Source organism: Ranitomeya variabilis, chromosome 1 (genome assembly GCF_051348905.1).
Source record: "Ranitomeya variabilis isolate aRanVar5 chromosome 1, aRanVar5.hap1, whole genome shotgun sequence".
Taxonomy (NCBI): Eukaryota; Metazoa; Chordata; class Amphibia; order Anura; family Dendrobatidae; genus Ranitomeya; species Ranitomeya variabilis.
Genome location: NC_135232.1, coordinates 354,960,362 through 355,032,450, shown reverse-complemented (window position 1 = coordinate 355,032,450; position 72,089 = coordinate 354,960,362). Strand labels below are relative to the sequence as shown.

Genomic DNA, 72,089 nt, shown 5'->3' with positions numbered 1-72,089 from the left:
TGTAAATCAAATAATAAACAATATTACCATAACATATAAGTATATTCTCTAAATAGTAAATAATAATTTATATTTCTAGGTAACGGACAAAGAAGATGCTCCAATCATGGCCCTCCTTCAGCGTCCAGACAACATTCTCCAAATTTTCCAGACGGATAATCTCCATATACAGAGGAACCAAGAATAAGACTGTCGACTTGGAATCCACGGAACATATAAAATCAGGTAAGTAAATGTCTAAAATCAAAAAGGAAGAAGTTATAAAACATAATAATACTATAAAATATCATAAACAGGAGTATATATAAAAAAATATATATCAAAAATTATGTAAAGTATATAAAAAGGAATTATAAAACCTTGATTAAAAAATAATGATAATGATAATACATAGTTATGAGGGTTTACAGGAAGGGGGCAAAGCTCAGGTTTTCGTTCAAGCCAAGTGGAGAGACAGTATCCAATGTCCATATCCACCTGGCTTCCATTTTTGTCAAAGGTATACTAATCTTACCCCCTCTTTCATTCTGTTCTATCTTATCAATGCCAATCACTTTCAGTAATGAGGCATCACAATTGTGGTGGATTTTGAAATGCTTAGGGATCATTTTTAATAGAGAAATATCCTCGACATCTTTCGCAGCCAGTATACCCAGGACATGTTCACGGGTACGGATTTATAACTGGCGAGTGGTTAGTCCCACATATATGAGGGAACAGGGACAAGTTGCATAATAAACCACGGCCTTAGAGGTGCAGTTTATAGTGTGTTTAATTTTGTACTTAATTGTACCCTTAGAGTTACTAAAGTCCTGAGCTCTTTGAATATTGGGGCACGCCACACACTTGCCGCACGGTTTGCACCCTGTTGGTAATTTAGGACAGGAAGAGAAGGGGGGAACAAGGACTGTCTTGTGTTTGTAATGACTTTTCACAAGATAATCCTCCAAATTTCTCGATCTCCTATAGGTAATGTTCGGCTTTTCCCCAATATATTGTCGTAAAATAGGATCCGATTGAAGAATCGACCATGATTTAGCCATATATAGCCTCATCAACTCAGCTTGGCCATGGTATTGTGTAATGAACCTAACCGGTTGACTGGAGACAGATGTTTTACTGGAATATAACGCTTGATGTCTAGTTGTATGTTTAGCACGGTTATATGCCTGTCACGGGAGTACTGGGTAGACTAAGGCTGGTTACCCGGGCCCCTGCGATATCCCTCAGGTTAGGGAAACCCTGTCTGACCCTTTCCCAGAAGTTACACTAAAGGTGTGCATGTCTGGGCCGCCAGGCCTGACCCTGTCTCCTGTTTCAGCCCTAAGCTGAAACCACCACCCGCCACCCAATGAAGAGACCACACACCAATCCCCACAGAAAGCACAGACAGGGAAAACTGAAAAAACGCACCACGCCGCAGACACACAGGAATACACTATAATGTGCACAGGGCAAAACAAATACAAATATAGGAAGGAGGAATATGACAAAGGATAATACACCACCAGATACGATATTCCTACAACAAGACCACCACTCCAGACCAGAATCGCTAGGCAAAAAGCACAAGCTATAATCGGCGACGCCCAAAATCCAGCACGACTATTTAAAAGCCGTGGGCGTGACCCAGCCTCCAACCAAATTACCAGCTAGATTAACCCCGAGCAAGCTGGATAAAGTCTAGCCGACGCCACTGAGCGTGTAGTGGACGTATGTGGAATTACCGCTGTCTGTCGGACACCCTAGTATGAACAGCGTCCGACATGACAGTACCCCGCCTTCTACGAGGGACCCCAGGGCCCTCATGACTTAGGACCCGGCTTGTCCGGATGGCGGTGGTGAAACATACTGACAAGCCGGTCCGCATGTATGTCCGAGGCTGGTACCCAGGACCTCTCTTCCGGCTCATAACCACGCCAGTGTACCAGGTACTGTAATGTGCGGTGCACTACTCGAGAGTCAACCACCTTGGAGACTTCAAACTCCAAATTGCCATCCACCAAAACTGGAGGTGGCATAGGCGCCGTGTCCACAGAACCCACCACCTTTTTTAATGAAGATCTGTGGAACACGTTGTGTATTTTATATACCGTCAAACGGTAGGCTACCGGGTTAATGATGGCGGCAACTGTTGTGAACTCTGTTTTCGGGCTCCCTCTTGTGGTCACTGGTGGTATTGTGTGACTTTTGCTTTGGGCTCCCCCTGGTGGCTTTGTTTGTTATCCTGCTGGTCTCTGGCTATCAGCTGGTTCGTTATCCTCTGGGAGGTTCCTATATAGCTCTGTTTTACTTCCACTTGTGGCCGGCTGTCGATGTAATCAGTGCTACTCAGATTCCTTCTGACTACCTTGCTCCCAGTCCATCCAGGATAAGCTAAGTTTTGTTTGCTCATTTTTTGATCAGCAGTGTTTATCATGTTTTCTGTTCCAGCTTGCTAAAATGTAATTCCCTCGCTTGCTGGTTGCTCTAGTGGGCTGAGTTTCTCCCCACACACCGTTAGTTGGTGTGTGGGTTCTTGACATCTCAGGATGGATATTTTGTAAGGGTTTTTTATTGATCGCATAGACCCCTGCTCTATTTTCTGCTTTCTAGTACTAGTGGGCCTCTTTTGCTGAATCTGATTTCATCCCTATGTATGTGCCTTCTTCTTACTTCACCGTTAATATTTGTTGGGGGCTTCTATATCTTTGGGGATTATTTCTCTGGAGGCAAGCGAGGTCTTTCTTTCTCTTTAGGGGTAGCTAGTTCTTCAGGCTGGCTCGAGACGTCTAAGAATTTTTTAGGCACGTTCACCGGCTACCTCTAGTTGTTTTGGATAGGTTCAGATTTGCGATCAGTCCAGTTACCATCTCCCTAGAGCTCGTCCTTAGTTTAATCACTTGCTGATCTATTTGTGATCCTCCGCCACTAGGGATCATAACAGTACAGCCGGCCCATAAAGTGTTAATTGCATGGCAGAAGCAGGAGAAAAGAAGCCTTGAGAAATTATTATTTTTTTTTTTTGTTGTTGTTGTTGTTGCCGTGTGTCTAGCTGCTGTGGCTAGCTTCTCTCCTCCTCTTAATCTTGGTGTGGCTCTGAGTTCAGCTGCTCACATGGATGTCCAGAGCTTGGCTTCCAGTCTGGATCATCTTGCTGCTAGGGTTCAAAGTATTCAGGATTTTGTTGTTCACAGTCCTATGTCAGAGCCTAGAATACCTATTCCGGAGTTGTTTTCTGGAGATAGATCTAGGTTCCTGAATTTTAGGAACAATTGTAAGTTGTTTCTTTCTTTGAAACCTCGTTCCTCTGGTGATGCCGTTCAGCAAGTTAAGATTATCATTTCCTTTTTGCGTGGTGACCCCCAAGATTGGGCCTTCGCATTGGCACCAGGGGATCCTGCATTGCTTAGTGTAGATGCGTTTTTTCTAGCCCTTGGATTGCTCTATGAGGAACCTAATCTTGAGAACCAGGCTGAAAAAAACGTTATTGGCCCTCTCGCAGGGGCAAGATGAAGCAGAGGTGTACTGCCAGAAATTTCAGAAATGGTCAGTGCTTACTCAGTGGAATGAGTGTGCCCTGGCTGCAAATTTCAGAGATGGTCTTTCTGAAGCCATTAAAAATGTCATGGTGGGGTTCCCTACGCCTGCAGGTCTGAATGAGTCAATGACTCTGGCCATTCAGATTGATCGGCGTTTGCGGGAGCGCAAACCTGTGCACCATTTGGCGGTGTCTTCTGAACAGACACCTGAATCTATGCAATGTGACAGAATTCTGACCAGAAGTGAACGGCAAAGTTATAGACGGCAAAATGGGTTGTGCTTTTACTGTGGTGACTCAGCTCATGTTATCTCAGCATGCTCTAAGTGCAAAAAAAAGGTTGATAAATCTGTCACCATTGGTACTTTACAGCCTAAGTTCATTTTGTCTGTTACCCTGATTTGTTCCCTGTCATCTTACCCGGTTAATGCCTTTGTAGATTCAGGTGCTGCCCTGAGTCTGATGGATTGGTCATTTGCCAGGCGCTGTGGTTTTGATTTGGAGCCTTTAAAATTCCCTATTCCACTAAGGGAAATTGATTCTACACCATTGGCTACGAATAGACCTCAGTACTGGACACAAGTGACCATGTGCATGACTCCTGTTCATCGGGAGGTGATTCGCTTTCTTGTACTGCATAATTTGCATGATGTCGTCGTGTTGGGTCTACCATGATTGCAGACTCATAATCCAGTCCTGGATTGGAAAGCTATGTCGGTGTCAAGTTGGGGTTGTCAGGGAATTCATGGTGACGCTCCTGTGGTGTCAATTGCTTCGTCCACTCCTTCTGAAGTCCCTACGTTTTTGTCAGACTACCAGGATGTATTTGAGGAGCCCAAACTCAATTCTCTACCTCCTCATAGGGACTGTGATTGTGCTATAAATTTGATTCCTGGTAGTAAGTTTCCTAAGGGACGACTTTTCAATTTATCTGTGCCGGAGCATGCTGCCATGCGGAGTTATATAAAGGAGTCTTTAGAGAAGGGACATATTCGCCCGTCCTCATCCCCTCTTGGTGCAGGATTCTTTTTTGTGGCTAAAAAGGATGGTTCCCTGAGACCCTGTATTGATTATCGCCTTTTGAATAAAATCACGGTCAAATTTCAGTATCCTTTGCCATTGTTAACTGATTTGTTTGCTCGCATTAGGGGGTCTAGTTGGTTCACCAAGATAGATCTTCGTGGTGCGTATAACCTTGTGCGTATAAAACAGGGTGATGAATGGAAAACTGCATTTAATACGCCTGAAGGCCATTTTGAGTACTTGGTGATGCCTTTTGGACTTTCTAATGCTCCTTCAGTCTTTCAGTCCTTTATGCATGACATCTTCCGTGAATATCTGGATAAGTTTATGATTGTGTATCTGGATGATATTCTGTTTTTTTCGGATGATTGGGAGTCTCATGTTAAGCAGGTCAGGATGGTCTTTCAGGTCCTACGTGACAATGCTTTATTTGTGAAGGGCTCAAAATGTCTTTTTGGAGTCCAGAAGACTTCTTTTTTGGGTTTCATTTTTTCTCCTTCTACTATTGAGATGGACCCAGTCAAGGTTCAGGCTATTCATGACTGGACGCAGCCTACATCTGTTAAGAGTCTTCAGAAGTTCTTGGGTTTTGCTAATTTTTACCGTCGCTTCATAGCTAATTTTTCTGGCGTTGTTAAGCCTTTGACGGATTTGACCAAGAAGGGTTCTGATGTGACTAATTGGTCTTCTGCGGCTGTGGAGGCCTTTCGGGAGCTGAAGCGTCGGTTTTCTTCGGCTCCGGTCTTATGTCAGCCAGATGTCTCACTTCCCTTCCAGGTGGAGGTTGATGCTTCCGAGATTGGAGCGGGGGCTGTTTTGTCACAGAGAAGCCCCGATGGCTCTGTGATGAAGCCATGTGCTTTCTTTTCAAGAAAGTTTTCGCCTGCCGAGCGGAATTATGATGTCGGTAATCGGGAGCTGTTGGCTATGAAGTGGGCATTTGAGGAGTGGCGACATTGGCTCGAAGGAGCTAAACATCGTGTGGTGGTCTTGACTGACCACAAGAATTTGATTTATCTCGAGTCGGCCAAGCGGCTGAATCCCAGACAGGCTCGTTGGTCGTTGTTTTTCTCTCGTTTTGATTTCATGGTCTCGTACCTGCCGGGTTCGAAGAATGTGAAAGCTGATGCTCTTTCTAGGAGTTTTGTGCCTGACTCTCCTGGAGATTCAGAGCCGGCTGGTATCCTTAGAGAAGGGGTGATTTTGTCTGCCATCTCCCCAGATTTGCGACGTGTGCTGCAAGAGTTTCAGGCGGATAGACCTGACCGCTGTCCACCGGAGAGACTGTTTGTCCCGGATAGATGGACCAACAGAGTCATCTCCGAGGTTCATTCTTCGGTGTTGGCAGGCCATCCTGGAATATTTGGTACCAGAGACTTGGTGGCCAGGTCTTTTTGGTGGCCTTCCTTGTCGCGGGATGTGCGTTCCTTTGTGCAGTCTTGTGGAATTTGTGCTCGGGCGAAGCCTTGCTGTTCTCGTGCCAGTGGTTTGCTGTTACCTTTGCCTGTCCCGAAGAGGCCTTGGACGCACATTTCCATGGATTTTATTTCAGATCTCCCTGTCTCTCAGAGAATGTCTGTCATCTGGGTGGTGTGTGATCGTTTTTCTAAGATGGTCCATTTGGTGCCCTTGCCTAAGTTGCCTTCCTCCTCCGAGTTGGTTCCACTGTTTTTTCAAAATGTGGTTCGTTTGCACGGGATTCCTGAGAACATTGTTTCTGACAGAGGATCCCAGTTTGTGTCTAGATTTTGGCGGACCTTTTGTGCTAAGTTGGGCATTGAATTGTCTTTTTCGTCGGCCTTCCATCCTCAGACGAATGGCCAAACCGAGCGAACTAATCAGACCTTGGAGACTTATTTAAGATGTTTTGTTTCTGCTGACCAGGACGACTGGGTTACTTTTTTACCGTTGGCCGACTTTGCCCTTAATAATCGGGCTAGTTCTGCTACTTTGGTTTCTCCTTTTTTTTGTAATTCGGGGTTTCATCCTCGTTTTTCGTCGGGTCAGGTGGAGCCTTCTGACTGTCCTGGAGTGGATGTTGTGGTGGATAGGTTGCATCAGATTTGGAATCATGTGGTGGACAATTTGAAGTTGTCACAAGAGAAGGCTCAGCTCTTTGCCAACCGCCGTCGCTGTGTGGGTCCCCGACTTCGCGTTGGGGACTTGGTGTGGTTGTCTTCTCGCTTCGTCCCTATGAAGGTCTCCTCTCCTAAGTTCAAGCCTCGGTTTATCGGTCCTTATAAGATTCTGGAAGTCCTTGGCCCTGTGTCATTCCGTCTGGACCTCCCGGCATCATTTGCTATTCATAATGTGTTCCATCGCTCGTTGTTGCGGAGGTATGTGGTACCTGTGGTTCCTCCGGTTGAGCCTCCTGCCCCGGTGCTGGTTTAGGGAGAATTGGAATACGTGGTGGAGAAGATCTTGGATTCTCGTGTTTCTAGACGGAGACTCCAGTATTTGGTCAAGTGGAAGGGCTATGGTCAGGAGGATAATTCTTGGGTTGTCGCCTCTGATGTTCATGCGGCCGATTTGGTTCGTGCCTTCCATGTGGCTCATCCTGATCGCCCTGGGGGTTTTCATGAGGGTTCGGTGACCCCTCCTTAAGGGGGGGGTACTGTTGTGAACTCTGTTTTCGGGCTCCCTCTTGTGGTCACTGGTGGTATTGTGTGACTTTTGCTTTGGGCTCCCCCTGGTGGCTTTGTTTGTTATCCTGCTGGTCTCTGGCTATCAGCTGGTTCGTTATCCTCTGGGAGGTTCCTATATAGCTCTGTTTTACTTCCACTTGTGGCCGGCTGTCGATGTAATCAGTGCTACTCAGATTCCTTCTGACTACCTTGCTCCCAGTCCATCCAGGATAAGCTAAGTTTTGTTTGCTCATTTTTTGATCAGCAGTGTTTATCATGTTTTCTGTTCCAGCTTGCTAAAATGTAATTCCCTCGCTTGCTGGTTGCTCTAGTGGGCTGAGTTTCTCCCCACACACCGTTAGTTGGTGTGTGGGTTCTTGACATCTCAGGATGGATATTTTGTAAGGGTTTTTTATTGATCGCATAGACCCCTGCTCTATTTTCTGCTTTCTAGTACTAGTGGGCCTCTTTTGCTGAATCTGATTTCATCCCTATGTATGTGCCTTCTTCTTACTTCACCGTTAATATTTGTTGGGGGCTTCTATATCTTTGGGGATTATTTCTCTGGAGGCAAGCGAGGTCTTTCTTTCTCTTTAGGGGTAGCTAGTTCTTCAGGCTGGCTCGAGACGTCTAAGAATTTTTTAGGCACGTTCACCGGCTACCTCTAGTTGTTTTGGATAGGTTCAGATTTGCGATCAGTCCAGTTACCATCTCCCTAGAGCTCGTCCTTAGTTTAATCACTTGCTGATCTATTTGTGATCCTCCGCCACTAGGGGTCATAACAGGCAACCCTAAATGGACCAATAAACCTTGGACCCAATTTCAAGGATGGAATCTTGAGTTTTATGTTTTTCGTGAACAACCACACCCAGTCACCCACACTCAGGTCCGGACCTGTCACACGTTTACTGTCAGCCACTCGTTTGTACCTTGCACCTACGTTTAGCAAGCGCTGTTTCACTCTCATCCACATGGATTCCAGTTGTGCTCCTAACTGGTCCTCCTCCGGGACGCCAGTAGAACCCCCCTGACGCAGAGTACAAAACTGAGGATGGAGCCCGTAGACACAAAAGAACGGGGACTCCCCAGACGATTCCTGACGGTGATTATTTATAGCAAACTCAGCCAAAGGAAGGAACGTCGACCACTCCTCCTGATTGTCAGAAACAAAACAGCGTAAGTACTGCTCCAAATTCTGGTTCATACACTCGGTCTGACCATTTGACTGAGGATGAAACGCAGAAGAATGCAACAACTTGATCCCCAGCCGTGAGCAAAAAGCTTTCCAAAATTTTGCCACAAACTGAGTACCCCTATCAGACACGATGTCAGACGGGACCCCGTGAAGTCCGACCACCTCCTGCACAAATACCTGAGCCAGAGTCTTAGCGTTAGGCAACGAAGGCAAGGACACAAAGTGCGACATCTTTGAGAACCGATCAACAACCACCAGAATGACCGTGTTCCCAGCAGAGGAGGGCAAATCTGTGATAAAATCCATGGAAATCTCCGTCCATGGCCTACTGGGTACCCCGAGAGGATGTAGTGTGCCAGCAGGACGGGAGCGGGACGTCTTAGCCCTAGCGCACGTGGTACATGCTGATACGTACGAGACCACGTCCTGTCGGATTTTGGGCCACCAAAACCGACGCGACACCAACTCCAAGGTACCCCTAACCCCTGGATGGCCAGCCAGGACAGCATCATGATGCTCACCCAACACCTTTAGGCAAAGATGGAGTGGTACAAATGATTTATTAATGGGAAGCTCTGGTGGTACCTCCTCCTGAGCCTCGGCAATCTCAGCCTCAACTTCGGTCGTGAGAGCCGAGACCACTACACCCTTTTGGAGGATGGGTACCGGATCTTCCCGAGGTTCTCCCCCCGGAAAACACCTGGACAAAGCATCCCCCTTAGTGTTCTTAGACCCAGGTCGGTACGTAACAAAAAAGTTGAACCGCGTGAAAAACAATGCCCAGCGAGCCTGCCTGGGGGACAGACGCTTGGCTGACTCCAAATACAGCAGATTTTTATGGTCGGTGATAACTGTAACCTGATGGACTGACCCCTCCAAAAAGTGTCGCCATTCCTCAAAAGCCAACTTGATAGCCAACAACTCCCTGTTGCCAATATCGTAATTACGTTCGGCAGGCGTCAGCTTCTTGGAAAAGTAGGCGCATGGACGCAACTCGCCCAAGGATGAGCCTTGTGACAGCACCGCCCCCACTCCAACCTCAGACGCATCGACTTCCACGTTAAATGGTTTTGATACATCCGGTTGCACCAGAATGGGGGCCGAAGCAAAACTGTTCTTCAGAAATTCAAATGCGCGCACAGCAGCCTGAGTCCAGGCGGAGAAATTGGTGCCCTTTTTCGTCATGTCAGTAAGCGGTTTAGCAATGGTAGAAAAATCCTTGATAAACTTTCTATAATAGTTGGAAAACCCAAGGAACCGCTGGAGTGCTTTTAGGTTATCAGGCCGTTCCCAATGCAGCACCGCTTGCACCTTAGCGGCGTCCATTTTAAACCCTGAAGCAGACACAATATAACCCAAGAAAGGCAACTCCTGAACCGAAAATACACATTTCTCAAGTTTAGCATAGAGCTTATTTTCCCTGAGTAGCTGTAACACCTGCCTCACATGCTCTAAATGAGTATTATGGTCGCATGAATAAATGAGAATGTCATCTAGGTACACAATAACGAATTTCCCCAGAACATGCAAGAATACATCATTTATGAAATGTTGAAAAACTGCAGGCGCGTTTGTCAACCCAAATGGCATCACCAAATTTTCAAAATGACCCTCAGGAGTATTAAAAGCCGTCTTCCACTCATCACCTTGACGGACTCTTATGAGGTTGTACGCCCCCCTGAGGTCAAGCTTGGAAAACCACTTAGCACCAGCCACCTGGTTGAACAAATCAGGTATCAGTGGCATAGGGTATGGATCACGAACCGTAATCTGGTTTAACTCCCTGAAATCCAGACACGGGTGTAGTCCGCCATCTTTCTTTTTAATGAAGAAGAACCCCGCTGCCACCGGCGAGGATGAAGGCCTGATGTGCCCTTTGCTCAGACTCTCAGCAATGTAATCTTTTAAAGCTTGCCTCTCAGGACCAAAGATGTTGAACATCCTAGCTTTCGGCAATTTGGCCCCTGGTTTAAACCTAATAGTACAGTCATAGGGGCGATGTGGTGGCAATTCTGAGCAACCCTTCTCTGAGAACACATCTGCAAAATCCAGCAGTGACTCAGGAATGCTTGGAGTCACAGCAGACACACATGTAGCCAGGCAATTCTCCTGGCAAAATCCGCTCCACTGAATTATGTCCTGAGTTTTCCAGTCAATAACCGGGTTGTGCATAGATAACCATGGAAAACCCAGAACCACTTGTGCAGGAAGATTACTGAGCACCCTACATGTAACCTGCTCAGAATGTAGGACCCCAATGTGGAGTTTCACCTCAGCCACAAACTCAGTAATCTCTCCCTGTGGGAGAGGGGTAGCATTGATGGTGACCACCCGGATAGGATGAGGCAATTTTTCGACCGTGAACCTCCTCATCAATGAGATTAGTGGCCGAACCACTATCCACAAAAACAGTGATTGGCAGCTCTCTGCCAGCGACCGTAACTCTGGCAGGGAGCATACATTGAGAGACCACCATAGAGGATATGCATAAGCTCAGATTGGCCTCCTCCACACCCTCTGAGCTTAGAAATTTTCCGCCGTTGCGCTTTTCTTAGAAAACAGAGGAGAAGCATTTACATAATGCCCCTTTTTACCATAGCAAAAACAGGCTCCCTGCTTCCTGAGCGAGGGGGCTTGCTGACGTGACACCCCTGCGATTTGCATAGGCTCCGTGGGCTCACCTGCAGCAACCTCATGTGCACCTACGACCTCCCCCATAGATGGCGTCTCTAGCGCCCCCTGACGCAAACGGCGATCAATGCGGACAACAAGACTCATGGCAGACTCTAGAGAAGCAGGAGTCTCATACATCAGGAGGGCTTGTTTAACCCTTCTCAAAACCCCATATACAAACTGACTCCGCAGCGCCGGGTCATTCCATTGTGTGTCCACTGCCCAGTGGCGAAATTCAGAACAGTAATCCTCTGCCATTCGCTCCCCCTGGCGGAGAGCGCGTATTTTAGATTCTGCTAGAGCCAATCTGTCAGGATCATCATATGAGTCCAAGAGCAGAAAAAAAAACTCTCCACTGAGTTAAATGCAGCTGAATCAGAAGGTAATGAAAACGCCCATGCTTGGGGATCTCCGTTCAGTAATGACAAAACCAAGCCCACACGCTGAGCCTCATTACCTGAAGAAAGCAGGTGCATACGAAAATTTAATTTGCAAGCTTCAATGAAAACAACAAATTTACTGCGTTCCCCAGCAAACCTCTCAGGTAAAGGGATTTTTGGCTCTGCAACTCTACCTGCAGTTTCCACTTGCACATTAGATACTACTAGACCCTGTTGCTGAACCGCCCCCTTCAATTCAGTGACCTGTAAGGACAGCGCATCCAACCGGTGGGTTATGGAAGTCATGGGATCCATGACATAAAAAAACCCTTTCCTTTTTTTTTTCTTCTTGGGCCGATTATAATGTCACGGGAGTACTGGGTAGACTAAGGCTGGTTACCCGGGCCCCTGTGATATCCCTCAGGTTAAGGAAACCCTGTCTGACCCTTTCCCAGAAGTTACACTAAAGCTGTGCATGTCTGGGCCGCCAGGCCTGACCCTGTCTCCTGTTTCAGCCCTAAGATGAAACCACCACCCGCCACCCAGTGAAGAGACCACACACCAATCCCCACAGAAAGCACAGACAGGGAAAACTGAAAAAACGCACCACGCCGCAGACACACAGGAATACACTATAATGTGCACAGGGCAAAACAAATACAAATATAGGAAGGAGGAATATGACAAAGGATAATACACCACCAGATATGATATTCCTACAACAAGACCACCACTCCAGACCAGAATCGCTAGGCACAAAGCACAAGCTATAATCGGCGACGCCCAAAGTCCAGCACGACTATTTAAAAGCCGTGGGCGTGACCCAGCCTCCAACCAAATTACCAGCTAGATTAACCCCGAGCAAGCTGGATAAAGCCTAGCCGACGCCACTGAGCGTGTAGTGGACGTATGTGGAATTACCGCTGTCTGTCTGACGCCCTAGTGTGAACAGCGTCCGACATGACAATGCCTTTTTAACAGAGCGTTTACTATAGCCTCTCTCTAGGAATCTCATTTTTAAGTCTTCAGCCTGTCTCACAAAGTCTGCTTCATCAGAGCAAATTCTCCGTAAGCGTAAAAATTGACCTATAGGTATAGACCGTACCATAGCCGGAGAGTGTGCTGAGGTTGCGTGGAGTAGAGAATTTACTGAAGTTGACTTACGATAGAGATCAGTTTGTAAGCAACCATCATCTCCTCTCCGGATATTGACATCAAGAAATTCGATCAATTTATGATCGAATTTGTAGGTTAAATGTATGCTATAGTTATTAAGATTCAATAGTGTCATAAAATCCTTGAGGGTATCAACCGATCCTTGCCAGATTAAAAAAATATCGTCGATGTAGCGTATCCACATTAGGACACGCTCCATCGACTGTATCTGACCTGATAAGAAAAGGTCCCTCTCCCACAGCCCCAGGAATAAGTTTGCGTAGGCTGGTGCAAACGCCGCACCCATAGCGGTGCCCTGGAGCTGCAGGTAGAGGGACCCCTTAAATAAAAAGAAATTATGTGATAATGAGAACTGAAGCAATTGAACCACAAATTGGTTCATAGCGGATGGCATAGAGGAAGTCTGTACAAAGTGCTGTACTGCTTGAATCCCATCAGCATGATGAATATTAGTGTACAGTGATTCCACATCACATGACACCAACAAGGTGTCATCATCAATACATAACCCGTCAACTTTTTAAAAAAAAATCATTAATGTCCTTTATGAACGATGGTAGTTCTTCCACTAATGGCTGTAATTTGGCATCTATGAACTTGTTGGCATTTTCAAGGTAATTCCCACATCCAGAAATAATCGGTCTCCCAGGGGAAACCGTGTGATTTTTATGAACCTTGGGTAATAAGTAGAGTGTTGGTATCATAGGTTCAGTAACTTGAAGAGCCGTAAACAACTCCTAAGTAATCACCTCATTATCCCAAGCCTCATTCAAAATAGATGTAAATTCAGATTTAAATTTGTCAAGGGGGTTGAAGGTCAATTTTTTATAGCATTTATTATCTTTTAATTGCCTGAAGGCTTCACTTTCATATAGTGTCTTAGTCCAAATCACCACATTCCCACCCTTATCTGCCGGTTTGATTAGTACATCGTCCAAATCTTGCAATCTTTTTAAACCCAATCTTTCCTCTCTATTTAAATTGTTGGTGTTAGGGTAAAGCGGGAAATTCCCCAAATCCCTACTCACCGTCTTAACAAACACATCGATTGTAGGGTATGCTGACAAGGGGGGAAATTTCTTGGAGCGTGGTGGGATTGATTTCGGAACCTTACCTCCCTGTGGTTCATTGTGTTCCTGTGCCAATTCATGTAGGATGGCTAGTGCCTCCTGTTCCGCCTCTGTTGGAAACATTTGCAATAAATTTTCATTATGGAAATATTTTTAAAAAATTAGTTTTCTCGCAAACAAATGTAGGTCTTTAACAGCAGTAAAATGGTCAAAATGTGCCGATGGACAAAACATAAGACCTCTACCTAAAATATCAATCTCAATAGGAGACAAAATATGTGTACTTAAATTGATTACCTTTAACCCCTTCCTGACATCTGACGTACTATCCCGTCGAGGTGGGGTGGGCCCGTATGACCACCGACGGGATAGTACGTCATACGCGATCGGCCGCCCTCACGGGGGGAGCGCGGCCGATCGCGGCCAGGTGTCAGCTCCATATCGCAGCTGACATCCGGCACTATGTGCCAGGAGCGGTCACGGACCGCCCCCGGCACATTAACCCCCGGCACACCGCGATCAAACATGATCGCGGTGTACCGGCGGTATAGGGAAGCATCGCGCAGGGAGGGGGCTCCCTGCGGGCTTCCCTGAGACCCCCGGAGCAACGCGATGTGATCGCGTTGCTCCGAGGGTCTCCTACCTCCCTCCTCGCCGCAGGTCCCGGATCCAAGATGGCCGCGGCATCCGGGTCCTGCAGGGAGGGAGGTGGCTTACCGAGTGTCTGCTCAGAGCAGACACTTGGTAAGCCTGCAGCCCTGCACAGCAGATCGCAGATCTGGCAGAGTGCTGTGCACACTGCCAGATCAATGATCTGTGATGTCCCCCCCTGGGACAAAGTAAAAAAGTTAAAAAAAAATTCCCCACATGTGTAAAAAAATAAATAAAAAAAATATCCTAAATAAAGAAAAAAAAAAAAAAAATTATTCCCATAAATACATTTCTTTTGCTAAATAAAATAAAAAAAACAATAAAAGTACACATATTTAGTATCGCCGCGTCCGTAACGACCCAACCTATAAAACTGGCCCACTAGTTAACCCCTTCAGTAAACACCGTAAGAAAAAAAAAAAAAAAACGAGGCAAAAAACAACGCTTTATTATCATACCGCCGAACAAAAAGTGGAATAACACGCGATCAAAAAGACTGATATAAATAACCATGGTACCGCTGAAAACGTCATCTTGTCCCGCAAAAAACGAGCTGCCATACAGCATCATAAGCAGAAAAATAAAAAAGTTATAGTCCTGAGAATAAAGTGATACCAAAATAATTATTTTTTCTATAAAATAGTTTTTATCGTATAAAAGCGCCAAAACATAAAAAAAATGATATAAATGAGGTATCGCTGTAATCGTACTGACCCGACGAATAAAACTGCTTTATCAATTTTACCAAACGCGGAACGGTATAAACGCCTCCCCCAAAAGAAATTCATGAATAGCTGGTTTTTGATCCCTCTGCCTCACAAAAATCGGAATAAAAAGTGATCAAAAAATGTCACGTGTCCGAAAATGTTACCAATAAAAACGTCAACTCGTCCCACAAAAAACAAGATCTCACATGACTCTGTGGACTCAAATATGGAAAAATTACAGCTCTCAAAATGTGGTAACGCAAAAAATATTTTTTGCAATGAAAAGCGTCTTTCAGTGTGTGACGGCTGCCAATCATAAAAATCCGCTAAAAAACCCGCTATAAAAGTAAATCAAACCCCCCTTCATCACCCCCTTAGTTAGGGAAAAATTAAAAAATTAAAAAATGTATTTATTTCCATTTTCCCATTAGGGTTAGGGTTAGGGCTAGAGTTAGTACTAGAGTTAGGACTAGAGTTAGGGCTAGGGTTAGAGCTAGGGTTAGGGCTAGGGTTAGGGTTAGGGTTAGGGCAAGGGTTAGGGTTAGGGTTAGGGTTGGGGTTAGGGTTAGGGCTAGGGTTAGGGCTAGGGTTGGGGCTAGGGTTAGGGCTAGGGTTAGGGCTAGTGTTACGGCTAGTGTTACGGCTAGTGATAGGGCTAGGGTTATTGCTCGGGTTAGGGCTAGGGTTAGGGCTAGGGTTGTGGCTAGGGTTGGGGCTACAGTTAGGGTTGGGGCTAAAGATAGGGTTAGGGTTTGGATTACATTTACGGTTGGGAATAGGGTTGGGTGTGTTTGGGATAGAGGAGTGGTTAGGGTTACTGTTGGGATTAGGGTAAGGGGTGTGTTTGGATTAGGGTTTCAGTTATAATTGGGGGGTTTCCACTGTTTAGGCACATCAGGGGCTCTCCAAACGGGACATGGCATCCGATCTGAATTCCAGCCAATTCTGCGTTGAAAAAGGAAAACAGTGCTCCTTCCCTTCAGAGCTCTCCCGTGTGCTCAAACAGGGGTTTACCCCAACATATGGGGTATCAGCGTACTCAGGACAAATTGGACATCATCTTTTGGGGTCCAAGTTCTCCTGCTACCCTTGGGAAAATACAAAAATGGGGGCCAAAAAATAAGTTTTGTGGGAAAAAAAAGATTTTTTATTTTCACGGCTCTGCGTTGTAAACTGTAGTGAAACACTTGGGGGTTCAAAGTTCTCACAACACATCTAGATAAGTTCCTTGGGGGGTTTAGTTTCCGATATGGGGTCACTTGTGGGGGGTTTGTACTGTTTGGGTACATCAGGGGCTCTGCAAATGCAACGTGACGCCTGCAGACCAATCCATTTAAGTCTGCATTCCAAATGGCGCTCCTTCCCTTCCGAGCTCTGTCATGCGCCCAAACAGTGGTTCCCCCCCACATATGGGGTATCAGCGTACTCAGGACAAACTGGACAACAACTTTTGGGGTCCAATTTATCCTGATACCCTTGTGAAAATACAAAACTGGGGGCTAAAAATCATTTTTGTGAAAAAAAAAAGAATTTTTATTTTCACGGCTCTGCGTTATAAACTGTAGTGAAACACTTGGGGGTTCAAAGCTCTCAAAACACATCTAGATAAGTTCCTTAGGGGGTCTACTTTCCAAAATGGTGTCACTTGTGGGGGTTTTTAATGTTTAGGCACATCCGGGGCTCTCCAAATGCAACATGGCATCCCATCTTAATTCCAGTCAATTTTGCATTGAAAAGTAAAATAGCGCTCCTTCCCTTCCGAGCTCTGCTATGCGCCCAAACAGTGGTTTACCCCCACATATGGGGTATCTTCGTAAGGACAAATTGCACAACAACTTTTGTGGTCTAATTTCTTCTCTTACCCTTGGGGGAATAAAAAAATGGGGGCGAAAAGATCATTTTTGTGAAAAAATATGATTTTTTATTTTTACGGCTCTGCATTATAAACTTCTGTGAAGCACTTGTTGGGTCAAAGTGCTCAACACACATCTAGATAAGTTCCTTAAGGGGTCTACTTTCCAAAATGGTGTCACTTGTACAGGGTTTCAATGTTTAGGCACATCAGGGGCTCTCCAAACGCAACATGGCGTCCCATCTCAATTCCAGTCAATTTTGCATTGAAAAGTCAAATGGCGCTCCTTCCCTTCTGAGCTCTGCCCTGCGCCCAAACAATGGTTTACACCCACATATGGGGTATCAGCGTACTCAGGACAAATTGCACAACAATTTTTCGGGTCCAATTTCTTCTCTTACCCTTGGGAAAATAAAAAATTGGGGGCGAAAAGATCATTTTTGTGAAAAAATATGATTTTTTATTTTTACGGCTCTGCATTATAAACTTCTGTGAAGCACTTGTTGGGTCAAAGTGCTCAACACACATCTAGATAAGTTCCTTAAGGGGTCTACTTTCCAAAATGGTGTCACTTGTACAGGGTTTCAATGTTTAGGCACATCAGGGGCTCTCCAAACGCAACATGGCGTCCCATCTCAATTCCAGTCAATTTTGCATTGAAAAGTCAAATGGCGCTCCTTCCCTTCCGAGCTCTGCCCTGCGCCCAAACAATGGTTTACACCCACATATGGGGTATCAGCGTACTCAGGACAAATTGCACAACAATTTTTCGGGTCCAATTTCTTCTCTTACCCTTGGGAAAATAAAAAATTGGGGGCGAAAAGATCATTTTTGTGAAAAAATATGATTTTTTATTTTTATGGCTCTGCATTATAAACTTCTGTGAAGCACTTGTTGGGTCAAAGTGCTCAACACACATCTAGATAAGTTCCTTAAGGGGTCTACTTTCCAAAATGGTGTCACTTGTACAGGGTTTCAATGTTTAGGCACATCAGGGGCTCTCCAAACGCAACATGGCGTCCCATCTCAATTCCAGTCAATTTTGCATTGAAAAGTCAAATGGCGCTCCTTCCCTTCCGAGCTCTGCCCTGCGCCCAAACAATGGTTTACACCCACATATGGGGTATCAGCGTACTCAGGACAAATTGCACAACAATTTTTCGCGTCCAATTTCTTCTCTTACCCTTGGGAAAATAAAAAATTGGGGGCGAAAAGATCATTTTTGTGAAAAAATATGATTTTTTATTTTTACGGCTCTGCATTATAAACTTCTGTGAAGCACTTGTTGGGTCAAAGTGCTCAACACACATCTAGATAAGTTCCTTAAGGGGTCTACTTTCCAAAATGGTGTCACTTGTACAGGGTTTCAATGTTTAGGCACATCAGGGGCTCTCCAAACGCAACATGGCGTCCCATCTCAATTCCAGTCAATTTTGCATTGAAAAGTCAAATGGCGCTCCTTCCCTTCCGAGCTCTGCCCTGCGCCCAAACAATGGTTTACACCCACATATGGGGTATCAGCGTACTCAGGACAAATTGCACAACAATTTTTCGGGTCCAATTTCTTCTCTTACCCTTGGGAAAATAAAAAATTGGGGGCGAAAAGATCATTTTTGTGAAAAAATATGATTTTTTATTTTTACGGCTCTGCATTATAAACTTCTGTGAAGCACTTGTTGGGTCAAAGTGCTCACCACACATCTAGATAAGATCCTTAGGGGGTCTACTTTCCAAAATGGTGTCACTTGTGGGGGGTTTCAATGTTTAGGCACATCAGGGGCTCTCCAAATGCAACATGGCGTCCCATCTCAATTCCAGTCAATTTTGCATTGAAAAGTCAAATGGCGCTCCTTTCCTTCCGAGCTCTGCCATGCGCCCAAACAGTGGTTTACCCCCACATATGGGGTATCAGCGTACTCAGGACAAATTGTACAACAAATTTTGTGGTCTATTTTCTCCTGTTACCCTTGGTAAAATAAAACAAATTGGAGCTGAAATAAATTTTGTGTGAAAAAAAGTTAAATGTTTATTTTTATTTAAACATTCCAAAAATTCCTGTGAAACACCTGAAGGGTTAATAAACTTTTTGAAAGTGGTTTTGAGTACCTTGAGGGGTGCAGTTTTTAGAATGGTGTCACACTTGGGTATTTTCTATCATATAGACCCCTCAAAATTACTTCAAATGAGATGTGGTCCCTAAAAAAAAATGGTGTTGTAAAAATGAGAAATTGCTGGTCAACTTTTAACCCTTATAACTCCGTCACAAAAAAAAATTTTGGTTCGAAAATTGTGCTGATGTAAAGTAGACATGGGGGAAATGTTACTTATTAAGTATTTTGCGTGACATATGTCTGTGATTTAAGGGCATAAAAATTCAAAGTTGGAAAATTGCGAAATTTTCAAAATTTTCGCCAAATATTCGTTTTTTTCACAAATAAACGCAAGTTATATCGAAGAAATTTTACAACTATCATGAAGTACAATATGTCACGAGAAAACAGTGTCTGAATCGCCAAGATCCGTTGAAGCGTTCCAGAGTTATAACCTCATAAAGGGACAGTGGTCAGAATTGTAAAAATTGGCCCGGTCATTAACGTGCAAACCACCCTTGGGGGTGAAGGGGTTAAATTACTCCTGGATTTCTCCGGAGAATATCCATAAGGCCGTTTTGCAGGTACATAGCGTGCTTCCCTTTTACGTCTAGGGGTAGAGGCAGTTGAGACCATGGAGAAGGCGGAAGAGGAGGCACCAGACACATCACATGTTGGCGGATTAGATGAAGTTGAAGGAGTCTTGTCTCTCATGTTTTCCTTTGGTTGATATTTCCGCCATCTATATATCTTACCATTTGAGAAGTCCTTCTGATCTCTCAATAGTTTACTGGATTGTTTTGCTTGAATGTCTTTAACCCATTGGTCAATATGTTTTTCCAATTGTGGATTGATAGATTGGAATTGTTCCACTGATAAATTCGCCTTGGCTTTTGTAAAGGCTTCCTTAAGTAATGCATCAATTTTAGTTAAGGTTCCTAAATTGTATTTTATCAGTAATTCCATTAATTTTTTAGATGTACCATTACAGATCTCTTCCCAATCTTTTACAAATTCTTCATCATCCACAGGAAAAGAAGGGGTAACCTGGATCCGCAACCCTCTAGGTATTAATTGTCTTTGGATATAATTCTCTAAAAAGGCCCGATTCCACTACGAACGGGTTCTCTTATAAGTTAGATTCTTGATACTACTAAATAGACTATTAAAATGTAAACCATTATCTGTATTTATCACATTATTACCACTGCAGAATACCGCGTTAATTTGTCCCTGCCAAGAAATCTCTCTGGCCTTGAAATCCATGTTCAGGTTTATGGAGCTGAGCCTGTGCAGAACACCGTATATACCGTATTTTTCTGACCATAAGACCCATTTTTTTTCCTCCAAATTTGGGAGGAAAGTGTGGGTGCGTCTTATGGTAGGGATGTAACGTGGGGAGGTGGCAGCAGCGAGTGGGATTGCACTGGGAGGCAGGAGGCAGAAAAATGTCCCTGCCCGGCTTCAGGAATCAGCTCTGGGGAAACCACATGATCCCGATCATTAAAGTGCAGTGAATATTCATTAGCTGCTTCCCGCCCACCTGTCAGCTGAGCGGTGAGCAGCAAATGAATACTCCTTCACAGGGACACACATGGTTTCCCCAGCGCTGGATTCCTGCAGCAGCTGGGGAGATCTGTGTGTCCGGAGGAGGAGGGGGCAGCAGCAGGGGCCAGAGGGGACAAGATCGCTGCATACCTGCCTGCCGGGGCTGTGCTGGATGCTGAGTGCTCCAGCACAAGGACCTATGTGATGTCATGAAGAGGGTGGGCTGGAGCATCACATGGCAGCACAGAGCCCTCCCTCTTCTGATGTCATCACAGGTCCTGCAGACATCACACTACAATCTGCAAGCTTACTCCTGTGCTGTGGAGAGGCAACAAGAGGGAGCGCTCTGTGGTGTCATGGGATGGGATGCTCCAGCATTTTACCTCACCACAGCTGGCTGGCTGCCACAATTAAAAGGTTAGTTACTACAACACACAATAAAGCACTCTGCCACTTCTGTGGTGAACTATAACTCCCAGCATGCCATAGGATCTGCAGGACATGCTGGGAGTTATAGTTCTCCCAATGGGATCTCAAAGCAGCACTCCAGTGTTATTTTTCAGTGCTGGAGTGGTGCTTTAAATATAAGCCCTGTGCCCCCATTCTTATACTCACCCTCCAGCGTCTTCATATAGTACTTTACAGACACCACACTGGTCCCGCAGCGCCATCTTCTACCCGCAGCTTCCAACATAATAACATACTATTATATATAATAACAACACATATAATAGTATGTTTATGTTATTAAACATTTTACCACCTTTTTTGCTTCAAATATTTTTTTCCCTATTTTCCACCTCTAAAACCTGGGTGAGTCTTATAGTCCGGTGCGTCTTATAGTCCGAAAAATACGGTATATTAAATAAAAGAAAATTGTTAACACCTTATAGGGCCAATAACTTCTATAGTGAAACAATTATATTTCTGTGAAATCTTTCAATGAACCCCAGTGCAATAAAGGAGAAAGAGTGGAGACCACTCATATGTGTAGAAAAACAACCAACCACCGAAACCAAAGACCAAATTCAAAGAAATTAATGGCACGGATATACGTTTAAAATATTTACTTTATTAGCAATGGTTACAGCATAATTTGTGTGCACATGTTTGAAAAAATAATAATAGAAAACATATATATATGTAAAAAATTTACCAATATATAAAAATCTAAATAGGTATAAGGGGCTACAAAAAGATAAAATATTGCGCAGGACTCCCACAGATAAAAACCAAGTGTAAAAGAAGGGGAGAAGAAAATTATTCCACAAGTGACCTCATATCCATGTGAATAAATTAGAAATCATAAGCGCCAATAACGCCCAGAACGTGGGTATATTAATAACACAAACAATAGTGCAAAGTGCAATAATATAGAAAAAAGGAAATAATCGGGAGTTCCTGTACCTTTAAGGCGCCACGAAATCCAAACAATGCGCACACCCCACACCCCCCAGGGCTGTGCACATTGTTTGGATTTGGTGGCACCTTAAAGATACAGGAACTCCCAATTATTTCCTTTTTTCTATATTATTCATATACCCACGTTCTGGGCGTTATTGGCGGTGACGGGGGTCGGCGATGCGCTCATATCCGGCCGCCCGGCCGGATGCGGTAGTTAAATGCCGCTGTCTGCGTTTGACAGCGGCATTTAACTAGTTAATAGCGGCGGGTGAATCGCGATTTCACCCGCCGCCATTGCGGGCACATGTCAGCTGTTCAAAACAGCTGACATGTCCCATCTTTGATGCGGGCTCACCGCGGAGCCCTGCATCAAAGCAGGGGAGCTGACCTCGGACGTACTATCCCGTCCGAGGTCAGTAAGGGTACCGTCACACTCAGCGACGCTGCAGCGATATAGACAACGAGCCGTTCGCTGCAGCGTCGCTGTTTAGGTCGCTGTAGAGACGTCAAACACAGCAACTCCAGAACGATGCAGGAGCGATCCTGTGACGTAGCGGTGACTCACTTATCGTTTTCACAGGTCGTTAGCTCCATGTAAAACATCGCTGGCATCGTTGCTTTTGCTGTCAAACACGACGATACACGCCGATCTGAAGACCAAATAAAGTTCTGGACTTCTACCTCCGACCAGCGATATCACAGCGGGATCCAGATCGCTGCTGCGTGTCAAGCACAACGAGATCGCTAACCAGGACGCTGCAACGTCACGGATCGTTGTCGTTCTCGTTGTAAAGTTGCTGAGTGTGAAGGTACCTTTAGAAGGTAGAGAGGCTCGAGTCTCAAACCTTACTGTACTATGCTCCCGTTAATGTCCTAAGTTGTCCCTTCCCCAGGAGGCCTGGGACAGATGTGTTAGTGTATAAACACGCAAGACCAACAGGGATAACAAAAAGCAACTCACCAAGGGAAGGAGGTATAGAGGAAAGGATAGGAATGCACAAACCAAATGGAGATAGGAATAAAGAGGAAAGCATACAGCCAAAACTCCAGGCAACAATCTCCAGTAGCAACACAATCTCCAATACAGCACAGTGTCTCCAAGGAGCAAGGAAGCAGAGCTTTCACTGGCAAGAGAGTGGGTCTGGCCAGGTTTTATAGGGAGAGTTAACAAAGCTGCTGAAATGGAGCTGCATGTTCCAGAGTCCTGACCAAAATAGAAAGGGTCGTTAACCTCTTCAGCACCAAAGGAAACCAAATTCATTTAATATGGGATCCAAACACACAGGCTAAATGGAAGATCTGCAATTCACTATACGCAGTGATATTCTACCCCCAGCTTGATGTGACTCACAACACACTATGTGGTAATAATTCTGCAACGGATCTCATGGTTTGAGACAGTGTTTTTTCGTGACATTGTACTTGATAGTAGTACTGACATTGTACTCGATATGACTTGGCCTGTCTGGCCAGTATGTACTTGCCTACTGTTTAGCTGTATAGGAAAGGGCATCAGACTGCACCTTCCTAAACAAAAAGGCTTTGCAAATGAAGTGTACAGCTTGTGGTGAACCTTTTCTTTACAGTGGGTCCCTATGGTGGGCGGATGCATCAACATCTCTAATTGTGGACATTGTCTAGTGCATAGTGGACAAAGCCTAAAAATCATTGTATCCAACAAGTGAGCATTTAGGTCATTCATCAGGCCATTTCGAGCATGCTCAGACCAATCGGGACCGAATGTTTCTAGGAACTCCTATTGCGGGTCTTTAGAGTTATTAACAAGTACTAAGTTGTTTATTGCACATACGTTTTGTAAGGTGCTTGTGTGGCACTCCATCCTATAGTGTGGGAACTCTTGATAATTCTATAAGTTAAGGATTAATCTACACATGGCAGGTTTGTGGAAGGTTATGCCACTGAAAACCAGGTAGTCATCTTATTTGGGCACTTTTACAGGTAAATGAGCAAGCCTGACAATTTAGAAACAAGTCTGCCATGTTTAAAGGGAACCTGTCACACCCCCCCCCCAGGGCCTCTTAAGGTAGAATAGCCACCTTCTGCAGCACTAAGGCTGCATTCTGTGAAGGTGCCTCTTATGTTTTTGCTCCCTAATAATGCGGAAATATTCAGTTTTATAAATTGCGCGCCATACCTGTCTTGAGTCTGGGAGGTACGTTTTTTTCCCCCTGACTAAACCGCCTCCCAGCCGTCAATCATCCCCTCAGTGCATCGGGCGCCGCCTCCTCTGTGCTTCCTCACGTCACCGGTGCCTGCGCTGTGCTCTTATTCTTCAGGCATGCGCCGTGCTGACCTGGAACTCACATCAGCTGATGTACGGATATCGCGCCTGCGCCAGATTCCCAACCCCGCAGTGTGAATAAATCATAACACATTGCAGGGCGGGATCTGGGGCCAGCGCTACACACAGAGGAGGCAGCGCCCGATGCACTGAGGGGATGATTGACAGCTGGGAGGCGCTTGAGTCGGGGAAAAACGTACCCCCCTGGACTCAATACAGGTATGGAGCACAATTTATAAAAGTGAATATTTCATCATTATTAGGGAGCAAAAACATAAGAGCCACCTTCACAGAATGCAGCCTTAGTGCTGCAGAAGTGGCTCTTTTACCTTCATAGGCCCTGGGGGGGAAGGGGTGACAGGTTCCCTTTAAATTCACCTCTAGGATATGTTGCCAGGGAATACATATGAAATTAATTTCCTGCATGTGTAAAATCCATAGTGCAAATTTAGCAAGTAGGATTTAGGGATCTGAAAACTTGGAATCGGCAACACAATTTATGCTGCAGATCTCAGGGCTGATTCAAGCAGCTTTTTTGCTTAAAATGTTGCAATTTTTTCCCGAACTCGCAATTTCACAAAACGTTTGCAAGTTTTCTGGATTTAATGCCATGTCAGGTCTGCTTACTTGGTGAAGTGGGTGGTGTTTAGCCAAAATGGCATGTGGTCAACAAATTCACCATAATTTACAATATAAAGAAACTTGTTGCTCACGAGTACATTTTTTGCGATTGCGCACTAGTGCTGAAAAACACTTCCAATCCACGAAGAGAATGCCTCAATTTGGTGCATTTTATTCTAGCATATCCTTCATGAAATGCCAGGTTTGATGACTCGGGGCCTACAACTTTTACAGTGCATAGGGTGAATCATAGAATGCTAGAGTTGGAAGGGACCTCCAGGGTCATCATGTCTAACTCCTCTGCTCAATGTAGGAGTCACTAAACCATCTCAGACAGATGTCTGTCCAGCCTTTGTTTGAAGACTTCCATTGAAGGAGAACTCCCCACCTCCCGTGGCCGCCTGTTCAACTCATTGATCACCCTCATTGTCAAAAGTATCTTCTAATATCTAATCTGTTTCTTCTCCCTTTCAGTTTCATTCCATTGCTCCTCGTGTTTCCATGTGCAAATGAGACTAATGATGATTCATTTACACTGTGACATCCCTTCAGATATTTGTAAAGTTATTAACCCCTTTCTGACATCCGACGTACTATCCCGTCGAGGTGACCTGGGCCTGTGTGACCATCGAAGGGATAGTACGTCATGCCCTTTAATGCGACTTAAGTATAGGTGATCGCATTAAAACTCCGACGCCATCTTACCTGGAGGAAGATGGTGTCAGGATCCCAGGGCCTGTCTCCGCCCCCCCAGTCGCTGTGATTGGCTGTTCAATTCTGAACAGCCAATGGCAGCCTCTCTCGTATCAGCAAATCAGATTGGCTGAAACAGCGAGGTCCCAGGCTAGGATCGAGTACCAATGTACTCGATCCTAGACCGGCCCTAGGACAGGCCCTGCACGGTCTGCAGCTTCTGATTGGCGCAATCGATGTGATCGTCGATCGCGCCAATCACAGGGCACAGCTTCAGTGTTACCGTGCTGTACCCCAATGGTGACCTGCCTAGAATAGACCGGTGCCTAGCAACACCGGCGTCACCAGGGCCACCTCTGATTGGTGGGATCGATGTGCTCATCGATCCCACCAATGACAGGTCACAGCAGCAGTATGACCGCTCTGTGACCTGTCTCTCACCTGTCTAACTGCTCTGCAGGAAACCTCACTAGTTGAGGATTCCTGCAGAGCGTTCACGCTGCCAGATCCCCTCCTGTGCTGGGACTTGTGGTGCCACAGTAGCGTGTGACACCATAATTCTTGCTAAAGAAAGAAGACAGAAGAAAAATGATAATTACTTACCGGTAATTTAATTTTCCAGAGCCATGACAGCACCGCACATTGAGAGATGATGTCCGCCCCCAGGAACAGGAAACCTGTAGCAGAGATAAAAGAGGGGGCGGCACCTCTCTCCTCAGTTTTTGTTTCAGAGTATGCAAGGTAACCGCCAAATTAGTACACCTGTATATTACGTAACAAGGTTACTTTTATACACCTTCTTTAACGTTTAATGGAGTTTTTTTTTTTTTGGTGCATCACACAACCATCACCAAGATAGGGCGGGAACTAATGCGGTGCTGTCGTGGCTCTGGAAAATCAAATTAAAAACCGGAAAACCGGAAAGTAATTATCATTTTTTCCCTTCCCCATGACAGCACCGCACATTGAGAGGAAGAAATAGAATAATCCTAGGGTGGGACAACAGCAGATAACACTTTCCTACCAAAGCCTAGATTTGAGGGCCCTAGGTCTAGCCTGTAGTGGCGGAAGAAAGTGGAGGGTGAAGACCATACTGCTGCTCTGCAAATCTGTTCTACAGACGCATTTGCCCTTTCAGCCCAGGACGTGGCTATGGCCCTTGTAGAGTGAGCCCTTATACCCAGTGGGGGAGTCTGACCTGAGGAAGAGTAAGACAGTGCAATAGCCATACGAAGCCACCGTGCAATAGTTGATTTTGAAGCTTTTTTACCCGTTTGCCCCCTGGAAGGAGACAAAAAGGTTGACGACATTCGCCATGATTTTGACATTTCTATGTATTGGAGTAGGCAAAGTCTTACATCAAGGCAATGAAAAACTTGCTCTCCCTGGGATTTTGGATTTGCACAAAATGAGAGCAAAATGATTTCCTGGTCCCTGTGATATTTTGAATTGACCTTTGGAAAGAAGGCCGGATCAGTTTTTATGATCACTCTGTCCTCCAAAAAGGTAGTATATGGAGGATTTACAGAAATAGCTTGCAGCTCGCAGATACACTGAGCCGACGTTAGGGCAACCAGGAGTACTGTTTTTAACGTTGAGGCTTTTTCAGAGATAGAAGCAAGAGGCTCGAAAGGAGGAGAGATTAAGGCATTTAAGACTAAATTTAGATCCCAGGGAGGCACCTTAGGTAATAATTTTGAGGGTCTTGCTGCAAATGAGGCTCGGATGAACCGGTAGACCCAGGGGTGATCTGCAAGTTTTTGGTCGAACAATGCACCCAGGGCAGAGACTTGTACTTTTATGGTTTTAGTAGATAACCCTCTTTCCAGCCCTTTTTGAAGGAATTCCAGTATTTCTTTTACTGGGACTTTCTGGCTCGTATTGGACAACTTCTGACCCGAGAATTCCATGAACTTTTCCCATATCTTTTGGTACTTATCCAATGTTACTTTTTTTCTGCTGGTGAGCAGCGTGTCTACTAAAGAGTTCGAGAAACCCTTTGCTAGTAGTAGTCCCCTCTCAAGTTCCAGGCAGTGAGATGAAGTCTGTGCATTTGAGGATGTAACACTGGGCCCTGGTGTAGGAGATTTGGTATGTCCAGGAGGATCCATGGGTTCGAGATAGACATACATCTGAACCATGTGAACCATGCCAGTCTCGGCCAAAAGGGTGCTACAAGAATTATCCGCACTTTGTCCTCCCAAATCTTCTTTAGGACTATCGGAATTAATTGAATTGGAGGAAATGCATACCATAGATGAAATTTCCACTGGTGTAGCAGTGCATCAACCCCTTCCGGGTGTTCCCTTGGATTGAGGGAGTAGAACCTGTTTACTTGTCGGTTTTTTTCCTGTGGCAAATAAATCTCTCTGGCATGCCCCAGATAGCACAGATTTTCCCAAATACGTCTCAGTTCAGGGACCACTCTCCCTGGCGTAATACATGACGACTTAAGAAGTCTGCCACAAGATTTTCTTTTCCCTTTAAGTGCCTTCCTGACAAAGACAAAATGTTGTTTTCTGCCCATTCGAACAGTCGTTTGGCTTCCAACATCAGGGACATTGATCTTGTTCCTCCTTGTCGTTTTATGTATGCTATGGTAGTACTGTTGTCGGACAGTATTGTAACGTGTTTTCCTTGGACCTTTTTTCCCGCTTGGAGAAGTGCTCGCCTTACAGCTGTCAACTCTTTTAGGTTGGAGGATGTCGTTTTCATTGAGGGTTCCCACGGACCCTGTAGAACTAGCCTAATGGCCCTGCATCCATAGTTAATACTACCGGGTCTTGAATTGACCATGGTACAGCATTTATTAAGTTTTCCGTGTTTAGCCACCACTTCAACGATTCTTGTACCTGCGGTGATAGGAGTATTTTTCGATTTAGATTGCATGGAACCACCGACTGTCCGGACAAGATTTGATTATGTAATTCTCTTGTATGGGCCAGCGCCCACTTGACTTGACTTGTTAGGACCCCCTAGAAGTGACATTGCGGACCTTAGAGAGATGGGATGACCCGTCTGTACCTGGTGTATTTTTTGAATGACGGAGTGAATCTTTCTGTCTGGGAGAACGTATTTTTGCTCGATTGAATTCAGCTGGATTCCCAGGAACTCCTGTATCTGGGTTGGATTTAGTCTTGACTTTTTTAAGTTTATTATCCAGCCCAATTTTGTCAGTATTTCTAGTACCCTTGTGACCGCCTCTCCACATTTTTGTTCGTCGTCCGCTACAACAAGAAAGTCGTCCAAATAGGGTACCAGCAGTATATCTTCCTTCCTTACATAAGATGCTATTTCCGATATTTTTGTAAATATACGGGGAGCTACTGAGACCCAAAAGGGAAGGCACCGGTATTGTAGAGGAGTGGGAACCTGAGCTATTTCTACTACCAATCTCAGGTATTGCTGGTGTTCTTCGCAGATTGGTACATGGTAATAGGCGTCGGGTTAAGTCTATTACCACCATGTAAAACCCTGGCCTGAGTAACTTCAATGCCGACCTTAGAGTCTCCATTTTGAATTTTTCCACCCGGATATACCGGTTTAACGATTTAAGGTTGAATATCGTTCTTATTGAACCGGCTGGTTTTGGTGTAAGGAAAAGAGTGCTGTAGAACCCTTGTTCCACTTGTGAATGTGGTACCTTTTTTAGGACTTTCTTTTGTAGAAGGATCTGAATTTCTTTTTCTAGCACGGCCTGATTTTTCTTGGCGGGGGCCTGATGAAATTTAGTCGCAGGCCCTCGGATAATAAATTTGTTATCCATTGAGAGGCAGGTAATGCCACCCATTGATGGAGGAAATGTTGGGGCCTTCCTCCCACCGGATTCCTGGCGTCATTGCTGTTTTGAGTTTGATCTAGGGGGAGGCTTATTGAAGAGGAATCCCTTATCTTTCCTCCAGGGTTTTCCTCGCATGGACCTATCATCAGATCGTCCACGGCCACCCCTATTTCCAGATCCTCGAAAGGACGAGCGAGTATCACCCCAACGACGTTTAAAGAAGGGAGGAAGCTTTTTCCAGTAGTTCATCTAATGTTTTCCCAAAAAGGTACTGACCCTCACAAGGGACTGCACAAAGTTTTACTTTTGACTGGAAGTCTGCGTTCCAGTTTTTTAGCCATAATGCCCTATGCCCTGAGTTTGATAGGGCACATGCACGGGCGGCACATCGGAGTCCACCGACGCGTCCGCTAGAAAACCTGCCGCTTTCTGTATTGAGGGTATTACCTCCAACAGTCTTTCTCTTGGGCATTTATTTTTAATTTGCTCAGTTAATTCCTCCAGCCACTTGACCATAGCATGAGCAGTGCAAGTGGCAGCAACCCCTGGTTTAAATGACCACGCTGATGCCTCCCAAGCGTATTTTAAGAAGCCATCAGCCTTTTTGTCAAGGGGGTCTTTTAGGGCATCCATATCTTCAAATGGTAAGGCTATCCCTTTAGATGTGCTGGCGATGGCTGCATCTAATCTTGGGGCTTACTCCCATTTATCACAAACTTCCTCGTCAAACGGATATTTGCGTTTTAGGGTCTGTGGTACTGACATCTTTTTGTTAGGTTTTTTTCCACTCTCTTTTAATTAGATTTAGGATGCTTTCATGAAAAGGAAAAACCTTAAGTTTTTTTCCCTCTAAATTGCTAAACATAGAGTCTTGGACCGTGCGTTGTTCCCTCGGCGTTTCAACCCCCTTAGTGGACCTAACCAATCTTAGTAATTCCCCAATATTCTCAGATAAGAAATAAGGGTGGCCACACTCCTCATCCGATGAGTCTAGATCTGATATCTCGGAGGGGGATTATTCTCCCAGCTCTTCCTCTGAGTCTATATCAGAGCTTTGGGTTTTTTTTTTAGAGGTATGGGGAGGGGTGGGTTTTTCAGAGCTGATTGTTTGTTCCGTTAACTGCTCTTTTACTGACATCTTCACCTCATCCCTTATGATGGTTTTAATGCTCTGGAGTAGGGATGGTGACTCTTCGGCTACCATTTTTTCAATACGTGGCCGACAGATCCGTTTTTTGTATGTTTTAGGAAGGGTTTCCCTGCATAACGCACACACCCTATTCTTCTGCTCTGTGGTGGCCTTTCTACCCTATAATATAAACATGAGATAGGGCCGTCAGTAATAGTGTGCTTCGACTTACAAAGGCACTCACCTACCGAACCCATGAATATCACGACGGCTGTGGGTCCTCCTCTGGCAAGCGTCCATCTGCAGTGGGGTCCGCCATGCTTGAGGCTGCTCACCGCTGGTTACTGTGCGCGGCCTTGTTTTTATGAGTGGAGCGGTGTGCGCGCTCCTGGAACAACTTCCGCCTGGAAGCGTCCAGCACACCCTCTCACTCCGGCGTGTGACATCACTTCCGGCGCGACCGGAAGTCATCACCCACTCAGTCGGCGCCAGTGTCGTGATGGGCATGCCTGCACCCCGGCCCAGCCTTCCGACAGGAGCGGCCGCCGGGGAGTCCAGGAAGGGGACGAGCACAGCCAGACAGCTTCCCATGGCCGGGATCACAGACGCGCACCACCGCGCCCAGCTGCAGCCCCCCCCCCCCCCCCGGACCTCGGTCTCCAGACCGGCAACATCAGAGGAGGATCCCTCCGGAGGTATTTCTGTACAGGCATCCGCCTGCAGGAACAGGAAACCAAAACTGAGGAGAGAGGGGCCGCCCCCCTCTTTTATCTCTGCTACAGGTTTCCTGTTCCTGGGGGCGGATACCATCTCTCAATGTGCGGTGCTGTCATGGGGAAGGGAAAAGAAGAGAGACTACAACCGTAAGTGTTGATCCCCAATCCCCCCTTCCCTTTCCCCCTCCACCCCCACTTTGTGCCGCCGCCGAACGTTGATTGGTGACGCAGTTCACCGATCAACACTCGTGCTCACTTTTCTTTTTCACACCCCCGTGTGCACACCCAACAGCCGCGCCTAACTCGTGCCTGCCGCTTTTTTTCCCTCACATCCCCATGCGCACACCCAGCAGCAGCGCCTAACTGATACCTATCTTTTTTTTTCTTCACATTCCCATGCGCACACCCAGCAGCCACGCCTAACTTGTGCCTGCTGCTTTTTTTTTAAATCACATCCTCGTGCACACACCCAGCAGCCGCGCCTAAGGCTACTTTCACACTAGCGTTAACTGCAATCCGTCACAATGCGTCGTTTTGCAGAAAAAACGCATCCTGCAAAAGTGCTTGCAGGATGCGTTTTTTCTCCATTGACTAACATTAGCGACGCATTGCGACGGATTGCCACACGCCGCAACCATCGTGAGACGGTTGCGCCGTGTTGTGGCGGTCCGCCGGGAGCAAAAAACGTTACATGTAACGTTTTTTGCTCCCGACGGTCCGCTTTTTCCTTCCGCCCGCACCTCACAATGGGGCAGCGGATGCGCTGGAAAAATGCATCCGCTGCCCCCGTTGTGCGGCGGAGACAATGCTAGCGTCGGTGACCTCGGCCCGACGCACTGCGACGGGCCGAGCCCGACGCTAGTGTGAAAGTAGCCTTACTCATACCTGCAGTTTTTTTCACATCCCCATGCGCACACCCGGCAGCCGCGCCTACCTTTTTTTTTTTTTTTCTTACATTCCTGTGCGCACACCCAGCAGCCACTGTACTTTGATAAGTGACGCGGCTCACTTATCAGAGCTAGGGCCTGCGGTTTTACTTTTCAGACATTTGTTCTCCCTATTTGCCATTTTTCTTTCAGCTTTTTCATTTTCAGACAAGTTTGCACCAATCACTATCCCCCCTAAACACACACATCATTATAAATAAATTACACCCAAGCACCATATTCACACAAAAAAATGTCCCACCCGTCCGAACAGCGCTATTCATTGGAGGAGGCATATTCTTTCATTGCCTCAGACACGGACAGCGAGGGAGAGGATCCCACATTTCTCTGCTTTACGGATTCTTCTTCTTCCTCAGGTCCTGTGGAACCGCCGCGCAGACGTTGCAAGACAGAAGATGAGGCAACGCCCACTCCTGAAGATTAACCAGGGCGCCCCTTTTCGGACCCCGCCCCCAAAAAATTACGAGTCACCGATTCCCGATTTTGTGGCAGAATCAGGAATCAAGTTTGACACCACCGGCCTCACAGAAATAGACTTTTTTCCAAAGTATTTTTCTGAGGACTTTATTAACCTTATGGTGGAGCGAACTAATTTGTACGCTCAGCAATTTTGGCGCAAAACCCGGTTCATCATTTTCTAACTGGTCTCCTGTAGACGCAGTTGAAATGATGCAGTTTTTGGGCCTGGTCCTTCATATGGGGATCCTGAAGAAGCCAGAAATTCGGCAATATTAGAGTGTTGATATTTTATACAACACTCCAGTGTTCCAAATGGTCATGGCCCGGACGCATTTTGAGGCCATCCATAAATTCCTGCATTATTCCGATAATGCAGTGTCCCGCACGAGATGACCTCTCACCGATAACTTTTATGCCAGCATCCCACTCTTTAAATCCCTCTCTGTGCGAGGTACCTCAGCCTGCGGTACTGTCAGCAAAAATCAGAGGCCTCTCGAAAATGCTACTTGGGCAGATGCTCAGAAAAGGTGAGAGCAGAGCCCAATATAGCGACCACCTGCTGGTGGTCAAGTACAAGAGGGATGTCCTTCTCTTGACCACCATACATGGTGATGGCAGCGCCCTCAGCACTGTACGAGGTACCTCTACACAGGTCAGCAAACCGGACCGTGTACTGGGGTACAATAAAAACATGGAGGGTGTTGATCTCTCCGATCAACACCTCCAACCGTACAGTGCTTTGAGAAAGGCCAAGGTGTGGTACCAAAAGCTGTCCGTGAACATCGTACAAATGGCAATGCTCAATGCTTTCCTGCTGTCACGATGTGCACGCCACACCGATATGTCGTACCTTCAGTTCCAGGAGGTAGTGGTTAAGGCCCTTATATTTGGCAGTCAGGACGGAGCGGGCCCCAGTACTTCCGGAACTGAAGGTGCTCGTATCGTACCAGGTCAGCATTTTCCAGGGGTGGAAAGAAAAGGTAAGAAAAGGTAAGCCGCAAAAAAGGTGCAGAGTGTTACAAAAGAGGAATACACAAGGACACCACTTATCAATGCGACACCTGCCCCAACAAACCTGGCCTGTGTATGAAGGATTGCTTCAAATTGTACACCTCCATGCACTAATTTACTTTACAGGAAACAGAGTAGTTCCAAAAAGGGGGCATATCTAGATAAGTTCCTCGGGGGTCTAGGTTCCAAAATGATGTCACTTGTGGGTTTGTTTTTTTTTTACTGTTTAGGCACATCAGAAGCTCTGCAAATGGAACATGACGCCCGCAGACCAATCCATCAAAGCTTGCATTCCAAAACGTCACTGCTTCCCTTCAGAGTCCCGACGGGCACCCAAACAGTTTTTTCCCCACATATGGGATACCAGGACAAATTGGACAACAACTTTTAGGGTCCAATTTCCCCTGTTACCCTTGTTAAAATTAAAAATTGGGGACTAAAAGACCATTTTTGTGAGCAAAAAAACGGTTTTTACGTACCGGTAATAGGATTTTACGGAGCCACGACAGCACCCCTACGAGAGAGGGGATCCGCCCACCTTCCGGACAGGAACCTACAGGATTTAAAGGGGCGGTCCCCCTCATCACTCCAGTTTGTGTTTCAGAGCATAAGGGACACCGCCATTGAGTTAGTACATAAACATATATACTTAAACATTACTAAATACCATCACCTTCTAAAGAGTGATTTTTTTTAAAGGCACACTTTTCCCAAAGGGTGCAGAAACCAGTGATCAACTACGGGGGGGAATGTGCGGGTGCTGTCGTGGCTCCGTAAAATCCTATTACCGGTACGTAAAAAACGGTTTTCCTATCGCCACGACAGCACCCCTACGAGAGATTTTCAAAGATCAATCACCTGGGAGGGACTACAGCACTAAGTACTGAACGGCCAAAAACTAAATTGGCCTCTGATGATAGGTCAAGACGGTAATGTCTATAAAAGGTGGAAGGAGATGACCACGTTGCCGCCTTACATATTACGTCTATGGAGACGTCCGCTCTTTCCGCCCAGGATGAGGCCATGGCTCGAGTAGAGTGGGCCCTGATGCCATCTGGTGGTGTCTGGCCTTTAGCAGTATAAGCAAGATATATGGCATCTCTTATCCATCTGGCGATAGACGTCTTAGTTACACTCGCCCCCTTCCTTGGATTCTGAAAGGAAACAAACAGAGCCCTACTCTGCCTCCATGGTTCGGTCTTGTGTAGGTATTCTAATAAAGCTCTTCTAACATCTAACATGTGATATTTCTGCTCATCAGCTGAATTCGGATTGTCACAGAAAGATGGTAAAACTATTTCTTGACTTCTATGAAATTTAGAAGCTACTTTTGGTAGGTATGCGGGGTCCGGTTTTAATACTACCCTATCCTGAAAGACCATTAAATAAGGAGGATCTATCGACAATGCTTGTAAATCACTCACTCTCCTAGCAGAGGTCCGGGCTACCAGGAAGGCTGTTTTTAAAGTTAAATTTTTTATGGAGACAGAATCTAATGGCTCAAAGGGGGGTTCTGTTAAGGCGTCTAAAACCAAATTTAAATCCCATGGGGGTAATCTAGGAATATACACTGGGTTACTGCGTTCAGTGGCCCTAATAAATCGGGAAACCCATCTATTTCCCGCCACATCGTTGTTATATAACGCCCCAAAAGCTGAAATTTGGACTCTAAGGGTATTTACTGCCAAGCCCAATTCTCGGCCCTTCTGTAAAAACTCCAGAATAGCCGGAATTGGAACCTTGCCCGAAAAGGGTTTTTGGTAGAAGGCAAGGAACTTTTTCCAAGTCTTAGCATAGATCTTGGTAGTAATCTCTTTCCGACTATTTAAAAGGGTAGCTATCAGAGCCTCTGAAAACCCTCTTCTCAATAACTCCCTCTCAAATTCCACGCCGTCAGATGCAGGGATTCCACATTGGGGTAACGGAATGGACCCGGAGAAAGAAGCTCCGGACTGACTGGCAATACCCAGGGATCGGTCACAGACATTGTTCTGAGTAACGAGAACCATGCCCTCCTGGGCCAAAAGGGGGCAATCAGGATCACTCTCGCCCTCTCCTCCCTGATCTTCCTGAGTACTATAGGGATCAGACACATTGGGGGGAACGCATAAGCCAGAGGGAAATCCCAGTGTATTTGAAGGGAGTCTATTATACAGGGCTTGTCCGCCACCCGAAGAGAAGCAAACCTGTTGGTCTGTCTGTTCTTTCTCGTTGCAAATAGGTCTATAACGGGCAATCCCCATAGGTCTACTATCTGTTTGAACACCCGTCGACTTAGAACCCATTCTCCCTGACGCAGAGAATGACGGCTGAGGTAATCTGCCTCTGTGTTGAGCTCTCCTTGAATGTGAACGGCTGACAGAGAGCGAAAGTGGGTTTCGGCTATGTTGAATATGTCTGTGGTGGTGTTCATTAGAGATCTTGACCTTGTACCTCCTTGATGGTTGAGATACGCTACTACTGTTGTGTTGTCTGATTGGACTCTTACATGTGAATCCTGCAGAGATGGTAGCAACCTGAGTAGGGCCTTTTTTTTTACTGCCGTCAGCTCTTTCCAATTCGAGGACTCTTGGGCCTCTAAGAGAGACCATTGCCCTTGAGTCCAAACATCTCCTATATGAGCTCCCCATCCTATCGGACTGGCATCGGTTGTAACCACGTTGTCTGGAACTATACTCCAGCGTACTCCTTTTCCTAAATGTCGCCTGTTTAACCACCATCTCAGACTGTGTAGAGTGGCGGCGGACAGCCTGAGTCTTCCGCTTAATTGCCCTTGAAGACTGCTCTCTGCATCCAAGACCTGGGCCTGCAACACCCGAGTGTGGAACTGAGCCCACTGAACGGCTGGTATGCAAGACATTAGGGATCCCAGAAGGGACATAGCGTCTCTCAAAGTCAGATCTGTTTTTTTTGTTACCGTACTGACTTTGTGCACAATCCTCTTTTTCTCTTCCGGAAGGAAACATAGTTGCTCTTCCGAATTTAGCAGAATACCTAGGAAAGTCTGAGTCGTTGATGGTTCCAATCTTGATTTTTCCATATTGACTATCCAACCCAAGTCCTGTAAGGAAGATATTACATGATTTAGGCGACCACCACACTGAAAAAACGAATTTCCCACTACCAGGAAGTCATCCAAGTATCATGTTCTCTGACATAGGCCATTACTTCCGCCATGACCTTAGTAAACACCCTCGGTGCCATAGATAGACCAAACGGCATTGCAGTAAACTGAAAGTGTCTGACCTGGTCGTTTAAGCGCACCGCCATTCTGAGGAATTGTTGATGATCCTGGTGAATGGGCAGATGGTAATACGCATCTTTTAAATCCAGGACTGTCATATAAAATCTGGGAAAAAAAGTTTAGTGGCCGTTTTAATAGATTCCATTTTAAAGGCATGATATTGTAGATGTTTGTTCAATCTCCGTAAATTTATGATGGTTCGAAAGGATCCATCTGGTTTGGAGATTAAAAATAAAGGGGAATAGAACCCTTTCCCCTGCTGATGTTTAGGAACCTCCACTATAACTTTCTTCCGTATTAACGTTTGGACCTCTTTCTCAAGGGCCTTTTGTTGGTGTAAGGAATCGGGGGCAGTCAAGATATAAAAATCAGAAGGTTTTTCCCGGAACTCTAATTTTAACCCTGAATTAATTATACCTAAAACCCAATTGCTTGCAGCTATTTTAGCCCACTGAGCATAGAAATATTTTAACCTGCCCCCTACTGGAAGATCTTTATTAGCGATAATTTCTTCTTCTTCTTGAGGAAGATGATGAGGCATTAAAGTCCGAACCTTTCTTTTTTGGGTCTGTTGGTTCCCAGTCTCGGTTGTGGTAAGGTCTTCGGTATTGGAAGCGTCTTCTGAAGGTATTCCTAAAGGTAGGATTGAAAGTTTTAGGAAAACCTTTCTTCCTATCCTCAGCCTTAGCTAGGATGTCATCCAATACCGGGCCAAACAGGTACTCACCCCTACACGGTATTGTACACAGTTTAGCTCTCGCCTGGGCATCCCCTTTCCAGGTCTTAAGCCATAGGGCTCGGCGAGCAGCATTTGAGAGACCTGCCGATCTCGCTGCTAATTTTAAGGAATCCACCGATGCATCCGCTAAATACACCACCCCTTCCCGTATTTGCGAAAGGGAGTTCAGCATCTTGTCTCTGGGCACCTTGGATTTCAGCTGTTCCTCCAGCTGGGATATCCACACCATAACAGATCTAGCCGTACATGTGCTAGAGATGGCAGGTTTGAACGCCCCCGCAGATGATTCCCATACTTTTTTCAAAAACATGTCCGCCTTCCTATCAGACGGATCTTTCAGAAGGCCCACGTCCTCCAGCGGCAAAGTACCGGCTTTAGACGTAGAAGCCACCGCTGCGTCCACTTTTGGGACTTTCATCCATTCTGCCAGATCATTGTCTTCAAAGGGATACCTCCTTTTGGCTGATGACGGCAGGAAACCCTTATCCTGCTTATCCCATTCCCGTTTTATAAGGGTCTTAACTGTATCCACAACCAGGAATGCCTTACGACTCCTCTGGCACAAGCCCGCAAACATTATGTCCTGTGCGGACCTTGGTTCCTTGCTCTCTGTAACACCCATGGTAGCTCGGACTCCTTTAACTAACGTATCCATGTTATCCACCGAGAAACAAGGCCTTCCCTCTTCATCTGAGGAGGATGGAGATGAGGAGCGGGAACATTCACCTTCTTGCAGGGACAGACTAGATCCTGGAGATATGTCCCTGCCCGACCTTCCCTGGCGGCTGCTTTTAAGGGAATAGCTTATTTCCTCCCTGATGACCGCTCTAAGGTCTGATGACCGGAGGGGAGCTTCCTCTTCGAAGGTCTGACATATGCAAGCCTGACAAAGCCTTTTGGTATAACTGTCAGGCATTAGAGTCGTGCATAGAGCACATTGCTTGTGCTTAGATTTAGTTGTTTTTTTCCCCCTAAAACAAAGCACAAATAACAGACCATATCAGCACCAGGAGTTTTGTTAACACTCACCATAAGGCTGACTTTGTGAATACCGATTCTGAAGGAGTGGGATTCAATTGTGACGCTGGGGCGCTCGCACGTTGCCCCGTTCCACGCTGCTGCTTCTCCTTGAGCGGCCGCTACCGTTCTTACTGCGCTGCTCCGTTCCCTCTCCATGAGGGTGCTCGGCGTCCCCGACTGAGGACATAGCTGCACGCATCATTCCAAAGGCAGCGCTCCTCCCCCGGCTTACCCCGGAAGTGTAAGAACTACTTCTGGGTTCACCAGCGCCGGTGTGCACCGCGCTCAACTGCGGACCAGGACGGCACTGCCCGACTCCTGGGACGCGATCCACTTGGCCAGACGAGGGGGGGTCTGCAAGCAGAACACCCCCCGACGCTGCTTCTGAGCCCCCGATTCTGCCGTTCCTAAAGACACCGCGCAGAGGCATGGAGGCCCGGGTAAGACTGCCTGCAGGCTCCCGCCGTCCGGACATGAACCCAAACTGGAGTGATGAGGGGGACTGCCCCTTTAAATCCTGTAGGTTCCTGTCCGGAAGGTGGGCAGATCCCCTCTCTCGTAGGGGTGCTGTCGTCGCGATAGGAAAATAGGATTTTTTATTTTCACGCCCGGGCATCAAACTTTAGTGAAGCACTTGGGGGGTTTAAAATTCTCACCGCACACCTAGATAAATTCCTTAGTGGGTCAAGTATCCAAGATGGGGGTCACTTGTGGGGGCTTTCTACTGTTTAGGCACATCAGGGGCTCTACAAATGGAACATGATGCCCGCAGACCATTCCATCAAACTCTGCATTCCAAAACGTCACTACTTCCCTTCTAAGTCCGAAGTGTGCCCAAACAGTAGTTTTCTCCCACATATGGGGTATCAGCGTACTCAGGACAAATTGGACAACAACTTTTGGGGTCCAATTTCTCTAGTTACCCTTGGGTAAAAAAAAAAAAAAAAAAAAAAAATTGTTGCTGAAAGATCATTTTTGTGACCAAAAAGTGAAATGTTCATTTTTTTTCCTTCCACGTTGCTTCTGCGCCTGTGAAACACCTGAAGAGTTAATAAACTTCTTAAATGTGGTTTTGAGCACCTTGAGGGTTGCAGTTTTTAGAATGGTGTCACTTTTGGGTATTTTCTGCCATATAGACCCCTCAAAGTGACTTCAAATGTGATCCCTAAAAAAAAATGGTTTTGTAAATTATGTTGTAAAAATGAGAAATCACTGGTTAACTTTTAACCCTTATAACTTCCTAACGAAAAAAAAAAAGAAAAAAAAAATGTTGGTTCCAAAATTGTGCGGATATAAAGTGGGAAATGTTATTTCAGAACTATTTTGTTCGACATTTCTCTTGTTTCAAGGGCATAAAAATTCAAAGTTAGAAAATTATAAAATTTTCGCCAAATTTCTGTTTTTTTTTTTTTTTTTTTACACAAATGGACGTAAGTTATATCGAATAAAATTTTACCACTAACAAGTACAATATGTCACGAGAAGACAATCTCAGAATCGCCAAGACCCGTTGAAGCGTTAAGGAGTAATTACCTCAAAGGGACAGTGGTCAGAATTGTAAAAATTGGCCCGGTCATTAACCCCTTAATCCCATATGACGTACTATACCGTCGAGGTGGGGTGGGCCTTAATTCCCGGTGACGGTATAGTACGTCATACGCGATCGGCCGCGCTCACGGGGGGAGCGCGGCCGATCGCGGCCGGGTGTCGGCTGCATATCGCAGCTGACATCCGGCACTATGTGCCAGGAGCGGTCACGGACCGCCCCCGGCACATTAACCCCCGGCACACCGCGATCAAACATGATCGCGGTGTACCGGCGGTACAGGGAAGCATCGCGCAGGGAGGGGGCTCCCTGCGTGCTTCCCTGAGACGATCGGTACAAGGTGATGTACTCACCTCGTACCGAACGTCTTCTCCCTGCAGGCCCCGGATCCAAAATGGCCGAGGGGCTGTATCCGGGTCCTGCAGGGAGCACTTCCGGGTCGGAGCAGGCTGCAGATGAAAGCTGCAGCCTGCTCCGATGAAAGTATGATCACGGATCTGATAGAGTGCACACTATCAGATCTGCGATCTGTGATGTCCCCCCCTGGGACAAAGTAAAAAAGTAAAAAAAAAAATTTCCACATGTGTAAAAAAAAATAATAATAATTCCTAAATAAATAATAATAAAAAAAAAAATATTATTCCCATAAATACATTTCTTTATCTAAAAAAAACAAACAAAAACAATAAAAGTACACATATTTAGTATCGTCGCGTCCGTAACGACCCAACCTATAAAACTGGCCCACTAGTTAACCCCTTCAGTAAACACCGTAAGAAAAAAAAAAAAACGAGGCAAAAAACAACGCTTTATTACCATACCGCCGAACAAAAAGTGGAATAACACGCGATCAAAAAGACGGATATAAATAACCATGTTACCGCTGAAAACGTCATCTTGTCCCGCAAAAAACGAGCCGCCATGCAGCATCATCAGCAAAAAAATAAAAAAGTTATAGTCCTCAGAATAAAGCGATGCCAAAATAATTATTTTTTCTATAAAATAGTTTTTATCGTATAAAAGCGTCAAAACATAAAAAAATAAAATAATGATATAAATGAGGTATCGCTGTAATCGTACTGACCCGAAGAATAAAACTGCTTTATCAATTTTACCAAGCGCAGAACGGTATAAACGCCTCTCCCAAAAGAAATTCATGAATAGCTGGTTTTTGGTTATTCTGCCTCACAAAAATCGGAATAAAAAGTGATAAAAAATGGTCACGTGTCCGAAAATGTTACCAATAAAAACGTCAACTCGTCCCGCAAAAAACAAGACCTCACATGACTCTGTGGACCAAAATGTGGAAAAATTATAGGTCTCAAAATGTGGAGACGCAAAAACTTTTTTGCTATAAAAAGCGTCTTTTAGTCTGGTTTCACACTTGCGTTTTTATCTGCATGCGTTTTTTAAAAAAACCGCATGTGTGAAAAAATGCATGTAAACGCGGTAAAACGCATGCGTTTTTATAGAAAAACACAAGAAAACAAGAAAAAAACAAAAAACCCTAACCCTACCCCTAACCTGAAATACGTGGCACTGAAATATACGTTTATATACGTATATAAGTGCCACGATATTTCAGTGGCCACGTATATAAGTGCCACGTATTTAAGTGCCACGTATTTAAGTGCCACGTATTTAAGTGCCACGTATTTACGTGCCACGTATTTACGTGCCACGTATTTTTCAGTGCCTGAAATACGTGGCACTGAAATATACGTTTATATACGTATATAAGTGCCACGATATTTCAGTGGCCACGTATTTAAGTGCCACGTATTTAAGTGCCACGTATTTACGTGCCACGTATTTTTCAGTGCCTGAAATACGTGGCACTGAAATACGTGGCACTGAAATATTGTGGCACTGAAATATTGTGGCACTGAAATATCGTGGCACTGAAATATCGTGGCACTTAAATACGTGGCACTTAAATACGTGGCACTTAAATACGTGGCACTTAAATACGTGGCACTTAAATACGTGGCACTTATGACTGTCAGAAAATGTTCAGTAAACGGTTAGGGGTAGGGTTTCAGGTAGAATTGGGGAGTTTCCACTGTTCAGGCACATCAGGGGCTCTCCAAACGCGACATGGCGTCCAATCTCAATTCCAGCCAATTCTGCGTTGAAAAAGTAAAACAGTGCTCCTTCCCTTCCGAGCTCTCCCGTGCGTCCAAAAAGGGGTTTACCCCAACATATGGGGTATCAGCGTACTAGGGACAAATTGAACAACAACTTCTGGGGTCCAAGTTCTCTTGTTATCCTTGGGAAAATAAAAATTTGGGGGGCTAAAAATCATTTTTGTGGGAAAAAAAATATGTTTTATTTTCACGGCTCTGCGTTGTAAACTGTAGTGAAACACTTGGGGGTTCAAAGTTCTCACAACACATCTAGATAAGTTCCTTGGGAGGTCTAGTTTCCAATATGGGGTCACTTGTGGGGGGTTTGTACTGTTTGGGTACATCAGGGGCTCTGCAAATGCAACGTGACGCCTGCAGACCAATCCATTTAAGTCTGCATTCCAAATGGCGCTCCTTCCCTTCCGAGCTCTGTCATGCGCCCAAACAGTGGTTCCCCCCCACATAGGGGGTATCAGCGTACTCAGGACAAATTGGACAACAACTTTTAGGGTCCAATTTATCCTGATACCCTTGTGAAAATACAAAACTGGGGGCTAAAAAATCATTTTTGTGAAAAAGAAAAATAATTTTTATTTTCACGGCTCTGCGTTATAAACTGTAGTGAAACACTTGGGGGTTCAAAGTTCTCACAACACATCTAGATAAGTTCCTTGGGGGGTCTAGTTTCCAATATGGGGTCACTTGTGGGGGGTTTGTACTGTTTGGGTACATCAGGGGCTCTGCAAATGCAACGTGACGCCTGCAGACCAATCCATTTAAGTCTGCATTCCAAATGGCGCTCCTTCCCTTCCGAGCTCTGTCATGCGCCCAAACAGTGGTCCCTCCCCACAAATGGGGTATCAGCGTACTCCAGACAAATTGGACAACAACTTTTGGGGTCCAATTTATCCTGATACCCTTGTGAAAATACAAAACTGGGGGCTAAAAAAATCATTTTTGTGAAAAAAAAAAATAATTTTTATTTTCACGGCTCTGCGTTATAAACTGTAGTGAAACACTTGGGGGTTCAAAGCTATCAAAACACATCTAGATAAGTTCCTTAGGGGGTCTACTTTCCAAAATGGTGTCACTTGTGGGGGGGTTTAATGTTTAGGCACATCAGGGGCTCTCCAAACGCAACATGGCATCCCATCTTAATTCCAGTCAATTTTGCATTGAAAAGTAAAATAGCGCTTCTTCCCTTCTGAGCTCTGCTATGCGCCCAAACAATGGTTTACACCCACATATGGGGTATCAGCGTACTCAGGACAAATTGCACAACAATTTTTGGGGTCCAATTTCTTCTCTCACCCTTGGGAAAATAAAAAATTGGGGGTGAAAAGATAATTTTTGTGAAAAAATATGATTTTTTATTTTTACGGCTCTGCATTATAAACTTCTGTAAAGCACTTGTTGGGTCAAAGTGCTCACCACACATCTAGATAAGTTCCTTAGGGGGTCTACTTTCCAAAATGGTGTCACTTGTGGGGGGTTTCAATGTTTAGGCACATCAGGGGCTCTCCAAATGCAACATGGCGTCCCATCTCAATTCCAGTCAATTTTGCATTGAAAAGTCAAATGGCGCTCCTTTCCTTCCGAGCTCTGCCATGCGCCCAAACTGTGGTTTACCCCCACATATGGGGTATCAGCGTACTCAGGACAAATTGTACAACAAATTTTGGGGTCTATTTTCTCCTGTTACCCTTGGTAAAATAAAACAAATTGGAGCTGAAATAAATTTTGTGTGAAAAAAAGTTAAATGTTCATTTTTATTTAAACATTCCAAAAACTCCTGTGAAACACCTGAAGGGTTAATAAACTTCTTGAAAAAGTGGTTTTGAGTACCTTGAGGGGTGCAGTTTTTAGAATGGTGTCACACTTGGGTATTTTCTATCATATAGACCCGTCAAAATGACTTCAAATGAGATGTGGTCCCTAAAAAAAAATGGTGTTGTAAAAATGAGAAATTGCTGGTCAACTTTTAACCCTTATAACTCCGTCACAAAAAAAAATTTTGGTTCCAAAATTGTGCTGATGTAAAGTAGACATGTGGGAAATGTTATTTATTAAGTATTTTGTGTGACATATGTCTGTGATTTAAGGGCATAAAAATTCAAAGTTGGAAAATTGCGAAATTTTCAAAATTTTCACCAAATATTCGTTTTTTTCACAAATAAACGCAAGTTATATCGAAGAAATTTTACCACTAACATGAAGTACAATATGTCACGAGAAAACAATGTCAGAATCGCAAAGATCCGTTGAAGCGTTCCAGAGTTATAACCTCATAAAGGGACAGTGGTCAGAATTGTAAAAATTGGCCCGGTCATTAACGTGCAAACCACCCTCGGGGCTTAAGGGGTTAACATGCAAACCACCCTTGGGGTAAAAGGGGTTAAGTCTCCTGTTAGCCTTCTTTTTTGCAAGCTAAACATTCCCAGATCCTTTAACCATTCCTCGTAGGACATACTTTGCCATCTGCTAAAGTATGCAGCCAATCCGCCATAGTTCCACAATAAAACGGACAGATGTTTTTGCCAATTCGAGAGGTGCTAGTGGAAATTACTCAATATTTTGGAGTGAAAAATCACTATAGAAGTCCTTTGAGTTACTGTGTCAATGTAGATAAATAAGGAATCTTTACTACAAAGTTTTTAGCCTCTAAAATGGGGATTTCAGTTTTATTGAGATGTAGCACAAAGATCATACATTCAGATTAATTTAGTAATTGATGCTAAAAGGCCATAGCACATGTATCTTCTACACTTAATGTCAACCCTTATTTCTAGGATCCAATCCAATGCTTCTACGCATTGGAAAAAGCTTTAAATACTCACACTATAACCTTTTAAAATTGCTTGAGGAGCCTATTCTTCCATATGTGTTCAATTTAGGAGAATGTGTGCATCGTGCCATTATACAGTAAGTGAGAATTCTTATAAACTAAAGTCATTATCTACATAAAACAAAGCAAAATCAACATGACTAAAAAGGTAAAAACAAATGTAAGGTTCTCCAAGACAAATATTTTAAATCTAAGGTCACACTTGTAGATAAGAACACTGAAACTTTATTAGACAGTGGTGCAAGAAGGAACGTTCACACAGATGTGACAGGAGAAAAAAAAATATATATATAGCAGCTCCACCATGTAGACGTAGTAACTGAGCTCTCGTGCTGTTAAGAATACAGCTCTTGCACAGCTGTGGTTGCGATGGTCACAGTCATTGTATTCATTGAATACTACAATATATACAGATTGTCCCAAAAAGGCAAGCGTGAAAAGCAGTTCATTTCTGTTGGTCTTTTGGAAGTGGTCTTCTGAAAAGCAGTACGTGAGGCTCTGTCGAGGAGAGAAAAGAGAGGTTAGCACTTTGGCATAATTGTGAGTCCGTATAGCAATTTCCCAGATATTAGTCTACACTTGTTACACAGCGTAATGTGATTGTTTTAGAAAGTATATCTAGATTCATGTCCAGCCAAAACTGTATTAAGGGGGGGGGGTGGTAATAAAAAAAAAAGGTAATAGTTGTAGGGATTAACTCAGGTAGGCAGTTTCTTTGGCCAAGTAGTTTTTATACAAGTGCATGAACTTTCAGCAAAACAAGAAAAAAAAAACAAAAACAAAAAACACCTTTTTCCAGCATACAAAAAAAGGGAACAAAATAAACAGTCGCCGGCTGACCAGTTCAGCTAAATGTATCTGAAATTCTATCAGAGACAAGAAGGGCTTTGGAGTCAGTAAGCCAAACCATAGACTGACTCCTCAATTTCCCTGACTCCTGAGCACTGGTCACTACTGAGCATGTACATAAAGTGCAGCACAAATTCATCTCAACTAAAAGCCGAGATCCTTAGATCAGGAACAGAACAAACATTTCATAACTTTCCCAAATTGTGAAAACATTTACAGCACATCCTGCACTGTACTACTGTACTCAATTTATTATATTTAGGAGTCGATGCATGTTATACTGACTCAGACACTGCAAAAATGGACACCAAATCCACAGCCCTGGAGACCAACACCAAGAGGTCTTCTTACCTCTTATCGGTATTCAGTACCCGCACCTGTGCTGCAATCCTGGCACTTAAAGGGAACCAGTCACCCCCAAAATCGAAGGTGAGCTAAGCCCACTGGCATCAGGGGCTTATCCACAGCATTCTGGAACGCTGTAGATAAGCCCCCGATGTATCCTGAAAGATGAGAAAGAGGTTAGATTATACTCACCTGGGCAGGCGGTCCAATGGGCGTCGCATCTTCTTACGATGACATCTTCTTGTCTTCACGCTGCGGCTCCAGCGTACTTTGTCTGCCCTGTTGAGGGCAGAGCAAAGTACTGCAGTGCGCAGGCGCCGGGAAATGTCAGAGGCCCAGCGCCTGCGCACTGCAGTACTTTGCTCTGCCCTCAACAGGGCAGACAAAGTACGCCGGAGCCGCAGCATGAAGATAAGATGTCATCGTAAGAAGATGGGAGGCCCCGGACCGCAGCGGGACCGCCCCTGGGTGAGTATAATATAACCTCTTTTTCCTCATCTTTCAGGATACATGGGGACTTATCTACAGCATTCCAGAATGCTGTAGATAAGCCCCTGATGCCGGTGGGCTTAGCTCACTTTCTATTTTGGGGGTGACAGTTTAGTCTGCAACAAATGTACTCTCTGCAGCTATTAGCAGAATCTACACACCACTCAGTTCCCCAGTGCACTGCACCAAGTGAACATACTTCCTGCTTCTAGTAAAAAAAAAACTGTGCAAACCCTGCAGTTAGAATTTACGATAACCTTGTCCTCCCTGCCATTGCTGCACAGTGCAATACCAGTGCATGTTGTATGTTACACCTGACAGTGGGTGGTTATTGCCTCACTTACCTTGCGACAACTGCAGGAGACTAGTGAGGAGACAACCGCCTGCTGTTAGCTCTAACATACAACACGCACTGTTACTACACAAGTCAGCTGCCAATCACACTGCTCAGCAAATCAGGAGCATCAGCCTGTGACACCGCCGGTGAAGGACTTCTTCTGAACAGCTGATCCATAGTTTTGGTCCAGTCAGAAGCTGCAGGAGTCTAAGGCTGCAGGCACCACACAGTGTATGGGGCAGGCGGGGAATGGACTGTGCACACAGGGGACAGCACTGTGTAGGCGATCGCTGTTCCGTAGTAGCCATGTCAGAGTAACTGTATAGGGGAAAAGCAGACAGCTGGCTGTATACATGTCTTTTGGGATGAATAGCTGCGGATGGGTGGAATTTTACCATCATGGAGGGGTGGGAGGGACTATAGACATGGGGTGCAGTGCATTGGTTTACATATGCATGGCCAGCAGGCGCACAGCTCTAAATTCTCCATGCTTACAGAACAAAAACAAGAGGAGCTACAGCAATAAAAGCTACATATCCTGAAAGGGCTGCTCAAGCCACATTTCAGGATATTATTAGTATCATACTGGGAAAAAAAAAAAAAAAAACACATTAGCTGACAAATTCCCTTTATATGTTATCGGCCGCACGGGCACACATCTTTTCGGGCACATGTGCCCGCAATAGCCGCGGGTGGAATCGTGATCCACCCACGGCTATTAACCAGTTAAATGTCATTGTCAAACCGACAGCAGCATTTAAATCACGCTTCCGGCCATTGGGCTGGAAATATGTACACTGGTGACCTCCGTCTAGCAGAGCCCATCAGGCTATGGCAAAAAATGTAAAGAGAAAAAAAAAAAAAAAAAAAAAGTAAAAAAAAGTTCAAATCACCCCCTTTCAAAATAAAATCAAACATACACATTTGGTATCACCGAGTTCAGAATCGCCCCATCAATAAAAGAAAAATAAACATGGACATGGCAAAGCCAATGGTGTTGTTCATAAGTACAACTCATCCCGCAAAAAACAAACCCTCACATGCCCATATTGACGTAAAAATTAAGTTATGGCTCTGGGAAGAAGGGGCGAAAAACAAAAGCGCATTTTAAAATTTCCAAAAAGGAAAATATACCAATGCAAAAGTTTGGGCACCCTGCATGGTTAGTACCTAGTGGTACCCCTTTTGCAAGTATCACACCTTGTAAACGCTTTGTCGCCAAGCAAGAATCTTTCAACTCGTTTGAGGGATTTTCATCTATTCTTCCTTGGTAAATTCTTCCCGTTTTGTGAGATTCCTGGGTCGTCTTGCATGCACTGCTATTTTGAGGTCTAGCCATTGATTTTTCAATGATGGTCAGATCAGAGGACTGTGAGGGCCATTGCAAAACCTTCACCTTACACCTTTTGAGGTAGTCTATTGTGGATTTTGAAGTGTTTTTTTTTAGGATCATTATCCATTTGTAGAAGCCATACTCTTTTCAACTTCAGTTTTTTTTTTTTTTTTTTTTTTTTTTACAGATGGTGTTCTGTCTTCATCAACAATTTGTTGAAATTTTATTGAATCCATTCTTGCAGTTAATAGCATGGGGAACATTTTAGAGGCAACAACCCCAAAGCATGATTGGTCCATCCCCATGCTCAGTAGTTGTCGAGATGTTATTTTCCTGAAATTCTGTGACCTTTAGCATCGTGAACACTGCTAACTGGAGCGCTCCGATAATCAGCTGTTCCGAGACACAGCTGTATGTGTCGCGGCTGTCACAGGCACAACACATGCATGGAGAAGCTTGTTTGTAGGGCCCTCCATGCATATGTTGTGCCTGTCACACAGCCGCGGCGCAGAACAGCTGATTATCGGAGCGCACCAGGTTGCTGGGTTCCCAAAGCAGTTTAATCGGTAATCGCTATAGCTTGCCAAATAAGAAAGGAGCCGAAGATTTTGCTCAACTCTAATAGGAAGCTATTCTTTGGTCTTGTAAATTTTACTCATTTATAAAAAGTAGTGCAATACAAGTGACAATACAGAAAAACAGTTATTTTTTTCTAGATGAAAATTGGACATTTTTATTGATGTGCCTATGACAATTTAGCCACTTAATGGGGTTGTACACTACTCAATGACTAAATCCCCCCCCCCAAAGTAACATCAAGTGTTTCCCCCAAAATAATACGGGTTCTTTCATTTTATGCTCTGAAAGATGGGTTACGGGTTATTTCAGGAGAGATCAAACAGCCATTACACAGTACATAGCAGGGGCACATTTATAAGATCATCTCAGCACAGGAATATTTGATTTAACACATCAACTTGTGGAACATATTACCATTCCAAGACCTATTGATTAAAATGAAATGGTTAGTGGGAAACCCCTTTAACATTGTTATAGGACATGAGCCCTGCAGCCAATTCGCAATTTCTTCACTCACCTCCTTCAGACAAAATTGACATCTGGAGGAAGTCAGAACAGCAGCAGCTCTCATTTCTTCCGGGTGTCAGTTAAATCAGAAGACAGGGAGAGTGAATTCGCTGCTGATTGTTATGTCATGCATATGTTAGGTCAGCAGCCAATGTTACACCAACCCCAGACACATATCGCTGGAACAGTGCTGGCAGAGAGTATAGTCTGTTATTTTAGACGTGGGACATATAATGATGAAGAAGCGGTTGTCAAGGTAGTGGAAAACCTCTGTAAATCCAAAAAGCGTCACTATTCAAGAGCCTTTTAATATCACCTCTGTACAAGTTTGTTTGTTTGTTTGTTTTTTTTAAACAAGTTCAAATGTGAGGATGGCATTACTAATCAAAACACACCATAATGCGTTCAGTGCTGCTAAACATTTTACAGCCATGTGATTAGACATCACCTGTATTTTAGTTTAGCTTGTGCTTGGTCCTTTCTGTTCCAAGCTTCCTGCACTTTAGATCTTAAATCATTATTTATAAAATATGACTCACCTTGTTGGACTCCGTTCTGAGGTAGCAATCGGTACTCTGGCCAGAGGTAATGACCGAGCTGACAATTTTGGTGTTGCAGAGTCGCTTGCAAATCTACTTATTTTTCTCATATATTGCTTACCTGGTTCATGGATCATGTAATGAACCCAGCCAAGGCTTTGCTGAACACCAAGTCTTCTCCACTCTTCTTCGGACATCAGATGTGTTTTTGGCACTTGCTTTGCCAACTCTTTTGGCAGCATGACATGCCTAATAAAAAAATAAAAATCAGAGTCAACTTTTTGGAAATCCACTTGTAGAAACGACTGAGGAAGCAACTTGGTAATCAAATTCACACTTCTACAGAAGCCTCAACTGAAGACTGCTGTTTTTTTTTTGTTTTTGTTTTTTACCGACAACTTGTATTCTCTAAATGAACCAAAACAGAGACTTACGTAGTATACCTTGTAAATTAGTTATATAGACATCCCTGGCCATTGTGGTCTTCTGGTCTAGGTGGCAGGCCATACAGAGATAGTCAATCACTTAGGGTACTGTCACACTAAACGATTTACCAACGATCACGACCAGCGATACGACCTGGCCGTGATCGTTGGTAAGTGGTTGTGTGGTCGCTGGGGAGCTGTCACACAGTCAGCTCTACAGCGACCAACGATGCCGAAGTCCCCGGGTAACCAGGGTAAACATCGGGTTACTAAGCGCAGGGCCGCGCTTAGTAACCCGATGTTTACCGTGGTTACCAGCATAAACGTAAAAAAAAAAACACAGTACATACTTACATTCCGGTGTCTGTCCCCCGGCGTTCTGCTTCTCTCCACTGTCTGTGCCAGCCGGAAAGCACAGCGGTGACGTCACCGCTGTGCTCGCTTTCCGGCCGGCGCTCACAGTGCAGAGAAGCAGAACGTCGGGGGACAGACACCGGAATGTGAGTATGTACGTTTTTTTTTTTTTTTTTTTACTTTTACGCTGGTAACCACGGTAAACATCGGGTTACTAAGCGCGGCCCTGCGCTTAGTAACCCGATGTTTACCCTGGTTACAAGCGAACGCATCGCTGGATCGGTGTCACACACAACGATCCAGCGATGACAGCGGGAGATCCAGCGACGAAAGAAAGTTCCAAACGATCTGCTACGACGTACGATTCTCAGCAGGGTCCCTGATCGCTGCTGCGTGTCAGACACAGCGATATCGTATGGATATCGCTGGAACGTCACGGATCGTACCGTCGTAGCGATCAAAGTGCCAATGTGTGACAGTACCCTTAGGACCACCCCCTGACTGCTAATCCCAGAATAAGCAGAGATTTCAGTGGATAAAACACAAGTTATACTGAGTCTTTTCCTACCAACCATTTGACTCTGCTTCTGCTGTATAACACATTGCATGTTCCTTTTATATTTAGAATTGAGAGTCCTCAGTGGTTGATACATTTTAATGGCTAACTGAAAAGATGGTAACAAATTGCAAGCTTTCGAGACTACATACGTCTCTTCATCAGGCAAAGACTAAAACAAATTCTGAAGAATCACATATTTATGCACAACATAGTATAGAGAAAAAAAAAAAAGAGGGGAAAAATGTTCCTTTTATATCACTTAACCAACTGATCATTTTACGTTTGTAGTTTCAGCCCCACCAATGTCCAGATTTCAGTCCATGTGAAACATGCTTGCTCTGACGAGACCATTATTTCCTCGGTGTGGTGTCAGCACGCAACTACAGCTACAATTAACTCCTTTCCAACATGGTCCATAATACGTGCCTGCGCCCCTGGTACTTCTTGACGCAGACCATTACAGCCACGCAATTGTGGGCACACACAGGCTGTGCGCACGATCGCAACTGGGTGTCAGCTGATACCCAGGCACTAAGTGCCAGGAGGGATCCCGCACCGCTCCCGGCACTTTAACCCCTTAAATGTTGCAATAAAACTCGATTGCAGCATTTCGGGAGCAAGCAGAGGGAAGACAGCACCTCTGCTCTTGGATCGGAGACCCCGCAGCGTCATTACGGGTCCCTATCGTTGCCATGGTGACCCAATGTCGTCATGACGACATCCTGGTCACCAGAACTAGTGAAGCTGCTAGATCATGCTCAGAGCAGTCAGCTCTACACTTACAAAGCTGATTGTTTGCATAGCATAGAGAAGCTGCTGCATCCCCATGCTATATAAGGGATCACCCTGCAAAAAATGATAGTCCCATAGTGGGACAAAGTAATAAAGTTAACATTTTTTTAACCCCTTTCCGACGTTGTACACAATAGTACGCCCAAGTTTAAATCCCTCCCTTTGATGTGGGCTCCGACACTGTGCCCACATCTTTCCAGGCACATGTCAGCTGTTCAAAAATTGAGCTGACATGTGCCTCTAACAGCCGTGAGTGGAATCACAATCCACCTGCGTCCTTTAACCTGTTAAATGCCACTGTCAATCTCGGACAGTGGCATTTAACTCATTACATTATCACATGGCAGAGAGTTCCATAGTCTCACTGCTCTTACAGTAAAGAATCCGCGTCTGTTATTATGCTTAAACCCTCTTTCCTCCAGACGTAGAGGATGCCCCCTTGTCCCTGTCTCAGGTCTATGATTAAAAAGATCATCAGAAAGGTCTTTGTACTGTCCCCTCATTTATACATTAAAATAAGATCACCCCTTAGTCTTCGTTTTTCCAAACTAAATAGCCCCAAGTGTAATAACCTATCTTGGTATTGCAGACCCCCCAGTCCTCTAATAACCTTGGTCGCTCTTCTCTGCACCCGCTCCAGTTCAGCTATGTCTTTCTTATACACCGGAGACCAGAACTGTGGTCGAACCATTGACTTGTATAGAGGTAAAATTATGTTCTCCTCATGAGCATCTATGCCTCTTTTAATGCATCCCATTATTTTTTTTGCCTTTGTAGCAGCTGCCTGACACTGGCCACTTAATATGAGTTTGTCATCCACCCATACACCCAGGTCTTTCATTAACGGTTTTGCCCAGAGTTTTAGAATTAAGCACATAGTATAGTATACATCTTATTACTTCTACCCAAGTACATGACCTTACATTTATCCCCATTAAAGCTCATTTGCCATTTATCAGCCCAAGCTTCTAGTTTACATAAATCATCCTGGTAATATAAAATTTTGCCCCATTCAAAATAAAACAAAAAGAAAAAAAAGAAAAAATAAATACACACATTTGGCATTGCAGTGGTCAGAATCGCCCGATCAATCAATGAAAAAAAAATTATATATATATATTTATTTTTTTAGAGAGAAAAAATGCCGCCAAAATTACATATTTTTTTGGTCGCCGCTGCATTGCAATAAAATGCAATAATGGAGATCAAAATGTCATATCTACACCAAAATGGTATCCATAAAAATATCAGCTCGTCGCACAAAAAACATGCCCTCACAAAGCCCCACATCACGAAAAATGGAGATGCTACAGGTCTCTGAAAATGGCGCTTTTTTAACCAGTTTGAATTTTTTTCCACCACTTAAATAAAAAAAGAACCTAGACATGTTTGGTGTCTATGAACTTGTAATGACCTGGAAAATCATAATGGCAAGTCAGTTTTAGCATTTAGTGAACATAGTAAAAAAAACAAAAAACAAAAACAAACAAAACAGTGGAATTGCACTTTTTTCACTTTTTTGCAATTTCACTGCACTTGGAATTTTTTTCCCCCTTTTCTAGTACACGGTAAGTTAAAAACAATGGTGTTGTTCAAAAGTACAACTTGTCCCATAAAAAACAAGTCCTCACATGGCCATTTTGACCGAAAAAGAAAAAAAGTTATGGCTCTTGGAAGAAGAGGAGCAAAAAATGAATACCTCAGGTCATGAAGGGGTTAAATAATTGTAAAAATATTAACCCCTTCCCGACCTGTGACGCCACGTAGGCGTCATGAAAGTCGGTGCCAATCCGACCTATGACGCCTATGTGGCGTCATGGAATGATCGCGTCCCTGCAGATCGGGTGAAAGGGTTAACTCCAATTTCACCCGATCTGCAGGGACAGGGGGAGTGGTGCTTCAGCCCAGGGGGGGCGGCTTCACCCCCTCGTGGCTACGATCGCTCTGATTGGCTGTTGCACTTTCAACAGCCAATCAGAGCAATTCGTAATATTTCACCTATAAAAAGTGGTGAAATATTACAATCCAGCCATGGCCGATGCTGCAATATCATCGGCCATAGCTGGAAACCCTGATGCGCCCCCCCACCGCCACCGATCGCATCCCCAGTCCTCCGTTCTGTCCCTTAGTCCCCTCCGTCCGCCTGCCCGCTCCCCCCGTGCTCCGATCCACCCCCGTGCTCCGATCCCCCCCCCCCCCATACTTACCGAGCCTCCCGGAGTCCGTCCGTCTTCTCCATGGGCGCCGCCATCTTCCAAAATGGCGGGCGCATGCGCAGTGCGCCCGCCGAATCTGCCGGCCGGCAGATTAGTTACAGGTGTATTTTGATCACTGTGATAAACTTAGCATTAGGGTTAGAATTAGGCTATGTGCACACGGTGCAGAGTTGGCTGCGGTTCCGCGGATTGGCCGCTGCGGATTCGTAGCAGTTTTCCATCAGGTTTACAGTAACATGTAAACCTATGGATAACCAAATCTGCTGTGCCCATGGTGCGGAAAATATAGCGCGGAAACGCTGTGCTGTATTTTCCGCAGCATGTCAATTCTTTGTGCGGATTCCGCAGCGTTTTACACCTGTTCTTCAATAGGAATCCGCAGCTGAAATCCGCACAAAAAACACTGGAAATCCGGGGTAAATCCGCAGGTAAAACGCAGTGCCTTTTACCTGCGGATTTTTAAAAAATGGTGCAGAAAAATCTCACACGAATCCGCAACGTGGGCACATAGCCTTAGGGTTAGGGTTGGAATTAGAGTTAGGGTTGGAATTAGGGCTAGGATTGGAATTAGGGTTAAGACTAGGCCTGTGGTTAGGGTTATGGGTGTGTTGGGGTTAGGGGTGTGTTGGGGTTAGGGTTGTGATTAGGGTCATGGCTAGAGATGGGATTAGGGTTAGGGGTGTGTTGGGGTGAGTGTTGGGAGTTAGAATTGAGGGGCTTCCACTTTTTAGGCACATCAGGGGTCTCCAAACGCAACATGGCGCCACCATTGATTCCAGCCAATCTTGCGTTCAAAAAGTCAAATGGTGCTCCCTCCCTTCCGAGCCCCGACATGCGCCCAATTAGTGGTTTACCCCCACATATGGGGTATCAGTGTACTCAGGACAAACTGGGCAACAATTATTGGGGTCCAATTTCTCCTGTTACCCTTGAAAAAATAAAAATTGCTTGCTAAAACATAATTTTAGAGGAATGAAAAATTATTTTTTTTATTTTCACAGCTCTGCGTTATAAACTTCTGTGAAGCACTTGGGGGTTTAAAGTGGTCATCGCACATCTAGATTAGACCTCCCATGGAACTAGTTTCCAAAATGGGGTCACATGTGGGGGAGCTCCAATGTTTAGGCACACAGGGGCTCTCCAAACGCGACATGGTGTCCGCTAACGATTGGAGCTAATTTTTCATTCAAAAAGTCAAATGGCGCTCCTTCCCTTCCGAGCCCTGCCGTGTGCCCAAACAGTGATTTACCCCCACATGTGATGCATCAGTGTACTCAGGAGAAATTGCCCATTAAATTTTAGGATCCATTTTATCCTGTTGCCCATGTGGAAATGAACAAATTGAGGCTAAAAGAAATTTTTTGTGAAAAAAAAAGTACTTTTTCATTTTTACGGATCAATTTGTGAAGCACCTGGGGGTTCAAAGTGCTCACTATGCATCTAGATGAGCTCCTTGGGGGGTCTAGTTTCCAAAATGGGGTCAGTTGTGGGGGAGTTCCAATGTTTAGGCACACAGGGGCTCTCCAAACGCGACACGGAGTCCGCTAAAGATTGGAGCCAATTTTTCATTGAAAAAGTCAAATGGCGCTCCTTCCGAGCCCTGTCGTGCGCCCAAACAGTGGTTCCCCCCACATATGGGGTATCAGCGTACTCAGGACAAATTGTACAATAACTTTTGGGGTCCAGTTTCTCTTTTTACCCTTGGGAAAAAAAAAAATTTGTTGATAAAACATCATTTTTGTGACTAAAAAGTTAAATGTTCATTTTTTCCTTCCATGTTGCTTCTGCTGCTGTGAAGCACCTGAAGGGTTAATAAACTTCTTGAATGTGGTTTTGAGCACCTTGAGGGGTGCAGTTTTTAGAATGGTGTCACTTTTGGGTATTTTCAGCCATATAGACCCCTCAAACTGACTTCAAAAGTGAGGTGGTCCCTAAAAAAAATGGTTTTGTAAATTTCTTTGTAAAAATGAGAAATTGCTGGTCAAATTTTAACCCTTATAACTTCCTAGCAAAAAAAATCTTGTTTCCAAAATTGTGCTGATGTAAAGTAGACATGTGGGTAATGTTATTTATTAACTATTTTGTGTCACATAACTCTCGTTTATCAGAATAAAAATTCAAAATTTGAAAATTGCAAAATTTTCAAAATTTTAGCCAAATTTGCATTTTTTTCACAAATAAACGCAAAAATGATCGACCTAAATATACCACCAACATGAAGCCCAATATATCACGAAAAAACAATCTCAGAACCGCTAGGATCCGTTGAAGCGTTCCTGAGTTATTACCTCATAAAGGGACACTGGTCAGAATTGCAAAAAACGGCCAGGTCATTAAGGTCAAAATAGGCTGGGTCATTAAGGGGTTAAAAAACCCAAAAACTAAATATATTGTACCCATAAATACTTGTATGAAAAACAAAAATGAGAGTACACATTTAGTATCGCTGCTTCTGGAGCAGCCCGACCTTTAAAATTATCCCACTAGTTAACCCCTTTAGTGAACACCATAAAAGAAAAAAAAAAAAAAGGCAAAAAAAACAAATGGTTTATCATAGTGCTGAACTAAAAAGTTGAATAAAATGCAATCAAAAAAACTGAAATAAGCATGGTACCACTGAAAAGGTCCTTTTGTCCTGTAAAAAAAACAAGCTGCCACACAGCTCCATCAGCGGAAAAATAAAAAAAAAAGTTATAGCTCTCAGAATAAAGCGATGCAAAAATAATAATTTTCTCCATAAAATAGCTTTTATTGTGTGAAAGTGCCAGAATACATATACATATATATATATATATATACACACACACACACACACACACAATATTGCTGTAACAGTACTGACCCAAAGAGTAAAACTGCCTTATCAATTTTTGCCACACGCCAAATGACATAAAAGCCCCCTCCAAAAAAATTCCTAAAGTGCTGGTTTTTGTTCATTCTGCCTCCCAAAAATCAGAATGGAAAGCGAGTTAAAAATGTCATGTGTCTGAAAATGGTACCAATACACTGTGTTCCAAATTATTATGCAAATTGGATTAAGTGTCATAAATATTTAATTGTTTTGTTTTTCAAATAAGCTCGTGGATGGTATTGTGTCTCAGGGCTCAAAGGATCACTGAAATCAATCTTAAACACATGTGATAAGTGGTTTTCCAGGTGATTCTAATTAAAGAAAAACTACTTAAAAATGATGTTCCACATTATTAAGCAGGTCACAGTTTTCAAGTAACATGGGAAAGAAAAAGGATCTCTCTGCTGCCAAAAAGCATCAAATAGTGCAATGCCTTGGTGAAGGGATGAAAACATTAGAAATTTCCCGAAAACTTAAGCGTGATCATCGTACTGTTAAGAGATTTGTGGCTGTATCTAAGCACAGATGTGTTTGTGCTGATAAAGTAGAATAAACTTTGGCACTCAACTTTCAGTAATATGCAAGTTTTATTGGCAGCCACTTGTACAGACGTTTCGGTCAGTGATCTTGACCTTCTTCAGTGTACTTATTATTTGAAAGCACTGTGAGTATGTGGCTCAAGATTTGAATATGGTCCTAACATGGATCCCGTGTGATAGTTCTGGTCAGGATATTATATTAGAAAGGGTCAAGTAATGGTACTCCTCATCGGGGATGTGGGATATGTCCGTAAAGTCCTAGTCAGGAAAGTATGATGAAGAGGGTTGAATAGAAGTACTCCTCTTCGAGGTTGAAAAGTATATCGTATGTAGATATAGGATAAAGTATGGATCCGAGAGTGGACCAGACTGAAGTCCCTGCCAGGGAGTAGCAGAAGTATGCGCCCGGAGAGTGGCCGAAGTATGCACCAGGAACGCGGTGTCCACCTGTTCTAGGAACATTTGCGCTCCAGGAGGCAAATAGCGCTCCGTTCCTCCCAAGTCTCTCCGTATGTCTAAGTAGTACTGTACAGCCACATATGGGGTATTGCCACATTCAGCAGAAAGTGGGACAAGTTATGGTGCCATTTTTACCCACTTCTTGCATGAAAATGCAAAATCTGGAGCTAAAAACTAAATTTTGGTGGTAAAAATGAATTGATTGGGGAGTGTAGTTTGTAAAATGAGTTCACATACAGGGGTTTGTGTTCTGGCACCTCATGGGCTCTGCCAATGTGACATGGCACCCTCAAACCATCACAGCTTTGCACTGTGAAACAAAAGTAGTATTCCCCCACATATGGGGTATCGCCGTACTCAGGAGAAATTGCACAAGCTGTATGGTGCAAATTCTCCTATTACTCTTATGAAAATGCAAAATTTGGGGCCAAAATAACATGTTTGTGGAGAAAATTGATTTTTTTTAATTTCACGGCTCAACGTTATGAAGCACCTGAGAGTTCAATATGCTCACCACACATCTAGATCAGATCCCTGAGGGGTCTAGTTTCCAAAATGGTGTCACTTGTGGAGGGTTTCCACTATTTAGTCACATCAGGAGCTCTCCAAAGGCTTCCGCCAATTGTTCCAGCAAATTTTGCATTCAAAAAGTCAAATGGTGCTCCTTCTCTTCCGAGCTCTGCAGTGCGCCCAAACAGTGGTTTTCTTCCTCATATGGTGTATCGGCATGCTCAGGAGAAATTATACAACAAATTTTGAGGTCCATTTTTCTATGTTACCCTTGTCAAAATAAATCAATTTGGATCTGAGGCGCAGGACGAAGACCAGCAACACCCCTCGGACCGGATCGCCCTACAGGTGAGTATAATAAGTTATTTTTCTTCTCGTACAGGTCCGGTCGGGGGCAGATATATAGCATTATAGAATGCTGTATATCAGCCCCAAAAGGTGGTGGCCTCACTTCATGTCTGCCAAAACTTGTGACCGCTTCGCTTTAAGGGGGCTGGTTGTCAGGCTAAGTTGAATAGCTAAACCAACCCCATTTGTCTCAGCCATGACAGAGATGGGAGTTTAGCTATTGAAATGAGTCAGCCAAGTCAACCACGTTCATACACAGCAGTGGTCATGTGTTGACAAGAGGCGGAAACTCTCTTCTGTGTGAAACGCTGAAATCATAAGTTTAATTTGCAAGTGGTGTCATTTGCATCTTAAGAAAAAAAAAAAAAAAAACACACTACTTTCAAGAACATTACACATTTTCAAAAGATTGCCTGCCTCCCCCCCCCCCCAAAAAAAAAAAAAAAACCACACGTACCACTATACTAAAATGTTCCCTCTATAGAAATTCCTAAAGGGGCCTCTTATCCATCCTCATCCCAAATGGAGAGTTACCCTTTCGAATGCCGTTCTGCCATTACAGAAATCTGCAGTGACATCCATTAGGCCATGTTCACACTTTGCGGCGTCCCTCTGCGGGTTCTCCCGCCGCGGAATTGATAAATCTGCAGGGCAAAACCGCTGCGGTTATCCCTGCAGATTTATCGCGGTTTGTTCCGCGGTTTCCGCTGCGGGATTACTCCTATACTATTGATGCTGCATATGCAGCAATATGCAGCATCAATAGTAATGTTAAAAATAATAAAAATTGGTTATACTCACCCTCCGATGTCCGGATCTCCTGGGCGCTGCACGCGGCGCTCCGGTTCCAAAGACGCTGTGCCGAGAAGGACCTTCGTGACGTCACGGTCATGTGACCCGGGCGTCATCACGGTCATGTGACCGCGACGTCACCGCAGGTCCTGTTCGCACAGCAACTCTGACTGGCCAGCCGCGTGCAGCGCTGAGAGGTGAGTATAACATGATTTTTTATTTTTATTCTTTTTTTTACCCCAAATATGGTTCCCAGGGCCTGGAGGAGAGTCTCCTCTCCTCCACCCCGGGTACCACCCGCACATTAACCGCTTACTTCCCGCAACATGGGCACAGCCCCATGCGGGAAGTAAGCGGTTCAATGCATTCCTATGGGTGCAGAATCGCAGCGATTCTGCACAAAGTGACATGCTGCGGGTTTTAAACCGCTGCGTTTCTGCGCGGTTTTTCCCGCAGCATGTGCACAGCGGTTTGCGGTTTCCATAGGGTTTACATGTAAATGGAAGCGCTATGGAAACTGCTGCGGAACCGCAGCATCAAAATCGCCGCGGTTCCGCGGTAAAAACCGCAAAGTGTGAACATGGCCTTAAAGGCACTGTGTGCTGCAGGGAATTCGCTGCTTTCTGAGATGGGATCGGGGGGGTACGCATGAGTTATACATACTCCTAGGCAGAACCAGTCTAGCAGGCGCAGCGTTGTGAGGAGCCACGCACTCGTATGGAGCAAGGCCAAGCATAACGCATACATACCGGAGGGGTGCCGGCTCAGAAACTGGCAAATCCCAGCAGTGCCCACTGCGTTCATGTGGGGCAGTCTCTGTGACTGCACTTATGAATCCTCCACCCCGGATGAATCACATGCATCTGGAGGAAGTCAGAGCAAAGGCTGCCCTCTCACTTCTTCCGGATGTATGTTATTAATCTTAATGAGGGAAGCGTGAGGCCAGCACTGATCGGCTGAAGGGATTGTGTGGCATTTACAATGCACGCAAACCCTAGAAAAGCCAGTGCAGACGCCACAGAAGATCATAGGTGTTATTTTACAAGGGGGAAACAGGGATTGAAAAGGGTTTGTCATAGTAGCAGACAACCCCTTTAATGAGGCCTTGCATAAAAGCAAATTCATTCAAAGTTATAGGAACCCCACACACAGCAGGATGAAAAGGAAAACATCTGACTCTGACATGAACAAAACTGACATTTTCCTTTACATTGAAAGTCAAATCAAGCAAGTAAGGCTAGCTTCATACTGGCGTTCAGCGACTCGTGCCAACCTACCCCGGCCAGGGTCACAGCGCGCTGAGGTTCCCTTCCGAATTTAGGAAAAGTAGGATTTCAACAGGACCCCAGATAGCGCCAGTCACTATGAGGCCAACAGTCACATTGGCCATCGTGTGGCCTCCGTCCCAGCAGCGCTGATCTGACAGGTGGGGTGCAGGATAGTAGCGCCCTCGCCCCATAATAGGCTGTTGGGAGTTTCCGCCGTCTGCTGAGCGCACAGTACGCGTGTGTGAACCTGGCTCAACAGAAAGATGAGGAAAAAGGGAACATCCTGCCATTCACTAGAATTGGGGGTATCTGGCGTCCAGTCGTCCTAATAAACAGCACATTACGGTCACTCTGTGGTAGAAGGTCTTTGAGAATGTTCCTAAAACACAAAGCACCTGTAGGCTCTGTTCACACTGACACGCCCGCTTACAGACAACGCACACAAACCGCATAGCATATCTAATCCGCCAGGGGTCAGTCACAGCAGCTCCGCGCCACTTCCCGCGGGCTGCACGGAGCAGTGGGAGCCTCCATATTGGCCGCCTCAGCGCAGACAGCAGGCGGGAAGCGGCCGTCTCCTCCCGGGCCCGCACGCCCCGCTCTCACCTGTACTCGTACTTCTCGTCCGTGTACTTGTCGGAGTAGTAGATATTCTTGAATGACATGGTTCTGACAGCGGCAGCCAACGCCACGCGACCCGCTACTGTGAATGGCGACCGCCAAGTGAAACGGTTTATTTTACGTAACTACCTCACAGTTCGCGTTTTGAATTACGCAGCGGTCTTCTGTAATTGGTCCATAAGGAAGAGACGTACAGCCAATCACTGGTTACGCTATTAGTTTCGCGAAACCGTCGGGAAACAGCAGCTGACCAATCGGAGTGCTGTTGCTAAGGCTCCTCTGTGAAGCGAACAAGACGCAGGTGGGCGGAGCCGCAGGGAAAGTTTTCGATGACGCAATGAGACGGATGTAGGCGGAGAAGCTTCAAAAGCTACGGCTGTTGTGACCCGCCTCAGTGCTCACGGTTCAGTGCAGTGTGTGACACTGTGACGCATGTGTGCTGCCGGTAGGAGCGGGGTTTGTGTCCAGGACAAGTGACCTCCGCTTATAACAGAACCGACTTTAGGCGGGAACCGCTCGTTTTATAGCTGTTATAAAAATGGGTCTTTATGATGAACGCTAGAGGGCAGTAGTAACGGTGCTTGAATGAAGACTTAGGAAACGTTCACATGGTGTAGAAATTTGTTGTGTCTCCTTTGGGTCAAATGTGTGGTTACTGCCTACATATATACGGTATAGTGTGTACACCAGCGGTGAGCAACAAGGAAATGGAGGCGCAGACCTCTATAGTAAAGGTACTGGCTCAGTAAGACCTCGGAGCACTCCCATAGGTAGGAAATGGAGGCGCAGACCTCTATAGTAAAGGTACTGTCTCAGTAAGACCTCGGAGCACTCCCATAGGTAGGAAATGGAGGTGCAGACCTCTATAGTAAAGGTACTGTCTCAGTAAGACCTCGGAGCACTCCCATAGGTAGGAAATGGAGGTGCAGACCTCTATAGTAAAGGTACTGGCTCAGTAAGACCTCGGAGCACTCCCATAGGTAGGAAATGGAGGCGCAGACCTCTATAGTAAAGGTACTGGCTCAGTAAGACCTCGGAGCACTCCCATAGGTAGGAAGTGGACGCGCAGACCTCTATAGTAAAGGTACTGGCTCAGTAAGACCTCGGAGCACTCCCATAGGTAGGAAATGGAGGTGCACACCTCTATAGTAAAGGTACTGGCTCAGTAAGACCTCGGAGCACTCCCATAGGTAGGAAATGGAGGTGCAGACCTCTATAGTAAAGGTACTGGCTCAGTAAGACCTCGGAGCACTCCCATAGGTAGGAAGTGGAGGCGCAGACCTCTATAGTAAAGGTACTGGCTCAGTAAGACCTCGGAGCACTCCTATAGGTAGGAAGTGGAGGCACAGACCTCTATAGTAAAGGTACTGGCTCAGTAAGACCTCGGAGCACTCCCATAGGTAGGAAGTGGAGGCGCAGACCTCTATAGTAAAGGTACTGGCTCAGTAAGACCTCGGAGCACTCCTATACGTCGGAAATGGAGGCGCAGACCTCTATAGTAAAGGTACTGTCTCAGTAAGACCTCGGAGCACTCCCATAGGTAGGAAATGGAGGTGCAGACCTCTATAGTAAAGGTACTGGCTCAGTAAGACCTCAGAGCACTCCCATAGGTAGGAAATGGAGGCGCAGACCTCTATAGTAAAGGTACTGTCTCAGTAAGACCTCGGAGCACTCCCATAGGTAGGAAATGGAGGTGCAGACCTCTATAGTAAAGGTACTGGCTCAGTAAGACCTCGGAGCACTCCCATAGGTAGGAAATGGAGGCGCAGACCTCTATAGTAAAGGTACTGGCTCAGTAAGACCTCGGAGCACTCCCATAGGTAGGAAGTGGAGGTGCAGACCTCTATAGTAAAGGTACTGGCTCAGTAAGACCTCGGAGCACTCCCATAGGTAGGAAGTGGAGGCGCAGACCTCTATAGTAAAGGTACTGGCTCAGTAAGACCTCGGAGCACTCCTATAGGTAGGAAGTGGAGGCACAGACCTCTATAGTAAAGGTACTGGCTCAGTAAGACCTCGGAGCACTCCCATAGGTAGGAAGTGGAGGCGCAGACCTCTATAGTAAAGGTACTGGCTCAGTAAGACCTCGGAGCACTCCTATACGTCGGAAATGGAGGCGCAGACCTCTATAGTAAAGGTACTGGCTCAGTAAGACCTCGGAGCACTCCCATAAGTAGGAAATGGAGGCGCAGACCTCTATAGTAAAGGTTCTGGCTCAGTAAGACCTCGGAGCACTCCCATAGGTAGGAAATGGAGGCGCAGACCTCTATAGTAAAGGTACTGGCTCAGTAAGACCTCGGAGCACTCCCATAGGTAGGAAATGGAAGCGCAGACCTCTATAGTAAAGGTACTGGCTCAGTAAGACCTCGGAGCACTCCCATAGGTAGGAAATGGAGGTGCAGACCTCTATAGTAAAGGTACTGGCTAAGTAAGACCTCGGAGCACTCCTATAGGTAGGAAATGGAGGCACAGACCTCTATAGTAAAGGTACTGGCTCAGTAAGACCTCGGAGCACTCCCATAGGTAGGAAATGGAGGCACAGACCTCTATAGTAAAGGTACTGGCTCAGTAAGACCTCAGAGCACTCCCATAGGTAGGAAATGGAGGTGCAGACCTCTATAGTAAAGGTACTGGCTCAGTAAGACCTCGGAGCACTCCTATAGGTAGGAAATGGAGGCGCAGACCTCTATAGTAAAGGTACTGGCTCAGTAAGACCTCGGAGCACCCCATAGGTAGGAAATGGAGGCACAGACCTCTATAGTAAAGGTACTGGCTCAGTAAGACCTCGGAGCACTCCCATAGGTAGGAAATGGAAGCGCAGACCTCTTAAAGGTACTGGCTCAGTAAGACCTCGGAGCACTCCTATAGGTAGGAAATGGAGGTGCAGACCTCTATAGTAAAGGTACTGGCTCAGTAAGACCTCGGAGCACTCCCATAGGTAGGAAATGGAGGTGCAGACCTCTATAGTAAAGGTACTGGCTCAGTAAGACCTCGGAGCACTCCTATAGGTAGGAAGTGGAGGTGCCGACCTCTTAAAGGTACTGGCTCAGTAAGATCTCGGAGCACTCCTATAGGTAGGAAATGGAGGTGCAGACCTCTATAGTAAAGGTACTGGCTCAGTAAGACCTCGGAGCACTCCTATATCTAGGAAATGGAGGTGCAGACCTCTATAGTAAAGGTACTGGCTCAGTAAGACCTCGGAGCACTCCTATAGGTAGGAAATGGAGGTGCAGACCTCTATAGCAAAGGTACTGACTCAGTAAGACCTCAGAGCACTCCCATAGGTAGGAAATGGAAGCGCAGACCTCTTAAAGGTACTGGCTCAGTAAGACCTCGGAGCACTCCTATAGGAAGGAAATGGAAGCGCAGACCTGTTAAAGGTACTGGCTCAGTAAGACCTCAGAGCACTCCTATAGGTAGGAAATGGAGGTGCAGACCTCTATAGTAAAGGTACTGGCTCAGTAAGACCTCGGAGCACTCCTATAGGTAGGAAATGGAGGCGCAGACCTCTATAGTAAAGGTACTGGCTCAGTAAGACCTCAGAGCACTCCCATAGGTAGGAAAAGGAAGCGCAGACCTCTTAAAGGTACTGGCTCAGTAAGACCTCGGAGCACACCTATAGGTAGGAAATGGAGGTGCAGACCTCTATAGTAAAGGTACTGGCTCAGTAAGACCTAGAAGCACTGCCATAGATAGGAAATAGAGGCGCAGACCTCTATAGTAAAGGTACTGGCTCAGTAAGACCTCAGAGCACTCCCATAGGTAGGAAATGGAGGCGCAGACCTCTATAGTGACCTCTATAGTAAAGGTACTGGCTCAGTAAGACCTCGGAGCACTCCTATAGGTAGGAAATGGAGGTGCAGACCTCTATAGTAAAGGTACTGGCTCAGTAAGACCTAGAAGCACTGCCATAGATAGGAAATGGAGGCGCAGACCTCTATAGTAAAGGTACTGGCTCAGTAAGACCTCGGAGCACTCCTATAGGTAGGAAATGGAGGTGCAGACCTCTATAGTAAAAGTACTGACTCAGTAAGACCTCGGAGCACTCCTATAGGTAGGAAGTGGAGGCACAGACCTCTTGGTACTGGCTCAGTAAGACCTAGAAGCACTGCCATAGATAGGAAGTGGAGGCGCAGACCTCTATAGTAAAGGTACTGGCTCAGTAAGACCTAGAAGCACTGCCATAGATAGGAAATGGAGGCGCAGACCTCTATAGTAAAGGTACTGGCTCAGTAAGATCTCGGAGCACTCCTATAGGTAGGAAATGGAGGCGCAGACCTCTTAAAGGTACTGGCTCAGTAAGACCTAGAAGCACTGCCATAGATAGGAAGTGGAGGCGCAGACCTCTATAGTAAGGGTACTGGCTCAGTAAGACCTAGAAGCACTGCCATAGATAGGAAATGGAGGCGCAGACCTCTATAGTAAAGTGTTGTGAATTCTGTTTGTGGGCTCCCCCGGTGGTGTTTTATGGTAGTGCCACTTATTTGCCTTCTTCTATCCTTGATCACCTGTTGACACCCATTAGGGGAGTTTCCTATTTAAGGCTGCTGGTCTGATGCTGGCCAACAATGTATCAGTAGCATTCTGTTGCATTCTCCTGCCTCAAGATCCTGTTCAGCTAAGTTGAATTTTGTTTCTAGTTTATGCTATTTTTGTCCAGCTATTTGCAATGTGACTCTCTGTAGCTGGAAGCTCTCGTGGACTGAAATTGCCACTCCAGTGGCATGAGTTGTCACTGGAGTTTTAAAGTAATTTCAGGATGGTGTTTTTGAGTAGTGTTTTGAAGTTGACCGTGAAGTAACTCTTTCCTGTACTTCTGCTATCTAGTAAGCGGACCTCACTGTGCTAAATCTGCTGTTCATCCTACGTATGTCTTTTCCTCTTGACTCACCGTCAATATCTGTGGGGGGCTGCTATCTCCTTTTGGGGTTCATCTCTGGAGGTAAGGCAGGCCTGTATATTCCTCTGATAGGGGTAGTTAGATCTCCGGCTGGCGCGTGGTGTCTAGGGCATCGTAGGAAACACTCCCCGGCTACTTCCAGTGTCGTGTCAGGTTCAGGTCACGGTCCCTTTAGTTCCCATCACCCGAGAGCTAGTCCGTTGTTATTTTGATTTCCCTGCCATTGGGAAAATCATAACAGTTTGGCCGGCCAAACTGTGTTAAAACTATGCACTAAAGCAGGAAAGGATATGAAAAGGTTTTTTTTTCCTTCTGTGTTTGGAAAGTGCACCTTAGTGCTTATTTGTACTCCTTGCTTAAACTGCAGTCTTCAGCCTTTTTTTTTTTCATCTCCTCTTAATCTCTGAATGGCTTTGGTTACACCTGTTTGAATCATGGATCCACAGAGTTTGGTTGCAGGTCTGAATAACCTGGCTACAAAGGTCCAGAACTTACAAGATTTTGTTATACGTGCTCCAATGTCTGAACCTAAGATCCCTATGCCTGAATTTTTTACCGGAGACAGATCCCGTTTTTTGAATTTCAGAGAGAATTGTAAATTGTTTTTGTCTCTGAAATCTCACTCTGCTGGTGATCCTGCGCAACAGGTTAAAATTGTTATTTCTCTATTGCGGGGTGACCCACAAAGTTGGGCATTTGCATTGTCGCCAGGGGATCCTGCGTTATTAAATGTGGATGCGTTTTTTCTGGCTTTGGGGTTGCTTTATGAAGAACCTAATTTAGAGATTTTGGCTGAGAAAGCCTTGATAGCTCTTTCCCAAGGGCAAGATGAAGCTGAGATATACTGCCAAAAATTTCGTAAATGGTCGGTGCTTACTAAATGGAATGAGTGCGCTCTAGCATCTAATTTCAGAGAAGGTCTCTCTGATGCCGTGAAGGATGTCATGGTGGGGTTCCCTGTGCCTACAGGTCTGAATGATGCCATGAAATTGGCTATCCAGATTGATCGGCGTTTACGGGAGCGCAAATCTGTGCACCATATGGCGGTATCTTTTGAGCAAAAACCTGTGCACCATATGGCGGTATCTTTTGAGCAAAAACCTGTGCACCATATGGCGGTATCTTCTGAGCAAAAACCTGTGCACCATATGGCGGTATCTTCTGAGCAAAAACCTGTGCATCATTTGGCGGTGACCTCTGAAAAGGCACCAGAGCATATGCAATGCGATAGTGTATTGTCTAGAGGCGAACGACAGAATTACAGGCGCAAAAATGGGTTGTGCTTCTATTGTGGAGATCCAGCTCATGTTATATCAGCATGCTCTAAACGCATAAAGAAGGTTGATAAAAAGGTTGATAAATCTTTTTCTATGGGTACCTTGCAGTCTAAATTTCTTTTGTCCGTGACATTGATTTGTACTTTATCATCTGTTACTGTGGATGCTTATGTGGATTCTAGCGCCGCTCTGAGTCTCATGGATTGGTCCTTTGCCAAGCGTTGTGGGTTTGATTTAGAGCCTCTGGAGGTTTCTATTCCCTTAAAGGGTATTGATTCTACACCTTTGGCTAGCAATAAACCACAATATTGGACACAAGTGACTATGCATCTTTCCCCAGACCATCAGGAGATTATTCGTTTCCTTGTGTTATATAATCTACATGACGTATTAGTACTTGGATTACCATGGTTACAAATTCATAATCCAGTCTTGGACTGGAGATCAATGTCTGTGCTGAGCTGGGGATGTCAGGGGATTCATGGGGATGCACCTTTGGTTCCCATTTCTTCATCTATTCCCTCTGAGATCCCAGCATTTCTGTCAGATTTTTATGATGTCTTTCAGGAGCCTAAAACTGATTCTCTCCCCCCTCACAGAGAGTGTGACTGCGCTATTGAGTTGATTCCCGGTAGTAAATTTCCTAAGGGTCGCTTGTTTAATTTGTCTGTACCTGAACATACTGCTATGCGGGAGTATATCAGAGAATCTTTGGAAAAGGGTCATATTCGCCCCTCTTTGTCTCCACTGGGGGCAGGGTTTTTCTTTGTGGGTAAAAAGGATGGTTCATTGAGACCTTGTATCGACTATCGACTTCTGAATAAGATTACAGTTAAATACCAGTACCCGTTACCTTTACTGACTGATCTTTTTGCTCGCATAAAGGGGGCGAAGTGGTTCACTAAGATCGATCTACGTGGTGCGTATAATTTGGTGCGGATTAAGCAGGGGGATGAGTGGAAGACCGCATTTAATACGCCTGAAGGCCATTTTGAGTATTTGGTAATGCCTTTCGGTCTCGCGAATGCCCCTTCCGTTTTTCAGTCCTTTATGCATGATATTTTCCGTGAATATCTGGATAAATTTATGATTGTGTATTTGGATGATATTTTGATTTTTTCGGAGGACTGGGAATCTCATGTTCAACAGGTCAGGAGAGTTTTTCAGGTTTTACGAGCTAATTCTCTATTTGTGAAGGGCTCAAAGTGTATTTTTGGGGTTCAGAGAATTTCCTTTTTGGGATATATTTTTTCCCCTTCATCTATGGAGATGGACCCTGTTAAGGTTCAGGCTATTTGTGATTGGGTACAACCTACTTCTCTAAAGAGTCTTCAGAAATTCTTGGGATTTGCTAATTTCTATCGCCGATTCATAGCGGGTTTTTCTGCCATTGCTAAACCTTTGACTGATTTGACCAAGAAGGGTGCTGATGTTGCTAATTGGTCCTCTGCGGCTGTGGAGGCCTTTCGGGAGCTTAAGCGCCGCTTTTCTTCTGCTCCTGTGTTGCGCCAGCCTGATGTTTCGCTCCCGTTCCAGGTTGAAGTAGATGCTTCCGAGATCGGAGCAGGTGCAGTTTTGTCGCAGAAAGGTCCTGACTGCTCAGTGATGAGACCATGTGCGTTTTTCTCTCGAAAGTTTTCGCCCGCTGAGCGAAATTATGATGTTGGAAATCGGGAGCTCTTGGACATGAAGTGGGCATTTGAGGAGTGGCGTCATTGGCTTGAGGGTGCTAGACACCAGGTGGTGGTCTTGACTGACCACAAAAATCTAATTTATCTTGAGTCAGCCAGGCGTCTGAATCCTAGACAGGCGCGCTGGTCGTTGTTTTTCTCTCGATTTAACTTTGTGGTTTCATATCTGCCTGGGTCTAAGAATGTGAGGGCGGATGCCCTCTCTAGGAGTTTTGAGCCTGACTCGCCTGGTGATTCCGAACCTACTGGCATCCTGAAGGATGGGGTGATATTGTCAGCTGTCTCCCCAGACCTGCGGCGCTCTTTGCAGGAGTTTCAGGTGGATAGGCCTGATCGCTGTCCGCCTGGTAGACTGTTTGTCCCTGATGACTGGACCAGTAGAGTTATTTCGGAGGTTCACTCTTCCGCGTTGGCAGGTCATCCTGGAATTTTTGGCACCAGGGATCTGGTGTCTAGGTCCTTTTGGTGGCCTTCCTTGTCTCGAGATGTACGTATTTTTGTGCAGTCTTGTGATGTTTGTGCTCGGGCTAAGCCCTGCTGTTCCCGGGCCAGCGGGTTGTTGTTGCCCTTGCCTATTCCTAAGAGGCCTTGGACGCACATCTCTATGGACTTTATTTCTGACCTTCCTGTTTCTCGTAGGATGTCCGTCATCTGGGTGGTGTGTGACCGTTTTTCCAAGATGGTTCACTTGGTACCTTTGCCCAAATTGCCCTCCTCCTCTGAGCTGGTCCCTCTATTTTTTCAGAATGTTGTGCGTTTGCATGGTATTCCTGAGAATATAGTGTCTGACAGGGGTACTCAGTTTGTGTCTAGATTTTGGCGGGCGTTCTGTGCCAGGATGGGCATCGACTTGTCTTTTTCGTCTGCATTCCATCCTCAGACTAATGGCCAGACTGAGCGTACTAATCAGACCTTGGAGACTTACTTGAGGTGTTTTGTGTCCGCTGATCAGGACGATTGGCTTGATTTTTTGCCATTGGCAGAGTTTGCCCTTAACAATCGGGCCAGTTCTGCCACTTTGGTTTCTCCATTTTTTTGTAATTCAGGGTTTCACCCTCGCTTTTCGTCCGGTCAATTGGAGTCTTCGGATTGTCCTGGAGTAGATGCTGTGGTTGATAGAATGCATCAGATTTGGGGACAGGTTGTGGACAATCTGAAGTTGTCCCAGGAGAAGACTCAACAGTTCACTAATCGTCATCGGCGTGTCGGTCCTCGTCTTTGTGTTGGGGACCTGGTTTGGTTGTCTTCTCGATTTGTTCCTATGAAGGTCTCGTCTCCTAAGTTTAAGCCTCGGTTTATCGGCCCTTATAGGATTCTGGAGGTTCTCAATCCTGTGTCCTTTCGTTTGGACCTCCCAGCATCTTTTACTATTCATAATGTTTTTCATCGGTCATTGTTGCGGAGGTATGAGGTGCCGGTTGTTCCGTCTGCTGATCCTCCTGCTCCTGTGCTGGTTGAGGGTGAGTTGGAGTATGTGGTGGAAAAGATCTTGGACTCCCGTGTTTCCAGACGGAAACTTCAGTATCTGGTTAAGTGGAAAGGCTATGGTCAGGAGGATAATTCTTGGGTGACAGCATCTGATGTTCATGCTCCTGATTTGGTTCGTGCATTTCATAGTGCTCATCCAGATCGCCCTGGTGGTTCTGGTGAGGGTTCGGTGCCCCCTCCTTAAGGGGGGGGTACTGTTGTGAATTCTGTTTGTGGGCTCCCCCGGTGGTGTTTTATGGTAGTGCCACTTATTTGCCTTCTTCTATCCTTGATCACCTGTTGACACCCATTAGGGGAGTTTCCTATTTAAGGCTGCTTGGCTGCTGGTCTGATGCCGGCCAACAATGTATCAGTAGCATTCTGTTGCATTCTCCTGCCTCAAGATCCTGTTCAGCTAAGTTGAATTTTGTTTCTAGTTTATGCTATTTTTGTCCAGCTATTTGCAATGTGACTCTCTGTAGCTGGAAGCTCTCGTGGACTGAAATTGCCACTCCAGTGGCATGAGTTGTCACTGGAGTTTTAAAGTAATTTCAGGATGGTGTTTTTGAGTAGTGTTTTGAAGTTGACCGTGAAGTAACTCTTTCCTGTACTTCTGCTATCTAGTAAGCGGACCTCACTGTGCTAAATCTGCTGTTCATCCTACGTATGTCTTTTCCTCTTGACTCACCGTCAATATCTGTGGGGGGCTGCTATCTCCTTTTGGGGTTCATCTCTGGAGGTAAGGCAGGCCTGTATATTCCTCTGATAGGGGTAGTTAGATCTCCGGCTGGCGCGTGGTGTCTAGGGCATCGTAGGAAACACTCCCCGGCTACTTCCAGTGTCGTGTCAGGTTCAGGTCACGGTCCCTTTAGTTCCCATCACCCGAGAGCTAGTCCGTTGTTATTTTGATTTCCCTGCCATTGGGAAAATCATAACAGTAAAGGTACTGGCTC

The 72,089-nt window shown here is 45.2% G+C and overlaps 1 protein-coding gene across 1 annotated transcript; it reads right to left on the bottom strand.

The window, feature by feature from the left end:
* Positions 1–44,886: 44,886 nt before the first annotated feature.
* On the bottom strand, positions 44,887–62,145 carry CKS2 (CDC28 protein kinase regulatory subunit 2). The gene is made up of 3 exons (XM_077299836.1): positions 61,790–62,145; positions 50,192–50,319; positions 44,887–45,590 (listed from the first exon to the last, which is right to left on the bottom strand). The coding sequence occupies exons 1-3, from the start codon at positions 61,846–61,848 to the stop codon at positions 45,538–45,540; spliced, it is 240 nt and encodes a 79-aa protein (XP_077155951.1). The 5' UTR covers positions 61,849–62,145; the 3' UTR covers positions 44,887–45,537.
* Positions 62,146–72,089: the final 9,944 nt, after the last annotated feature.

What these genes read in the sequence shown, in the direction of transcription:
- CKS2 (XM_077299836.1), bottom strand. Translation starts at nt 61,848, where the DNA reads ATGTCATTCAAGAATATCTACTACTCCGACAAGTACACGGACGAGAAG. An exon ending in GACGAGAAGTACGAGTACAG is followed by an intron (nt 50,320 to 61,789) that starts GTGAGAGCGGGG and finishes TTTTTTTATTAG; the next exon opens with GCATGTCATGCTGCCAAAAG. An exon ending in TTACATGATCCATGAACCAG is followed by an intron (nt 45,591 to 50,191) that starts GTAAGCAATATA and finishes TCTCCTCGACAG; the next exon opens with AGCCTCACGTACTGCTTTTC.